Raw genomic sequence first — 72,089 nt, forward strand, 5'->3', positions numbered from 1 at the left:
TTCCAGAGGGAAGGCTTGCCCTTGACTTCGCCAAGTGCCAATAGGCTGTAGGGCTGTGATCCTTTCAGGCTGAGAGTAGTGCCATTTGTAAGACTGAGGTAAACCATAAGGGCCCTCGGCCACTGCATCTGGTAAAACAACCACCAATCACAGACAGCCACTAGGAGTCCCTGGCTTGGCACAATGGCCGCCTTCCCAAACACCTGTATCCAGAAACGAGATGCCAGTCTCCGACATAGCAGATGCTTCCTGGTCAGCGTGGTGACGCTGTTTGTCTCCCTCCTCCTATCAATCCTTGGTTGGCTCTTACTGATCTACCATCCTGCTACATCACCAACTCCTATCCTGACTCCCGCAGAACATCAGTACTATTCCTTACCAGCCCACGAATTACCCCGCCGTGCAGAATTTTTCAATAACACCTTCATCCAAATGTTGCATCACCACCAACTGATCATGAACACTTCCAACCGCTGGGTGTGCAGACTGATGCCACATTCCATGCTACATCCTGTCCCATTCTTTCCTTATCCATTTTCCATCTCTGGGTCTTGTCTTGCATGGTGGATGTTGATGCAGGAGGCCTACACTGTCAATGGTACTGCCCATCCTGTCCTTGGTACATTCCGTGATGACTTCTGGCGGAACAGATATGGCAATGCCAATGCTCCTTTTTGCCCGACCAGCTCTTCCACATTGCTACTACCACCAGATGAACTCGGTGAGATGGTAGTGTTCAACTCCAACACTCGACAAACATTTTCCAGGTTCCGCACCAGAAAGATACTGCCTAATGAAAAAGACACTCTGAATGTCATAAATGTGCAAGGCCGTGTCTGTATCCATGGCCTAGGGACTAAGAAAGTTGGCACCAGTATATGTGACATCACTAAAACACTAAACTCCACATCTCCTCCGAAGCTGGTGGCATCCCCCAACACCTATTTTATCTGTGGAACTGCCGCCTACACCTGGCTCCCCCGTAACTGGTCTGGTACCTGCTATCTAGCCTTCCTCCTCCCACCAACATATTCCACCCATGGGTGTTACCATCTGTCAATGAAGGGCGCCCTGCACCGCTCACGTAGGGGTGTCATATCAGCCGAAGATACAACGGGCCAGGAAGCTGGGGACTTCTTTAAAGGTATGCTTCCATTCTGGGGCCCCATGGCAAACAGTCGAGCTATATGAGGACTGACCAGGGTCCTTGAGGCCACCATCACAGTAACAGCTGGTGCCCTCTCCATCATCACTGCAGAGCTGCAGGCGGACCGCCTCATAATGCTCCAAAATTGCATGGTCCTGGACGTCATCCTGGCTGATAGTGGTGGCGTATGTAAATTGATCGGCTCCAGCTGCTGCGTCTATATCCCGGACAACGCACCTACAGTGTACGATGCCATCCAATGTCTGCATTGTCTCTCTTCCGGAGTGCATCTGGATGAAGGCAACTGGTCCCTCACCGGCTGGATCTGGGGCCTTCTTTCCCAGTGGGGTTGGAGGGTCCTCATCTTCCTTGCCTTAGGAGTAGCTGTCCTGGTCTTCTGCTGTCTGTGTTTTCAGTGCCTGCCAGTGCTCTGTACTATGTGTGCCCAGACCATCAAGCCTCCGCCATCAAGCATTCACAACACTAATATGATGGTAATGGTCCAGCAAGAAACAGATGGGCTTATGAACATTGACATTTCCTGAAGTATTTGCCACTCTATGGCAAAAGAAGGGTCTGAGGAAATGTATTTTTTGAACGACAATCATTTTTACAGGACTCCATTGATTTTTACATTGCCATCTTGTGGCAAACACTTTCCACACGACCCACCTGGTAGTTTTTCCTGATGTACGAGAAAAATTCTACCAGCACGACAAAAATCCATTTTTGCAGGCCTGCATTTCTGCCCAGGAACTGTCACCCGCCCAACCCCCTGTTCTCTTCAGTTCATCAGAAAGCCACATGGCCCTCACCCCGAGTGAATGATTCATTTTTCCTCTCCTGCTCCCAGCCTGATAAAACATCCTTGACACAGTGATCAGGTTATCTAGACAATGGTCTGACTGCTGGACTATAATCAGGGTAAGTAAAGAAATGACTTGAAAGACCAGGCTTTGTTCAGGCAATTGAACAATGACCTGAAAGAAAGCCCAACTACAAGCATAGAGTGGACAATGCTTTGTGTACCAAGCCTTGATCAGGTCACCAACTACAAGCATCGCCTTGATCAAGCTATCAACTACAAACACTGCCCTGATTGGACAATGGACTGACAGCCAAAAGAATGGCATGAGAAATGTATAAAAGGCTTGTAAGCTACAGAGTAAAGTAGCAGCCTCCTTGGTTTTGTCTCTGACTAGCTTGGGACTCTGTTCCATAGCCCGGGCTATTGAATAAATCTGGATTCCTCCTACAGACGAAGGCTCCTGTGTCTCCTTTTACTACGTATGAAGGGTATGGAAGATTTGGGCGGTTCCCCCGCCGCCGAGAACCTGTAAGTGGGTTGTTCTGGTCCTTCAAATCAGTCAATCGTGCATGCTTAGTTTCATCAGAGGTGCCAGAGAAATAGAGAGACTGGCGTTTTCAATAAAAAGGTATTTATTGAACAGTCTTCTTTCTCAAGCATTGAAAATGAACTGCTACAATAGTAAAGCTTACTATGAAGTACAATGCATATAATACGAACAGTATTATAAAGTAGTACTGTAAAAGCATGATATGGTTTCTAAGCCATAAAGTGCATAAAATGTATAAAATATATACAGTGATAAAAGGATGACCAAAATACTCAACTGGTGCTTCTAGAATACGCCTACCCCGGTGTACCTAACCTAAGTCTGGTAAGAATGAGTATAAGAGGAGGAGTTTAAGTCTTGGAGTTCTCTGCCAGGAATCTGATTCCAATAATTCTCTAAGAGGTCTAATCAGCTCCGTACTTTTGTCCTTGAATGAAGGAGGTCTTGTATCTCGTTCTCGGGACTCGATTTCCCAGATACCCGCAAGGGTAGCCTGGAAACACTGGAGCTGGATTTCTCGGCAGGAGAAATGACAGAGTCTCGCAGTGCGTCTGCTGGAGGGTCGGCTTCCTTCAGCACTTGCTGCTGCAGGGCGTCGGGCAAGTAGATAGTTGATCTGCTCCAAACCACCGTGTGTTTGTTTAGGCAAATCAAGGCATATTTATACTTTGAAGGTGCCGAGTTTGACGCATGTTTGGACTTAATAACGTCACTCAAAGGCTCATTTCTTGGAAAACGCTGGGAGTTCTAGGAGAACTTAATATTCAAGCAGGGGGAAGTCCCGGCCTGCTGAAGGCGGGTTTTTCCAAGAAAACGTTGTTAATTCTTGGAGCTTAGTGGAAGTATCCATGCCGTATTTGGGTTGTATGGTTTAGGCCAAATATGGTAATGATTTCTATGCCTATATAAGGGAATGATAAAGTATACCTGTATAAGGGCATGAATCGGGAAATTTATAATAGGGTCCGAGATTCATTTACAACACTGGGACACCACCACATCACTCTAATACACCACCACATCACTCAGCCCAACCACATCATCACTCAGCACCACAACAGCATCACTCAGCACCACAACAGCATCACTCAAGGACAGCACTGTCCTTGCTTGCTACCAACAAGAATTGCCATAGCCCATAGGACTCTCATTAGGAAAGTGTAAGCTATTAGCTTTGTGAATAACAATGCTATTCATTTATATATTTTCAAAGCCAACACATATTTAAAAAAATTGTCATATACAATACCAATAGCTCACACTTTCCTAATGCGAGACCTATTGCATTGCAAATGCTTGTTAGATTTTCAGCTCAGCTAGGCTCTAAACCCATGCCCCCCATGAACAATGTTCACAAAGCTAGATGTATTTCAACCGTTACATATGGTGCAGGTTTTTGCGGAATGTGTGCCCCATCGTCACTTCAACAATCAGAGAATGTTATTAAGGGGCAAAGAAGAGGCTTCTTTTATTCATGGTGTTATTTCAGGCTGTCTGTGGCATGAGTTTGGGATTAGACTTCCTTGACTATCTTACCTCAGGAAACTTTGACCGGGTTAGGCAAGCCGGAGTTCTTTAACACCCCCGAATATATGAGGCTCTCCACTAAAGATGGGGTTTAAAAGCTATTCCTAAACAGAGAGAGGGTGGAACTGACACAACTCAGGGCAGGGAGTGTCAGCCGCTCTCCACTACTGATTCCATGCACCCATATCCACCATGTTTCCCTTTCACTCTTCACCGGTTCGCACCCATATCTACAATGTGTCCCTTTCGCTCTTCACAGGTTCGCACCCATATCCACCATGTGTCCCTTTCACTCTTCACCGGTTCGCACCCATATCCACACTGTGTCCCTTTCGCTCTTCACAGGTTCGCACCCATATCCACAATGTGTCCCTATCGTTCTTTACAGGTTCGCACCTATATCCACCATGTGTCCCTTTCACTCTTCACCGGTTCGCACCCATATCCACACTGTGTCCCTTTCACTCTTCACAGGTTCCACCCATATCCAAACTGTGTCCCTTTCGCTCTTCACAGGTTCGCACCCTTATCCACACTGTGTCCCTTTCGCTCTTCAAAGGTTCGCATCCCTATCCACAATGTGTACCTTTCACTCTTTACAGGTTCGCACCCCTATCCACCATGTGTCCCTTTCGCTCTTCACAGGTTCCTGCTAACGCGTTGGATTCCACAGGGTACATTTTGTAGGCAGCTACCTGGAGAGTACATTTACAAATGCTCTCCTGTCTCCATGTTCATGTGGTGGAGCTGCACTTCAATCCAATTTACTTTTCTTCCTCTTTTGCAAATTATATGAAAAACTGAGAATGCAGTATTTAGTGCCTGCTTGGAAGACGGTAGACATGAAGTGATATAATGTGGCAATTTGTACCTTCAATCTCTTCAAAATGAACTCGTTTGTTTCATTGTCTTTACATTTATGCAGGCTGCTCTTAGTCTAAAGAAGCAAGCAGGGGTCTTGTCACTATTAAAAATGCATGATCCTTGTTGTTGTTGTTGATCCTCTTTCGTTAATATTCTGTGTATTTTGCAATCTGCTGGTTTAATATATAGATTGTTATGCTGTCCTGTATATTGTTCTTTTTATGGCAGCCTACCCTAATATGGGTTGATGGTTCAAAGAGTTTGCTTCTCGCTCTAAATCTTAATTTTGAAGTACTTTGGGACAAATGTAGGAGCCCCAATACCGGTCGGTAACGGCCGAATTCGAATAAATCCATATGTAGCTGACACTCCTAAGAGTGCCACAGGCCCTTAAGAGTCGGTATTTTACCACCCAATTCTATTGGGTGGTAAAATACCGAATTCAGGTGTGCATGCACATCTGTGCATGCACACCTGTGCAATGTGACACACAGACATGCCCTTAGGGCATGTATGTGTGCCACATGTCACACATACCTGTACTTGGGGTGCTAGAGGGTGTCAAAGTGACACCCCCTCCACTCTTGCAGGATTCGGTAATACCGAATCGGTATTGCCCATTGATTCCTATGGGCTTCAAGGCCCATAGGAATCAATGGGCAATACCGATTTGGTATTTACCGAATGGGTAAATACCGAATGTTACAGATTCGGTAATTCAAAATAAAAAATTACCTACATCTCCCTCCTTCTAATTTACCGATTCATAAATACCGAATCGAAAAAATTCGGTATTTATGAGTCGGTAAATTAGAGTTACCTACATCTAGCCCCTAGCACTTTATTCTTCTTTGCAGGTTTTGCAAATGCAGAGGATATGGCTTTTACCACATTCGGTTTTTAAACTTTATATATTGTAGACCTGTATTTTAATTGTGATGAAACAAGTTTGACCTGTTTTAAGTATTATCTTTTATGGATTCTTACTTAAACCGAATAAAGAGTTATTGACTGAATGACTGACAACGAATGAAGAGGGAATTAAACATCTAATAATTTGCTAATTGCGGTTAAGATACAGAGACGGACAAGAAAAAGAGTCTTTCTCCAACCTTTATATCAGCATGTGCTGCAGAAATAATAAACAGTGAAATGTGCAGGGGGCATCCATTTTGAAAAAGATGGCGACGGAGCCTGAACTGAGACATGTATAGTTAACAAGAGCCAAGAAAACTCACTTCTGCATGTCAGAGGAAATTCACTTTAAAGGCAGTACCACTATATCAATGTACACACTTAGAATCGAAACTGCTTTTATTAATGATGAACAAAAATATAAATGCACAAACCCTGTAATAACAGTCCAGAAGCTCATGGACTGTCAATGGATCAGGTACTGCTTCCAAATCCCAAAGGCTGCCATTATTCAACTCTTAGGGTCCCTCAGCCCTGACCACAAGTTCCCACTCCACTGACTTTAAAATAATGAAGCAACTGCACTCACGTCTCTTTACCCACACACCTGGCCTGCAAGGTGAGACACCATTCTGTGTCACAACAACAATGAAACCTTGAGCACCCGCTCGGCCCTCGGAGGCGCACTCTCCCATGTTGCAGTTGTTTTTAGTTGTACGTAGGTCTGTGAGTAGTGATTGTCGTCCCATCACTGGGTTTTCCCGTTCATGGCTCGTTATTCGAGGGCTAAACCCTGTCTTACCAGTGAAAGTAACTCTCCACAGAATATTACAGAAGACGAGCAACATGACAGAATGCATGGCTGTGCCAACAACACCCAAAAGGAATGATGGATGGCTCAGAAATGTTGAGAGCCTCAATGAGTTTCAGGAAAAAACAACAGTCAAAATAAATAAATGTCCAGGCATGTCAACGTATTAATCACAAATTCCAAAAAGAAGCAGTGCCACAACAGCTTATGTAATTGGCTTTATTAAAAGCAGAAATATTTATGAAAAGTAGAATACATTGAATTTAGTTAGTTAATTACAAAACATAGCCTTATGCCTAACAATAGTTTGCAAATGCAGATTAGGGGACTTGTGATTCCTAGCACAAATATCAACACAATTTCTTATCAAATCAGAAGTGATCACAGGCCTTCATCAGGACATCTCTCACAGGATCAGACAGAGTCAAACCCTGGTATGAGCGGGGCCAGGCTGAGAGAGGGTCTCTCCTACCCCCACTTGCTTCATATGGTCCATGATTCCATCGCCCCCATCTATTTGTCACCCTTCCAGTGCTACTGTGTGCTTGTGGTCACTACCTGCAGCTATTAATTGCACCAGAAAGGCATGCCTGCATTTCCAGATTTTTCTGGAGAAGCGTGTAAACTGCCACTGAAAAAAGCAAAACACTTTAAAAAAAACCACACTAAACTCCATTGTATTGAGTTAAATGTAAGGCTCGGTTCACCCTGGCACCATGCACACGCGATGATGCGTTACAAATGGTTTCAAGGCACAAATGATGGATTCTGTGGTTTTATTTAACATACCAGTAATAAGGTTGTTCCTTGGACAGTGTAGCATAGAACTATATATTTTTGGTAATTTTACAAGTTTGGTAATTTAGTAAATGACCTGTTATAATGGCCATTCATGGTTGTGTCCTGCTGGAAACTACTATAAACACTACTTACTAGCCGCGGCTCCAACACCAGTTCCCGCAGCAGCACCCCCGAAAAATCCTATCGCTGCTCCAACCAGCGCACCAATAGGCCCTGCTACACAGAACCCCGTAGCGGCTCCCACACCCGCTCCTGTACCCGCCCCAGCACCTAACCCCCCTAAAGTGCCAGCCAACTGGCGCTTGGCTGCCTCCTCCTCATCTCTTCTCTGCTGATCCATGTCTTTTACGGTCTTCTGTCTGTCACTTTATTGTCCTTTTTTATGTCTTTCCTTGAAACCACGTATCACGTGATCCCTTTTAATTTATTATTGAAAATACACAATAAGTTATTAGATGATTCACACTTTACAAATGTTTCAATTTTTTTGTCCAATAATCAGTTTGTGTATATGAGACAAGTGTGTGGTGTGCAGACGCCTTTCCCAATATATTTTGAATTATTTTTAAGGTTTCTTCCCTGAAATGTCTGCAGCACAAAAATTCGTTTTATGAGGCCCAAGTGTGAAAAACACAGCACACTTTCTTATCACTTCAAGGTTCCCTGAGGTCTAGCGCCCAGAAGTCCAGTTGTATTAATAACTACAGTCTTCTCGTCAGCCAGGGAGGGCTCTACTTCTCTGCGGTGTGCTCAGTTACCAGCGAGTTGAACTTCCTGAAAATTTTGATTTGGTGATTCCAGAGTTGGTGTTTCCGAAAGCACTTTTTGCAGTCCCAGTTTACTCTGTTCAAGTCTCTTGTCCTATTGCCAGCACCTGCGAAGAAAATGCTATGTGTTAGAAAGAGGTATTGTCATGAACAAACAAACAATGTTTACACATTTTGAACTTATAATGTATGTGTGCCTATGAGGTGGAAGACTGCAGACAAAGATTGTGTTTTCAGGTGTCTATACATATGAATTACATTACATTAAATTTGGCAGAAAGCTAGATCGTGGTCCAGAATGAGTCCTTTTTAGGTCTCGGCTTGACGAAAGCAGCGCATGCGTTGCTCTCGTCAGACGTGTGCTTCTTGGAATCGATACGATTTCAGAAGTCGTCTTGCTGCTCCGCCTCCAATTTTCATTGGTGCGCGTCGTTTTGCATCATGCATTAGGCAAAACACAGTGTAATGATTGCATGGGAGGCAATCATTACAGTGAGGGTTGCCAATTTGTCCTCTTTTGGCCCTGCCCACTGGGATTTGATCTTTAACGTGCGGCGGGAGACACAATTCTCTCAATTAGCCGCTAAGCACTTTTTTCACATTACGCGTTTGCCTTCAACAATGGCTGACGCGCTTTTGGTTTCTCCGTTCTCGGCTTGTTTGTTCTACGCTTTGAGATTTTGAAAGCATGGTCAGGAATTTCTGACTCTCAACCCTTGCAATGTTCTTTGCCATACACCACATACTTTTATATAAATGTTTAGGGTATTTGGAGCGCTAATCGTCATCTAGGCTCCTCAAATCGTGTACTGCAGTGTTTCCCAAACTGTGGTCCGCGGACCCCCAGGGGTCCGTGACACATTCCCAGGGGGTCCGCAGGCAACAGTTTTAAAAGCACAGAAAAGTTTCTTGTATAATTAGCAGCTTTCCAGCTGCAATAAAAGTGTCAAGATAAAGCCAGTGATTAATGTACCTGCTGGAGCGTGAAGAGAGTTTTGTTTAGTGGCAGCTTTGACTTAACTAATGTAGCACAGAGGGTTAATGTGCCTACTGCAAAGAACGTGTAACATGAATTTTAAAAAGCAGCATTTTATGTGCATAGGTTTGTGGTTACTGCTTTTGTCACAAAGATTCTTTTGTTACTGTGCACTTCATAAGTGACAATCGTAATGTAGCAGAGGGACCTATAAACTGTCATCAAAGAGCTGCTTGCAAACTGCATGGTACCAGTTAGTAACTTTTGTTTTTTCCCAGTTATTCATTATCCTGATGCTGCTAAAAAGATTTATTTGGGTGGAAATACATTTTTAATGTTAAAGTCAGTGCTAGCCACTGTGTTATGTTCTGAATCCTGAGTTTGTGCTTTTCCAGACCAAGAACTCTTTAAACATTTTATGTACACACTCATGTACGAGTCAATGTCTCTATATGTGTGTGACGTAAAGTGCTCTGACATCCTACAATGGTATGAGAGATGCTATCAAACAAATGAAATACATGTGACAGAGGGGCTATTACTTCAATATAAAATACTAAGGGCCAGATGTACGATCCGTTTTTATATGCGCAAACTGGTTCGTGAACCCGCTTTCACATGCAAAAACGTATTGGGCCATGTACATTGCCTATTTCGCGAGTCGCAATTTGTTTGCGACTCGCTAAATAGGTTTTGCAACTTGCTATTTGGAAGGGGCATTCCCTTCCAAATAGCGAGTCTTAAAACCATGTACAAATGTTTTGCGGTCGCAAAACACTCGCAATTACCACTTACTTCAAGTAGATGGTAATGCATTCGCAAAAAGGAAGGGGTCCCTAGGGGACCCCTTCCCCTTTGCAAATGCATGCAAAATTATTTTTTAAGGGCAGGCAGTGGTTCCAGGGACCTCTGCCTGCCCTTAGAAAATGAAAGGAAAACGTTTCATTTTCTTTTTTTTTTTTTAAATGCATGGAAAACGAGCTGCATTTTTAAAAAGAAACCTGCTTTATTTAAAAGCAGTCCCAGCATGGTGGCCTGCAGAGCCCAGCAGGCACCATACCAAGGAGGGCTGGCATTCCCAATAGGCTCGCAAATTGCGAGAGGCTCATTAATATTAATGAACCTCGCAATTTGCGACCCCATTGGGAATCCGAAACAGTGTTAAACACACTGTTGTACATTTCATTTAGCGACTCGCAATTTGCCACTCGCAATGTGTCGCCAATTGCGAGGCGCTAAATGAAATGGTCGTACATCTGGCCCCAAAATCCTTAGGGGCAGATTTACAAGCCCCTTGCTCCTCTTTTATGCTACCGTTGCGTCACTTTCGTGATGCAGCGGCGACGCAAAAGATGCGCCATGGTGCAGGGTATTTGCAATGTGACGCATCTGAGAGATGCGCCACGTTGTAAAGTCCTGCGCCCGAACGCCTCCTAAAAGTGGCTGAGTGAAATCTACAAGATTTCACTCAGTCACTTTGGGGCCCATGCTGCGTCAAAACCCTGCGCCTGCTTGAAGCAGGCGTAAGGATTGATGCAGCATTAACAAGATTCGGCCCCCCAGAGCATTGCTGGAGCTGTGTCATGCTTGCGACGCAACTCCAGCAATGCGCCACCTTTATGGCACAGATGCGTCATGCACCTGTGCTTTTTTTGCCCCATGAGGCGCAGCATTGTGAATGCGGCGCATGCATGGATGCGTCACTTATTGTAAATCTTCCCCTAAGTACTTTGAGTATTTGTTTTGTGTGCACACCTGTGTATTTTTTTCCAATTACTCTTTTAATATTTGAAATTTAACTCATACAAATTGCTTGGGGGTCCCCGACTTCCAGTGGTGACTCAATGGGGGTCCTCAGGAGTCAAAAGTTTGGGAACCACTGGTGTACTGCATTGTCACTCATTCGAGGCGTGTTTAACTCATTAACTTAAAACATTACACGGTCATGCACAAGAAAGAAAGAAATGTTAGCAAAACGTGCTCCGTATGTTTGTGAATTGTACTGACAAAGGAACAAAAACATGCACTAATTGTTAACGTCATCCATCTGCTCTGAGTTTGATCTGACGCATAACCTCACAACCCGCGCCCCTCCTGAGACATGGCATTGCATTCCAGGTGTGTGCTCTCAGTTTGATAAAATACATATGTTCTAAGTGTTCTGATAAAATATGAATCAGAAATTCCATTTGAAAAAAAACTAAGTCGTTCGTACACATAAACATCCATAAAATATATGATAAACTTGTGAGGTACACTATTCAAACAACTTTTCGCACGAAATCGGAATTAGAATGTTTGTTGATAATGCACTGTTTATAAAAGTACTCTGGACGAATGAGTGGCAAATTGTGAATGGGTGGTGGGGGGGTGACGGGGGTGCTGTCATTAATCTGTGGAGGACGGCGACATCTTCTCACATACGAACCATGTGTTTTTGGTTTACGTTCATCTATGTGTTTAGATGAAATACCGTTCAAACAAAAAAGGCTGTCAATTGGAACACAATTAATTTTGAGATTTTTAGTGAATATTTTGGAAATAATTATAACATAAAGCAAAAAGTGGACTGTAGTCGACGCATTTGTGATATTACTGTGTGGACCGCCATAGAGTGTGAAGAAGAATCCAGAAGTGCTTGTTGTTTTATGGGGGTCGGGCTACTTGCATACCTTTTGTATCACCTTTAAGCCGCCTCAAAGCGCTCAAATCTGCGTAAAAGTCTACAGTGCGTGGAGTGGGTTACTCTGCGAGGTGTATGAATGAACTAGAGAATGTGGAAGAGCTGCCAAGTCTAATGGCTCAGTGGCAAAGCATTGTACTGCTCTCTGATGGCTCCAGCAGAGAGGCCATGGACTAAATGAGCAGTCAAATCCTATCACCAGCCAGGACTGGTTTTACTCGCGCTGGTGGGCAGTGTGAAAGCCTGCTTGTTTTACGTAGAATCCAGCAGTGCTTGTCGTTTTATAGGGGTCTGGCTACTTGCATACCTTTTGTGTTACCTTTAAGCCGCTTCAAAGCGCTCAAATCCATTTAAAAGTCTAGTGTGTGCATGAGTGGGTCACTCTGGTGGTGTACAAACGAACTAGAGGATGTGGAAGAGCTGCCAGGTCTAATGGCTCAGCGGCAAAGGGTTGTACTTTTCTCTGCTGGCTCCAGCGGAGAGGCCATGGACTGAATGGGCAGTCAGATCCTATCACCAGCCAGGACTGGTTTCACACGCGCTGTTGGACAGTGTGAAAGCCTGCTCGTTTTAACTGTATTTCCGGTTATTTAGAGGGTCGCAGACGGAACATTTACAGGCATCTAAATTATCACGTGTAATCTTGAACCAACCCGGTCCCACTTTCACAGACTGAATAATTAAAACACAGAGCCGGGTGACATAGGGAGGATGAGACTGCGCCAAGCTCTTGTGCGGTGCATTTTGTATACAATCTGTGGTGCAAATAAACCTGTTTATTAGCGCTCCTGGTTTGTAACGCAGGAGATCTCAGGCACAAATGATGTGCCCTTTCTTCTCACACTACGGCGATCTAGTGATTACCACAATTTCTGGGGGCCGTGCACCAGTGTCAGCTGTCCAGATGCGCCCACCCCTGGGCCTCAGAGCAGCACTAGGTGCCCCCCAACGCACCCGGTATAAATAAGTTTCACCTCCCTTGGTGACCCTTTAGGCTTTCGTGCCTGTCTGCAGACCAGATTTCAACTCACAGGAAGCGGCCTCAAGGGGAGAAGCTCGCTCCGTTCCGAGCAGCAACCTGCACAGCTATGTCTGAAAGGTAGAAGGTGGTCGTACCAGCCCCACCCTTCCTACGACACCCTTTGTAGTGTGTACTCCAACACCACACTCTTGACCGTTATTTTACCGCCCTTGTGCCTTACCGTGTTTCATTCCGGAACTTGAATTAAGCATTCTGTATTTTGGCAACAAAATCTCAGAGACATTCGTTTGTCAAGGATAAAACAATGCGGTCAAGTGGGAAAGCCGAGATCAGATCTTTGCCCTCGATAGTTCGTGCTGAGTTAGGATATTATGCAATACAGTCAGTCATTGGTAGCACATGCCCTGCAGACCTTAATGTGGAATGCAAGAGGCACCCACCACCTTTACCCAACCGCCTGTCCAAGGCTTTAAGTGGGATGAAAAAACTGGGTGAGGAACTCTCAGAGGGGCGTGGCCAATGTAATTAATGGCGTGGCTTAAAAACACGTAAGCTGAACATCTGTGCTTTGCATAGTTTGCTGCCCAACTTGTATTTAGCTGTTTCTTTCATTACATCCAGATATATGATACAACAAGTATCATCATACCTACTACAAGTCAGGACTATTAGCTTGCCGCAACTATTGGCTGACCGCAACCTGAGATAAAAGTTGCGGTTGACATTTGGTGAATCGGGATATGGTTCACGGGGGAGGAACATAAAGTAGAAATAGATGTCGACAAAATCCACTCACACAGTCATTCACACACACTCAAACACCCACTTAAACCCCCACACATAATCACACACCCATTTCCACATGCAAACAGCCCCTCACACGCCCACTCAGACACCCAGGTTATAGTAAGAAAATAGCATTAATAAACAGAAGTTCACTGAAAAAAACAGAGGTTACAGGGATGGTATAGTTGAGAAATAGAATGTGAAAAACTTGAGAAATTCACTTAAACAAACGGTGCAGTGGCATAGAGTGTAGTTGCGTAGAATGGAAAAGGGCAGAGTAGAGTGACGTAGAGTTCAGTGGTGGAGAGTGCAGTGTTGCAGAGTAGAGTGTCAGAGTTCAGTGGTGTGGAGTGGAGTAAAGTGGCGTAGATATCAGTGGCATAGAGTAAAGTGATGCAGAGTACAGTTACATAGAGTGCAGTTGTTTGAAGTGCATTGGTGTAGAATGCAGTAGTTAAGAGTAGGGTGGCATAGAGTGGTATTGGGTGTAGTGGCGTAGAGTAGATTGTTTTAAAGTAGAGTGAAGTGGCATAGAGTGGAGTGGTGCAGGGTAGAGTGCATTTGTGTAGAGTAGCATAGAGTGTAGAGACTTAGAATACAGTGGTGTAGAGTGCAGTGGTGCAGAGTAGATTAGAGTGGCTTATAGTGATTGGCATAGAGTACAGGGGCATAGAGTTGAGCGTTATAGAGCATTGGTGGTGAGGGTTTTGGCATAGAGTACACTGGCATAAAGAGGATATGTGCAGAGTAGATTGGTGTGGCCTAGACTGAATAGGTGTAGAGTGCAGCGACAAAGAGTAGAGTGGTGAAGAGTGCATTGGCATAGAGTGGACCACAGTGGTATAGGGTGCAGTGGCATTGTGGTATGGCCTGAGCCTGGTTTATGTACACTGTTATGTTAGCATGATTTTATTCAAAGTTTAAACGCCATTTTACCTATTGCTGCTTTTGCACACAACACTGCATATAGCTGTTATTGTATGTTAGGCTGCGTGAAATGCTTTACATGAGAAAGGCTTGCTTTTCAGCTTCCCCAGACTTACATTGAGTCCCTAGTCTGTACAGTGAGTGCCCGAGCCTTCAAGGTTATCATAACAGGGTGGCTGTTGTTTGATTTGATCGTTTCACGTCGCCAGACATAACACACATGCAGCTGCAAGCCAATGTGATCCTGGCGCCTTTAATATCACACCATAGGCATGATTTCAGGCACTTGGAAGAATTCAGTTTCCAGAGAGAGAGAGCTTTTGCAGATCCTGATGTGATTCATCCCTGTTGATCTTAGAGGTATGAGGGTCCCCCAAACCAGCCTAAGAGACCTTCTATAGTTTATAAAACATAGTTCCTAGCTAGGGAGGGTGATTCACTAGGCGCTATAGTACCTAATTTCACCATCATCATAATATGATTTCTCCTTTTGTGTTTTATGGAATTGTAACAATGCTGATCATATTATTCCTAATCATATGCCTGCTTATGTTAGCAAAGATACAGCATCTGAGAGCACGTCCTTAAAATAAATATTTTAAGCCTTCCCGTGTCTCTTTTTTACTCCTGTTGTGGACTGGTATGAGAGTATAACAAAAGAGTGTTCTTGCTTCCCACCATTCCTGAGTATAATCTAAGTCGTATGTTCTGGGTTGTCTAATTATTGGTTCCTTTGCTGTAGGATGAAGAGCTAATGAGACACTGATGCTAGCTGGTTAGGGTTTCTAGGCACTAAGGTGAGTTTTTTGTATACCACAATTCACAGAGGTCCTGGGTCTCTGTGCACAGTTCTGTGTAGGAGCTGAATCCTTGCGACATGGCGCACCTAACGTTGTGGTCTTAATAGTGAGACTCTCGAGTAGTGCTTATATCAGTCCAAGACCGCCTCACTATTGTTTCCGGTTAACAGTGGTGACGGATAAACCTACCTATAGTTACATAGTTCTTTTCAAGCTTGATGTTTTAAAACGGTTTCAATTGAATTACTACCTAGTTGTGTTAAATTTAATTGCATTGTTCTTTATTCTTTTTGTGTCATTATGACTGTTGACATCCAGCAGCACAGTCGTTTGGCTGTACGCAATCATTTGCAGGGGTTTAGAGTGCGGACGCAGCTCACCCGTTTGAGCTTTTCTACTCATGGGTTACGTTTCCGGCAGTAGATGCTGGTACAAATGTGTTTCATACTAACACTCCCACTGCCCTGCCTGCAGAGTACACTCCCCATAGGACACAGGAAGTTCCGATTTCTGCTTGGCAGCACCGCATTTGGTTTGATGGCGCCCTTCCCCACCCTCTCACAGCAATTAGATTGGGTCCTTTGTCCATTCCAGGCGCTTTTTGGCCTGTTTTGGCTGGATTTACCCCACACCCGCGTGTAGGTGAATGTCCCTTACTTGAATTGAGGCCCCTCTATGCCTCTGCAGTAGCGGTTATTTCCTGCAACTTGCCAGGTGGGGGTCCTGGCGTTGCGGCACTACCAGTTGGGCCGAACGGTTTGAAGCTTAGTCCCGTTATGGTTAATGCGGTTATGGGCAAGCGTCCCACAGATAAGGATGAAATGCCTTTTTGGCTTGCCGAGAAATTTGACCAACTGGAAGCAGTGTTTCCTAATACGACTCCTGTCGAGAAACACAGGATTCTTACAATTAGTTTGCCGAAAGACTTAGTATCTGAGGTGATGACTGTAACACATGGGGTATGATTTTTGCGGCAGTCTACACAAGGTGCTTCGGCACTCCCTCTATGACTATCCTACCCTCCGTAATTAAGCGTGTTCAGGATGAGCACGGACCGGAGGCAGCTGTTGAATTGGGAATGAGACTCGTTGGAGTGTTTGATCTAGTTTCCGATTAGTCCTTGCTAATGTTAAGGGAGATGCGGTAAGCTTCCAGGAGTCGAATGCTTTGCGCGATGTCCCCGATGCAGAGAAACCCCTGCAGTTACCGCTAATTATCACTGCGGCTTATAAGACCGTTGGCCGTAATAGTTTGGGTGTTAAGCCTTTGGCCAAGACAGCATAAAAGCAAACACAGGCGGCGATGTCTGACAAAGATGATCGCCCCCCAGGTACTAAACAGACCTGGTCCAAAAATAAAAAACAGGGGAAAAAGCAACATAAACAGTGGTCCCGTTCCTCCTCGCCAGTACCTGTGTCTACTGAACGCACTTATGAATTGCGCGACCGCACTGCGATTAAGTCACCTGATCGTTTTCAAGTTCCTGAACAACGTTCTCCTCGCTCTTTGCAGGATTCATCGGTCTCACCCACCGGTGGAGGAGAAGGCGGACAGGGGAGGAGTGCGAAGCAAGACCCACCCCGCAAGGCTGAAGGTAAAGGCAAGCAGGACGACTCTTCACATCAGAGACCCCAGTTTCTGAAGAAGAAAGTTGCTGCTGTAACACTGGGATGTGCCACAGATAGTGAGAACGCAGCTTCGGAATCTGACATGGGCGCTGATGCTGTTGGACAGCGCAGCGGAGATTACCATAGTGCGAGAGGCCCTGCGTCCACTACTGAAGGTGACAGCGACTGACACATTTGTTGTAGTTGAGACAGCTGGCACTACAGCGGCTCCCCCGAGAGACTTTTTGAAATTGTCCTTTTAATTGAAGGTGACATACAACGTACCATAAAGGGGGTATTTGGGGAAAATCTGACTACTACCTATGACATTTTGTTGGCGGAAGTCGACTGGCCCCCACCATTTGTTTTAGCTGCTCCGCAAGGGGAGGAGGTTATCCTCCCTAGTTTTGCGCACACAGTGCTGAAGGAGCAGGCTCTGCATTTTGCGGAAGATTGGGCTAAGGCTCTTGCGCCCGCTTTGTACAGTGCTCACTGTGGTTGGGACAAATTATCCCCCAGACATGAGATTCCCTTACGGTCTATGCCACAGCCTCAACCCCAATACCCCATGCGAGTGAAGCGAAAGCTCACGTGGCTGCGATCCTTGAACAATTGGAATATCAAGGTGTGATTGAATTGGGTGTATCTCTGATGAATAACGTTCTTTTTACTGTGACCAAGCCGGATGGCTCGTACCGTTTGGTATTGGATTACTGCCACCTTAACTCACATTGTCATACGTGTGTGGTGCAGAATACTCACAGTTCTGCTCTTGTGGATAGTCTTGTGCGGAAAAAGTTTAAAACCACACGACATATTCAATGGCTTTTTTGCCCACAACCTGTCCCCTCTTAGTAGTCAATGGACAGCTTTTACCAGTGGTGGCAAACAATGCCAATTTCAACGTTTGGCTATGGGCTATAAAAACAGCCCAGGTGTATTTGCTACCCGCATAGTCTCTCTTTTGGAGGGACTCGACCCAGAAGCTTGTTTGTATGTGGATGACATTTATCTCACAGACGACGAATTATGGCCGCATCTGTGTCATATGGACCGCATTATTTGCCGTTTTGCGGATTTTGGCTATAAATTCAACTTTGCAGAATCTCACATTGCAGAGTACACAGTGTTGTTCCTGGCTATCAGCTCAACAATGAAGGTCGAGGTTTGGCTCCTCACTTCCTGGAGAAATGCGCACAGCTGCGCGCTCCCACAACACTGAAAAAATTACAATCATTACTGGGTTTTTTGAATTTCGGGCGTACTTATATTCCCGATTATGCCCAGCGTATCAAGCCTCTTTATGCTTTAATACAACCTACTTTCTCCAAATCGTGCTGGCTGCCTGAACATTCAGCCACCTTGCAATCTTTGCAGGCTGATCTTCTAGAATCAAATTTCTTGTTGACTCGTGATAACCACACCAACCTGGTGATAAGAATTGTACCGGGGTGGTGGGTTTCACATACCTCACTTTTAATGAGGGTGACACAGTCCCTATCGCTCACAAGTCACACTTGTACACTTCGGCTGTGTTGTGATTTTCCACTGTGGAAAAAGTTTTGACAGCTGTGCAAATGGCGATTCTAATGGAACGTGCACTGTCGCAGGGAAGCACATTTTGGTTATTACTCCGTATCCTGCCTTGGAGGCAGTGACGAAAACCAGAGTACCAAATTCGATAGCTTTGCACCCTAGGTGGATACAGTGGGCCACGTCCTTGACATCTCCAGATCCGGATATCTCTTTCATTTTTGATTCCTCTCTGCAGACTCAGGAGTTTTTGCAGTATGAATTTGTTCATCCTGCACCTCTGACCATGCGGCCATTGGAGGATTTCCGCTGTATCATTTACACTGTTATGTTTCGGCCTACGCAATTATGGTTGGTACTATGGTGGATGGTGAATTCAAGTCCGATGTCATGCATACACAGATATTAGGGGACTGTACCGCCCAATTGACAGAGCTTCGTGCTCTGATGCTTGCATTGGAGTACGCAGATCCTGGTGTGACTACTCCTATAGTAAGTGGCTCTTATTACTGTGTTCAATCATACAATGACAAGTTATCCTTTTGGGCTCAAAATGGCTATCGTGACTCCAAAGTTCGCACAATAAAACATAAAATGATCTGGGTTCGAGTGGCTGAACTTAAGAAACGGCTGCCACTCGTCTTTGTAATTCATACTCTTGCTCACCAGCGTGTTGGAGTTCACACTGTTGGTAATAGTCTTGCGGACGAGGCTGCCTAGACAGCAGTTCCAGCATATTCAGTAGCAGCAGTTACACGTTCCAAAAGTAAGATTGTTGATGACATCTTTGCAGCTTTTGCAGCAACAGAGAAGGGAGGTAATTAACCGAAAGGGTTCCCTTCTAAGTACTCTTATCATTTAAGTCCTGATAAAGTTCCTTAAGTGAGAATTAACGACATTGGTGACTGGTTAATTCCCAACGCAGACTGCAGGCAGTCTTTGATTACAGCAGCACACGAGGGCTTGGCGTCTGCGCATGCCGGCGTTTCGGCTACTGTGTCTATCCTTCAACAGCGTTACTGGTGGTGTGGTCTATACAAACAGACGCATGATTATGTTCTTCATTGTGACATATGCCAGCAGATTAAACCTTCTTCTGCTACACGCCTGCCCCAGACACAGTTGTACATATCTAATAAACCACTTGCGTGTGTTTATTTAGATCACTGCGGTCCTTTCTCTTCTGATACTGCGTATAAGTACATCTTAGTTGCAGTTGCTTCATGCACACGCTTTGTCTGCTTGTGGGCCCAAAGGAGTGCTGATTCTCGAACTGCCATCAGGGATTTGCGTGTCTTATGGGAATTTTTGCATGTGGTACCTTTCATTCAAACCAGGGTCCAGCGTTTGCCTCTAAGGCATACAAGGATGCCATGCGTTCATTGGGGGTCTAAGTCACATTTTCGTCTCCATATTGGCCTGAGGGCAATAGTGTTGTGGAGCGGATGAACTGTGACTTAAAGCAATCCTTGACAGCTAGAGTTATAGGTACAGGCCGGGACTGGCTCACCCACCTCAATAGCGTTCAGCGTGCACTTAATAATCTCCCTAGAAGGTCTCTGGGTGGGCGGACCCCATACGAAATGCTCTTTGCCATCAAAATGTTTGTTCCGGACCTTGAGAGTCTAGAAATGGCGGCGTCGGCCGCATCCTTTGACGTAGATGAACACTCTACTGTTTTACAGAATCTACAAAGACCAGAGACAGTCTTGCAAAGGAACATTTGCCCTCCACATCTGATGCTGCATTGCAGATTCCGGTAGTTGGCTGGCTACCCCAAGTTGGTGAACTGGTCCGCGAGAAGATCGAGAACAAGAAGGAATTCGGTCCCTCATATCGTCCTCCAGTTACAGTGCTTGGAGTGAAGGGTACAAGAACAGTCATTTTACCTCCACTTCCTGGTCGAAAGGAAAACAGGTACGTCTCTATTGACAATGTCAAACTACACAGAGTGGCCGATTCTTCTTAGTATGACACCTGCGGTCTCCTGTCCAGCAATGCTGAGGAACTCTGTTTTGGCTCCGGCACCTACCACCAGGCCAGATATTGCCATTGAGATGACTACAGTTGCAAATCCTTTATTGAATACACCGGCTTTTGTTCCTCTTGATGATACTGAGTTTGTTTATCCGACTGACTTATAAATGCCTGATTGAGAGCGTGTGTGATGTGTGGATCGTCCTGAGGCGGAAGCCGGAACCTTGCCAGTGACTTTTTCGAGTGTTGACAAATTCTTGCTGTGTTTTTAAAATTAACGTCCTTGCTGCCTAGTATCTTAACTTATTGCTCTTTGCACTTAGTCTCACCATTCATTGGAGACTCTCCCCCGTGGGTCCCGCCATCTTGGGTGAGGAGGCGGCCGAGCAGACTAGTTCTCCGCTCCTCCCGCCCCTTCCGACATAAAAACCCGAGTGCTGACGCATCCCGCTGATTGCGAGCGTGTGTGATGTGTGGATCGTCCTGAGGCGGAAGCCGGGACCCTGCCAGTGACTTTTTCGAGTGTTGACAAATTGTTGCTGTGCTTTTAAAATTAACGTCCTTGCTGCCCAGCATTTTAACTTATTGCTCTTTGCACTTAGTCTCACCATTCATTGGAGACTCTCCCCCCGTGGGTCCCGCCATCTTGGGTGAGGAGGCGGCCGAGCAGACTAGTGCTCCGCTCATCCCGCCCCTTCCGACATAAAATGGCACCCCCACCTACGAAGCGCAGTGGACGAGTGCAGCGGGCACGCCGACGGCGCGCCGAAAGCTCGAAAAGGCGAGCCTGTCTGCGCCCGTCCGCGGCCGGGGACAGGGGCCACAACCCCTGGCCAAAATGGGCCGATGATATGCTGGAGCGCACAACAACTCCGTGCCCTCTGTCCTGCTTATGCCAAAGCCTGCCTCCACAGTCTTAACGTGGAAGACACCAACAACTGCAAAGAGTGTCAGTATAATTGGCACAACAGACCTACGACTAGGGCTGAGAACATTAGACTTACATGTGGTCTACTTAATACCAGATCCATGCGGAAACATAGTCTTGATATATTCGACCTGCTCACAGATATGAAACTTGATCTCCTGTTTCTTACTGAGACTTGGCTTGACTCCAACTCAGAGCCGGACATAGTTGCTGGCTGCTGGCTACACCTTGGTACGCCTGGATAGATCTGAAGGCAGAGGTGGGGGGATAGCTATAATATCTAAACTGCCACTGTGTTGTCAACTTGAACCTCTCGCTATCACTGATAGTGAGACAGGAGCCTTTTCTATTAAGGTTAACGCTGGGAACACGCTGAAGGGCTTCTTGATCTATCGCACACCTGGTCCCTCTACCCACTTCACCACCAGCCTTACCGAAGGCATAACGGAAGCTGCTCTGCGTAGGGACAAGTTTTTGCTCTTGGGTGACTTGAACATCCATCTGGACGATCTTTCAGACAAATGAGCTACTGACTTTTATCAGCAGCTACAGTCTCTCCAACTATATATTAGATCTAAGGCCCCTACCCACCAAAAAGGCCACTTGTTGGACCCCATCTTTGCCAACTGGGAAGGTATAGAAGTTAAGTCCCCTGTCCCTGTCCCCTGGTCAGACCACTTCTTAGTACCTTTTATAATAACTATCCCTGCTAGTATTACCCAAAAGCGTTCCAATACTAAATACTTGAGTCACAAATGGACTGCGTTTTCCAAAGCTAAGTTCGATACTGCTCTGACCAAAGGCGGCAGACCAGGAGCAGACTAGTGCTCCGCTCATCCCGCCCCTTCCGACATAAAATGGCACCCCCACCTACGAAGCGCAGTGGAAGAGTGCAGCGGGCACGCCGACGGCGTGCCGAAAGCTCGAAAAGGCGAGCCTGTCTGCGCCCGTCCGCGGCCGGTCGGGGACAGGGGCCACAACCCCTGGCCAAAATGGGCCGATGATATGCTGGAGCGCACAACAACTCCGTGCCCTCTGTCCTGCTTATGCCAAAGCCTGCCTCCACAGTCTTAACGTGGAAGACACCAACAACTGCAAAGAGTGTCAGTATAATTGGCACAACAGACCTACGACTAGGGCTGAGAACATTAGACTTACATGTGGTCTACTTAATACCAGATCCATGCGGAAACATAGTCTTGATATATTCGACCTGCTCACAGATATGAAACTTGATCTCCTGTTTCTTACTGAGACTTGGCTTGACTCCAACTCAGAGCCGGACATAGTTGCTTCTCTTCCTGCTGGCTACACCTTGGTACGCCTGGATAGATCTGAAGGCAGAGGTGGGGGGATAGCTATAATATCTAAACTGCCACTGTGTTGTCAACTTGAACCTCTCGCTATCACTGATAGTGAGACAGGAGCCTTTTCTATTAAGGTTAACGCTGGGAACACGCTGAAGGGCTTCTTGATCTATCGCACACCTGGTCCCTCTACCCACTTCACCACCAGCCTTACCGAAGGCATAACGGAAGCTGCTCTGCGTAGGGACAAGTTTTTGCTCTTGGGTGACTTGAACATCCATCTGGACGATCTTTCAGACAAAGGAGCTACTGACTTTTATCAGCAGCTACAGTCCCTCCAACTATATATTAGATCTAAGGCCCCTACCCACCAAAAAGGCCACTTGTTGGACCCCATCTTTGCCAACTGGGAAGGTATAGAAGTTAAGTCCCCTGTCCCTGTCCCCTGGTCAGACCACTTCTTAGTACCTTTTATAATAACTATCCCTGCTAGTATTACCCAAAAGCGTTCCATTACTAAATACTTGAGTCGCAAATGGACTGCGTTTTCCAAAGCTAAGTTCGATACTGCTCTGACCAAAGGCGGCAGACCAGGAGGTGAGGATGCTGTTACTGCATCAGATAGATTAGATGGTCGCATCACTAATGCTTTGGATGGCACAGCCCCTCTTTGTCATAAAAAACCCTGTAGTAGACCCCATAAATCCGCCCCCTGGTTCAGCGAAGAACTTCGCCTAGCCAAAGCAGAATGTAAACATCTAGAAAGACAGTGGAGGGTGGCCTACCTTGATCAAGCAAAACTGAGATATATAGGCAAACGTAGAGAATATCATGGCTTGATCAGGCGTGCCAAAACGAACTACTTTTCAGGTAGGATAGGAGAAGCTCAAAACTCAAACAAGGAGCTATTTAAAATTTATAAGGAAATCTCTCTCTGCGGCTCATCTGTTGACCCATCCTCGGTCTCAGAGGAATCCTGCAACTGCATTGCCACCTTCTTCTCTGATAAAGTGGCCACTCTCTACTCCGCTTTTTCAGGGGGAAAGGAAAAGGTAACAGAGTTCAGTGAGAATATATTGGTGGATGTAGGTACTAATCGGCTAGGCAACTTTGTCACCCCATCTCCTAATGAGCTTCAGCAGATATGCCGCTCCATTAAGTCAGGATCCCCCCGTGATCCGGCATCACCGAAACTTCTTGGAGAGAGTATTGAAATCCTTGAACCTTATATTAGGGATGTTCTGGATCTTTCTTTTGGGTCCGGCACCGTACCCAAAAGTTGGAAGCAAGCGATAGTGCTCCCGCTTAAAAAAAAAAACGAACCTCAGTTGGGACAGGCTGGACAATCTCCGTCCCATCTCCCTCCTCCCCTACCTGGCCAAAGTGGCAGAAAAGGTGGCAAATCTTCAACTTATGGCATTTGTGGAGAAAGCCAACCTTCTCTTGGTTCCCCTCCGGTCCCTTCCTCCACGGTCAAGACTCTGGGTATCAAAATTAATAATCAGCTTACCCTCCACTCACAAATTAGTTCTGTCATTTCTTCCTGTTTTCTGATGCTTCGTACTATTCGCACTGTTTCCCGGTTTTTCTCTCCTCTGGCACTTAAACTCATCATGTCTGCCTTGGTGATCTCCCGGCTAGACTATGCCAATGCCCTTTACAACGGCATCCCGGCATATAGCATACGCAAACTCCAGCTTGTGCAGAACCAGGCAGCTCGGCTAGTGTATGGCCTCCCTCGTTTCCATCATTCTTCGCCATTGTTGAAGGCGCTGCACTGGCTGCCTGTTCGACAACGGTCTCTCTTCAAAACTGGTTGCATGGCTTTCCAGGCACGGCAGGGAACGGCCCCTGCCTTTATCTCGTCCCTGCTGAAAGATTATGTACCCACTAGACAGCTCCGATCATCCTCCCAATCCCTTCTACAGGTTCCTCGCTACAATAGAAAGGAATGGGGAGGTTCCAATTTTTCAGTTTTGGCTCCCATTTTTTGGAATTCCCTCCCTGACCACCTACGAGCGACCAAACAATATTCCCTCTTCCGCAAGGGCCTGAAAACCTTTTTGTTTGCTCAGGCATTCCCGCACTAACTGTCCCTTTTTCTGTTATCCATGCCTCCAAAAGCGCCAAGAAACCGATTGGTGTACGTCGCGCTATACAATTTTTTTTTATTCAAATTTTAAATTCAATTCTCCATCCTACTCAGTTTGGCTTTCGCTCACGCTACTCCACGGAGTCCGTGCTGCTCATGGCCACTGAGACCATCAGGCAAGGGGTAGATGAGGGGCATACGATGGCTCTCATCCTACTCGACCTGAGTGCCGCCTTTGACACTGTGGCACACTTCACCTTGCTACAGTGTCTTAATAAAGGCGGAGTAAATGGGGCAGTGCTGAGATGGATCCAATCTTTCCTGACTGATAGGGGCTTTCAGGTCAGACAGGGAGAACACTACTCCCGCGTCTTTAACCTCGACCAAGGGGTCCCCCAGGGCTCTGCCCTGAGCCCCACCTTGTTCAACCTATACGCTTCCCCTGTGGCCACCATTATGGAAAGTCATGGCATCCAACTAGTGTCATATGTCGATGACACACAGCTGGTCATCTCACTGTCACGGGCACCTGAAGTTGCGGCATCCAGCTTCAGTGCTTGCCTGCAGGAGCTTGCTTCCTGGATGTCTAACAACTGCCTGAAGCTGAATGGGTCCAAAACTGAAGTGCTCGTGGTGGGAGGTGGTCCGACTGTGTGGTCCTCGGCATGGTGGCCAGACTGCCTGGGCTCTACTCCAGTGCCTTGTCAACAGGCCAAAAATCTCGGGGTATTATTTGACTCCGATTTGTCATTTTCTCCCCAGGTTAATCGGGTGGTCGGAATGTGCTTCGGTATACTCAAGAGCTTACATAAGGTCCTGGACCTACTTCCTGTTGGTGCCAGGCAGACTCTTGTGCATGCCTTGGTCACATCCAGACTCGATTACGCTAACCTTCTATATCTGGGCATAACAGCTAGAAGCCTCAACCGTCTCCAGGTACTTCAAAATGCCACAGCCCGGCTGGTGCTGAGGCTTCCTAGGAGAACGCCCTCTAAAGCTGCTCTGAAGTCCCTTCACTGGCTTCCGATCAGAGAAAGGATTACCTTCAAAGCACTATGCATGTGTCACCGCATCATTGGAGGCAGGGCGCCCGCCCCCCTAAACAGCCTCATTACCCCCTACAGACCAGAGCGGATGCTTAGATCCTCTGGCACCGGTCTGGCAGTTGTCCCCAAAATCCGTAAGGCTCGCATGGGGGGCAGATCTTTCAGGCTCCTCGCAGCCAAGAACTGGAACCTGCTTCCAATAGAACTTCGCCTCGAATCCTCTGAGGCCAAGTTCCGTAGAGCCCTAAAACCCTACATCTTCCGCCTGGCTCTGCTGTAACCTCTTGATCTGAACACTCCACACTTCGCTCTCAGCGCGGGGACACGCCGGGGCGCGTAACCATGTTTTATAAAACTCCATAATAAAATAATATTAGAGACCGGTGTGGCTAATCAATCACGATTTTCATTTGACACTGCCTCTGCCACATAAAAGTCCCCTTCAAAAGTTGCAATTTTTGCTGGATGGTTTAAGAAACATTTTTTAATTCCTCCATGGACTTACATTTGGCTGGTGCTTTTTTCGATTTTTTTTGTTCATGTCCATTGGATTTGTGGTTTATTTTTTCCGTCTTGTGAATGGACACTATGTTAAAGAGAAAACTGTAATTAGACTAATTAATGGAACTTTGGCACCCCACTCCTCATCACACAGAATGAAGAGGGACCAGACTTTTGTGAATATCACTGCTTGGCCTTTTCTTAGATGGGATAGCATGGGATGCTGGAAAATTTCAAATCCTTGGACCCACAGAGGTTAATAATGTCCCTAGTGTACTTCTTGTTTCAATGGGGGATGTGGTTAAACAAAATATACACTCTGATGATTGGGATGTTCAAGCCGTAGAAGCGCTGTTTTCTGATTTGAAATATGCTGCCTTTGAAGCTGAAGATTTGTACTTAAATTCTGCTAATTTTGGTGATTTGTACTGTTACCAACACTATGGCAATTACTTTCTGCACAAAGCAAACACATTTAGAAACATGTTTAATCACACGCAATGGGAACATTGTCCTGCTCCTGTTGAAGGCAGCTCGAAAACCCTTTTGAACAAGTTCTTACTTTACTGATTTTGATCAGTCAAATCCTGATACATTTTATTTTAAGATGACTGAGAAGTCCTTTTTCAAGGTTATCTGATTATCAAAAAAGATTCCTTTCTGTGTAATTATTCTTTCAATTGGTGACCATGAGGCCTACACATATAAATCCATGACTTTTGATTTACAGCTATGACACTTGAGAAATGTTATTGCTCCACACTAGGATGAATTATTTGTTCTCTCAAAATTTATTTTCATAAAGATTCTCTTATATTTGATAAAACCATATTCAGAAATGCATTCAATATATACTTGGGTGCTCTGGTACAATATTACACAGACTATCTAACAATTCCGTATTACGGTGTCTAACTCAGAGTCACTCATTAACAGTGTAAAATCATATAGTTTCAAGATCACAAATTAAATAAAAAAATAGATACATATCGTATACATTTAAAAAGTCCCATTGTCGGCGCGTTTCGGTGCGTTGGTTACAATTATAGCACCTTCCTCAGGACGGACAGAATTAAAAAACAATTTATTTCTTCTTTCTAGAAAAAAGAATGCATACAATTAATACAGAGTCCCTATTGAGAGTTATTGCTAGTAGTGGGCATTTTTCTGTCATTATAACGAGATTATTACATGAACTATCCTTACTTGTATTAGTAGGATTGGCGTCCTTCTATAAATTATCCGGACGACTGAATCATCACTATTAAACTTTGTGATAAGAGCCACTTCAATTATAGGCCGGGGAAGTATGGAATTCTAAAATTGACAACAACATAGAATTATTTGCCAAACTTTTTTTGAGACTTTTTAGGTTGCCTCTTATAGACTGCACTTACTGTTAAAATTCAAGATGACACGTAATCAATGGTGTCTTCATTCAAGCAGGAGCGTCTTTAAATGTGCGCTACCGATATTCAATCATTTGCCGTGCCTGTAGGATATACAGATAGTACCATGTGATCTAGATAATATTCTCCTAGGTCTAAAGTCTATTTTTAACAGTGCCTGTTTATACATACCAGTAAGGTTTATGCCTAATGATTAGACTCAGGCTGTCCACTTCAACACCTTTGCTGATAGTCTTGGTGCCTATATGGAATGAACATAACGTGCTAGTTCAATTTAACGGAAGTGCATATAACTATGGCTAAAATTCTACCAATCTCTTACTCCTCCTGTTATAGGGGGGTCAGTACATACCGGTGAGGGCGTACACTGTAACTTCACAGCCTGAGTGTAGCAACGCTCTCCTCTTTTCTTCCAGAGCTGTGTGCACGGAGCTGGTAGTGTCGATCACGTGATTGTTACCGTAATCTTTTAGCCTGTATCGGTAAAAGAATCTTACTCACTAGATGTCGGTTTAATCGTATTACATTTATAATGTTGTCCCTGCCACAAATTACTTATGCATATTAATGTTGGGGCATCATTTTAGAATCGTACTCCATATTTCCTTTACAGAAATTTCTAATATTGGAGTTGAGTTTCATAAAGAGGCGATGTTACTCGAGCGGGATACACGGGGCTATGGCATTAGAGTTTTACATGAGGGTTCTTAACCATCTCCCCATCTCAGTTAACTTAAGATAGGGCCATGTTGCAATTTGGGCACTCTGTCTCTTTCCCTTACCAAAGTTGGGGTCCCACTTTCTACCACATCCTCCCAGAACCATTTAAAATACAAAAGCGGGCCCAGTTCCTTACCTTAAAATTTCGGCGAACCTGCATCTGGCAACGGACTGCTTCCCCAAGACTAGTGAAGACAGGCGTTTCCCGCGGACTATATATACTCGTTCTAATTTGATAATTGCATAGCAATTAGCACACAATTAGTGTTTGGTTTGGCTTGGCGCCAGAACAGTGGGCGCCATTTTGGTAGTTTGTTGTTATAACTACCAAACTACAAGATCGCGTAATCGATCCCGGGTTTCCATTGCATGCCGCTTTTACTTTTCGTACTATTATGAAACCGTCGTTGTGTTAGTATCGCCCGTATCGTATAAGTACTGATACTGTTCGCCGGACATAGTTGTATTTGTTACCGGTCCTTGTCGTAATGATGTTACTGAATGAAAATGAAATACGGTACTATCGCTTGCCTCACACTTATAGCACACGCTATATACATTTCTTTCTTTTTTTTAATTATTATTTTGTTTCTGGCTCTTGGTACTAGTTTAAGCAGGCAAAAGCCTGAATTATGTTTATTTTGCAATTAGAGATCCTCTCTCGGGACTTGGGGGAAAACGGCCGCCATTTTGGTAGTTCTTATTACATACTCTCGGTCTGTTCTGCATAATGCCAGCGTTTCTAATTGCATGAGCCTGGCAACATGATCTGTATAATAACAGTTTAATTAAAAGAAGACAGGAGGTGGGGGGGCCAATTTAGGAGACAATTTACTATGAAGGGGGGGGGGAAACAAACTACACCAACAATTTGCCACATTTGTCATACATTACACTCTTGATGTCGGCCTCATGTATGGCTTATACCATTAACCTCCTTTTATTAAGCTCAATTCTAAGATTGATTATGTCACATTGGAATCATTAACCTCCTTTTATTACTCCAATTATAAATTCAATTATACAATGCTAGGTTCATAACTTGCATTACATCTATAAGCAATTATTGCATTTCTTAATTTCATTACCATGTTTCAGTGATATTACTGGTTTTTACATCACTATGCTTCTATCAAACCAATTAATCGTTAGTTCCAGTCATATTCATATTGAAATTTCTGAGAATTATTGGTTCTATCTTTCCAATGTTCTTTAAGTGATTTAAACAGGTTTCTCTGAGGCTATCTAATCATTCTATCCCATTCCTCACGGCCATTGAGTTCTAAATAGTATGATTTAAATTTGGACATATAGAACTGTTCTCTCTGTTTCCGCCTTTTGTTGGAGTCACCGCCTCTCACTGAGATCTTGATTTTTTCTAAGATAAACCACTTAAGGTCATCCATATTATGTTTCTCTGAGATCCAGTGCTCCACTAAAGGGGCATTCTTTCTCTGATTCCTTATTGCTGATCGATGTTCCGTAAGGCGTAAACGTATTTCGCGTCCTGTTTCCCCTATGTAACATTTGTTACATGGACAAAGCACAAGGTACACTACATTTGATGTTCGACAGTTAACATGATCGTTCATCCAATGGGTAATGCCATTAATTTCCAATTTGTCAGTTTTAATGATACTTTTGCAATGAGAGCACGACCCACATGGCAGGTTTCCCCTGATGGGAACGTTGTTAAGAATGTTTCTCTGTCCACTAGTTTTGGGTTCTCTAAACGTATGTACTAAATGGTTTCTGATGGTCTTATTTCTCCGGTAAGCATAAGTGGGTTTTGCTATTGGTGTTACTCCTACCTTATTTAATATTCCCCAGTTTTTGTTAATCAGATTTTTAACTTTATTACTAAATCCGTTATAGTCAGATACCATAATGATGCCATCATTTCGATCATTAGTTCTTGTGGATGTCTCGAACAGACTATCCCGTTTATAATATTTGGCACGCTTATATGCTTGTTTGATTAAACGTTTGGGGTACCCTCGCTGTGCTAGCTTTTCTCTTAGGATTTCTGCATGTTTTTCATAGCTGATTCTGTCACTACAATTACGCCTAATCCGTAAGAATTGACTGAATGGTATCCCGTCTTTCTGGCATTTGGGGTGGTAGTTTGTATGATGTAGCAAGGTGTTACGATCTGTGGGTTTTACATACAACTCTCCATTGAGTGCTCCTTCTTTTTCATAAATCCTGATATCTAAAAAATCTACAGCTGATTGACTTACCAGCAAAAGTCAATCAGCTGTAGATTTTTTAGATATCAGGATTTATGAAAAAGAAGGAGCACTCAATGTAGAGTTGTATGTAAAACCCACAGATCGTAACACATTGCTACATCATACAAGCTACCACCCCAAATGCCAGAAAGACGGGATACCATTCAGTCCATTCTTACGGATTAGGCGTAATTGTAGTGACAGAATCAGCTATGAAAAACATGCAGAAATCCTAAGAGAAAAGCTAGCACAGCGAGGGTACCCCAAACGTTTAATCAAACAAGCATATAAGCGTGCCAAATATTATAACCGGGATAGTCTGTTCGAGACATCTACAAGAACTAATGATCGAAATGATGGCATCATTATGGTATCTGACTATAACGGATTTAGTAATAAAGTTAAAAATCTGATTAACAAAAACTGGGGAATATTAAATAAGGTAGGAGTAACACCAATAGCAAAACCCACTTATGCTTACCGGAGAAATAAGACCATCAGAAACCATTTAGTACATACGTTTAGAGAACCCAAAACTAGTGGACAGAGAAACATTCTTAACAACGTTCCCATCAGGGTAAACCTGCCATGTGGGTCGTGCTCTCATTGCAAGAGTATCATTAAAACTGACAAATTGGAAATTAATGGCATTACCCATTGGATGAACGATCATGTTAACTGTCGAACATCAAATGTAGTGTACCTTGTGCTTTGTCCATGTAACAAATGTTACATAGGGGAAACAGGACGCGAAATACGTTTACGCCTTACGGAACATCGATCAGCAATAAGGAATCAGAGAAAGAATGCCCCTTTAGTGGAGCACTGGATCTCAGAGAAACATAATATGGATGACCTTAAGTGGTTTATCTTAGAAAAAATCAAGATCTCAGTGAGAGGCGGTGACTCCAACAAAAGGCGGAAACAGAGAGAACAGTTCTATATGTCCAAATTTAAATCATACTATTTAGGACTCAATGGCCATGAGGAATGGGATAGAATGATTAGATAGCCTCAGAGAAACCTGTTTAAATCACTTAAAGAACATTGGTAAGATAGAACCAATAATTCTCAGAAATTTCAATATGAATATGACTGGAACTAACGATTAATTGGTTTGATAGAAGCATAGTGATGTAAAAACCAGTAATATCACTGAAACATGGTAATGAAATTAAGAAATGCAATAATTGCTTATAGATGTAATGCAAGTTATGAACCTAGCATTGTATAATTGAATTTATAATTGGAGTAATAAAAGGAGGTTAATGATTCCAATGTGACATAATCAATCTTAGAATTGAGCTTAATAAAAGGAGGTTAATGGTATAAGCCATACATGAGGCCGACATCAAGAGTGTAATGTATGACAAATGTGGCAAATTGTTGGTGTAGTTTGTTCCCCCCCCCCCCTTTGTAGTAAATTGTCTCCTAAATTGGCCCCCCCACCTCCTGTCTTCTTTTAATTAAACTGTTATTATACAGATCATGTTGCCAGGCTCATGCAATTAGAAACGCTGGCATTATACAGAACAGACCGAGAGTATGTAATAAGAACTACCAAAATGGCGGCCGTTTTCCCCCAAGTCCCGAGAGAGGATCTCTAATTGCAAAATAAACATAATTCAGGCTTTTGCCTGCTTAAACTAGTACCAAGAGCCAGAAACAAAATAATAAATAAAAAAAAAGAAAGAAATGTATATAGTGTGTGCTATAAGTGTGAGGCAAGCGATAGTACCGTATTTCATTTTTATTCAGTAACATCATTACGACAAGGACCGGTAACAAATACAACTATGTCTGGCGAACAGTATCAGTACTTATACGATACGGGCGATACTAACACAACGACGGTTTCATAATAGTACGAAAAGTAAAAGCGGCATGCAATGGAAACCCGGGATCGATGACGCGATCTTGTAGTTTGGTAGTTATAACAAAAACTACCAAAATGGCGCCCACTGTTCTGGCACCAAGCCAAACCAAACACTAATTGTGTGCTAATTGCTATGCAATTATCAAATTAGAACGAGTATATATAGTCCGCGGGAAACGCCTGTCTTCACCAGTCTTGGGGAAGCAGTCCGTTGCCAGATGCAGGTTCGCCGAAATTTTAAGGTAAGGAACTGGGCCCGCTTTTGCATTTTAAATGGTTCTGGGAGGATGTGGTAGAAAGTGAGACCCCGACTTTGGTAAGGGAAAGAGACAGAGTGCCCAAATTGCAACATGGCCCTATCCTAAGTTAACTGAGGAGGGGAGATGGTTAAGAACCCTCATGTAAAACTCTAATGCCATAGCCCCGTGTATCCCACTCGAGTAACATCGCCTCTTTATGAAACTCAACTCCAATATTAGAAATTTCTGTAAATGAAATATGGAGTACGATTCTAAAATGATGCCCCAACATTAATATGCATAAGTAATTTTTGGCAGGGACAACATTATAAATGTAATACGATTAAACCGACATCTAGTGAGTAAGATTCTTTTACCGATACAGGCTAAAAGATTACGGTAACAACTACGTGATCGACACTACCAGCTCCGTGCACACAGCTCTGGAAGAAAAGAGGAGAGCGTTGCTACACTCAGGCTGTGAAGTTACAGTGTACGCCCTAACCGGTATGTACTGACCCCCCTATAACAGGAGGAGTGAGAGATTGGTAGAATTTTAGCCATAGTTATATGCACTTCCGTTAAATTGAACTAGCACGTTATGTTCATTCCATATAGGCACCAAGACTATCAGCAAAGGTGTCGAAGTGGACAGCCTGAGTCTAATCATTAGGCATAAACCTTACTGGTATGTATAAACAGGCACTGTTAAAAATAGACTTTAGACCTAGGAGAATATTATCTAGATCACATGGTACTATCTGTATATCCTACAGGCACGGCAAATGATTGAATATCGGTAGCGCACATTTAAAGACGCTCCTGCTTGAATGAAGACACCATTGATTACGTGTCATCTTGAATTTTAACAGTAAGTGCAGTCTATAAGAGGCAACCTAAAAAGTCTCAAAAAAAGTTTGGCAAATAATTCTATGTTGTTGTCAATTTTAGAATTCCATACTTCCCCGGCCTATAATTGAAGTGGCTCTTATCACAAAGTTTAATAGTGATGATTCAGTCGTCCGGATAATTTATAGAAGGACGCCAATCCTACTAATACAAGTAAGGATAGTTCATGTAATAATCTCGTTATAATGACAGAAAAATGCCCACTACTAGCAATAACTCTCAATAGGGACTCTGTATTAATTGTATGCATTCTCTTTTCTAGAAAGAAGAAATAAATTGGTTTTTAATTCTGTCCGTCCTGAGGAAGGTGCTATAATTGTAACCAACGCACCGAAACGCGTCGACAATGGGACTTTTTAAATGTATACGATATGTATCTATTTTTTTATTTAATTTGTGATCTTGAAACTATATGATTTTACACTATTAATGAGTGACTCTGAGTTAGACACCGTAATACGGAATTGTTAGATAGTCTGTGTAATATTGTACCAGAGCACCCAAGTATATATTGAATGCATTTCTGAATATGGTTTTATCAAATATAAGAGAATCTTTATGAAAATAAATTTTGAGAGAACAAATAATTCATCCTAGTGTGGAGCAATAACATTTTTCAAGTGTCATAGCTGTAAATCAAAAGTCATGGATTTATATGTGTAGGCCTCATGGTCACCAATTGAAAGAATAATTACACAGAAAGGAATCTTTTTTGATAATCACTTGAAACCCAGTCCTTTCTGGTCCCTGGGAAACTCTCTTCTTTATGAGATAGCTCTTTCAAGGTTAAACTTACTCACACCAAATTATTGTATTCTAAGTCCTTTATCGACAAATTGGCTGTATGGGACTATGAGCTGTGGAGGTATACTATTGATCTTAAATCTGTGTGGGGTTCTAAAACTTGGCAAGTGCAAGGCACTGAGGCTTTGCATCGCGCATGTCTCATCCCGAACCATATGTTGTTTCTGAATTTGACTATTTCACAAACCACTTGCTTTGGATTGGCTACTTCTAAAAAATGAAATGCTCTTGCTATTCCTGATTTGGGAAAATACTCCAATTGAGATAATTACACCAGTATGTCCCTTAGTGGCATAAAGACTCTGTTGCAAAATGTGTCCTTTAATGTTTCCAGTTTGGATCCCCATGGCTGGTTATTATGGCAAAAAAGTGCAGATTTATGCCAGCATAATTTTCTGGGTTTGTCCCCTGGCTATACACAGGTTCGAGTGGAACCCGCTTTCAGAGCTCACATTCTGTCACTACCTATTCTGTAGGCAAATTGTTTCAGAACTGGCTCAAACACTCCACCCTAACGTCAGTGAAGCTTAATTTATCTAAATTGAATGACGATGTTGACTTGAATAACTTTGTAAAAGGTCCTGCAAGCGGTAGGTCCAAACAATGGATTTATGCAGTTTACAATGAAGTTTGGAAGCTGTCCCAAATTGAAGCTGCTTCTAGGTTATGTGCTATTGATCAAGTCAATTTAGAAAAGGTGCTTGCAGTTGTAGATAACAGCATTAACACACTTTCTTCCCGAATTTACACATTAGATAATATAGTTTCTTCTGTTGTTGATATTGTACAAGATGAGGTTTCTGTTTTGTACCATGGTCAAAATCAATTGCGTTCTATTATGCAGTTTGCATGGACTTTACAAACATTAACATCTGGGAAGGTTCCTTGGGACTACATGAACACGTCCTCATTATTTTTAACATTTAATTTGACTGTTAAACAACAATTTATGTCAATGAAAGATGCCACGTTTTCACTTTTGCACATTAAAAAATTGGACCCTTTACCATTTTCTGTAGCCAAGACAAATTCTGCTGTGTGGCTTATCCACGGGTTAATAATGCTACCTTTCCCACAGTTAAGTTTGAAGCATGTATGAAACACTATGCCATGGGCAGATATGAACCATTAGGTAGCGCATATCTCCATGAGGTTTGGTCTCTGCCCTTTACATATAGATGTCTGCGGAAGGGTAAAGAATTTTATTTAAAAGGTGAAGATTGCACTTCCACTCCCGACCAATCATTGGTCTGTAGACATGTACAATTGCACGGTTCTTGCAACCAGACAGCCCCGAATTTGGCCTGCGTTTTAAAAGGTACGCCCGTTACGGCTATTACACCGACATTCACCCTGTTGGCAAACAGTAGTTATTTATTATTGAATAATGAAGAGTGTTGTGGTATGCTGGCTGGAATTCCATACATTGTGACTGTTCCCCTTGCTACTTTGAGTGTGGCGTATGGTTTATCTTTCCGGTTGTCGTATTTCACATTCTTACAGCCAGTTTTCCATTGCCTGGATTGTAGTTTTGAATGAGCTCTGGATTTTTGTCTCTGCATCACGGTGTCTCCTAACCCGGATTATGATCTATTAATGAGTTCCTTAGTTGCTCATGAACTAGTCTGTTCTGGAGTCGGGATTATGGCCTGTACAGCGGCTCATGGGGTCCTAGGCAATTGGAACATATGGTCTGCAGCCCAAGACTTTCTGGCACGCAGTTATCTCGAAATACATCCGAGTTGTCCTCTGATGGTGCTATATGCTCCAACTGTTGAGGAACATGTGTGTTCTTTTCCATTGCTGAATTGGATGTCTGAAATGTTTACTGAAGAAAACAATGACTTCCTGTTGGAGGCTGTTGCAACGTATTGTGCCTACACACTGGATTGAAGTGACATTTTTTTTCTCTCTTTTCTCGTTGCTTCATAGACACGTACTGCACTGAACTTTTATATTTTTCGACATTTTTTTTGGGTGTCACATGTGTTTTGAACACAATGCTCCACTATGGAGTTCCTTGGTTTTTAAATTGAACTAAATTCGGATTTTACTCCCAATTAACTGGTTTGGCAAATTTTAAACTTGGTTCTGTCTCATTCGAACTTGAACTCTGCATTCTGAATACTTGCCCCTCACGTCCTGTGCGTTCTCCGATCAAGGGAGGGTGTGGTATGGCCTGAGCCTGGTTTATGTACACTGTTATGTTAGCATGAGCTTATTAGAAGTTTAAACTCCATTTTACCTTTTGCTGCTTTTGCACACAACACTGCATATAGCTGTTATTGTATGTTAGGCTGTGTGAAATGTTTTACATGAGAAAGGCTTGCTTTTCAGCTTCCCCAGACTTACATCGCGTCCCTAGTCTGCACAGTGAGTGCCCGAGCCTTCAAGGTTATCATAACAGGGTGGCTGTTGAACGATTTGATCGTTTCACGTCGCTAGACATAACACACATGCAGCTGCAAGCCAATGTGATCCTGGCGCCTTTAATATCACACCATAGGCATGATTTCAGGCACTTGGAAGAATTCAGTTTCCAGAGAGAGAGAGCTTTTGCAGATCCTGATGTGATTCATCCCTGCTGATCTTAGGCTTGTTTGGGGGACCCTCATACCTCTAAGAGACCTTCTATAGTTTATAAAACATAGTTCCTAGCTAGATGGGTGATTCACTAGGCGCTATAATACCTAATTTCACCATCATTATAATATGATTTCTCCTTTTGTGTTTTATGGAATTGTAACAATGCTGATCATATTATTTCTTTTTTTTTATTTAAAACTTTTTTTATTAAAATATATAAAACAGAAAAGAATATACATGTTTGCATTTGTATATACAGTACATAATATGATACGCTTCGCTTTTATGTTCTCCGAGAGGGGAGAAGAAAAAGAAAGGAGAAAGAGAGGGGGGGGGGCTCTTAGTTGCGTGTCTTGGGCTGGGCTAGCGTCAGCTGTGCATCTAGGAGCTCCCACATCTCTTCTTTTGAGTTGTGTTCCTTTGAGAATTTCCCCATTATGTTGTCTGTTCCTCTGAGAAAGGTGACCCAGTTCATCCATGTTTTAAAGTTAGCTTTGGCTGTGTTTTTCCAGTTCGTCAGGATTATTTTTAGGGCAGCTGTGAGCAGTAAGTCTAGTAGGTCTCTTTCTTCTTTGCTCTTTAGGTCTGCTGTCATGTGTTCTGTGGCCAGGCTTACAAAGCTGATTGTTAAGTCTTTGTTGAATGTATCGTTCAGAAAGCTGTTCACCTTCATCCAGAACTTCCTGACTTTGGTGCAATTGAAGATCAGGTGTTCTAGAGTTCCTTCCTCTTTCCAGCAGTTCCAGCAGCTGCCTGATTCTGTAATGCCAATTTTGTGGAGTCTTGCCGGTGTCCAGTAGGCTCTGTGTAGGAGCCAGAATTTGTCTGGGCTAGTTGTGGGGTTATCTTGTTTGTTGATGCCGAGCGCCACAGTTTGCATTGTTCGTTGTCGTTTAGCTGCCTTCCCAGGAGTTGTTCCCATGTGCTCGTTGTTTTCTTGTTCAGTGACGATGTGGATGGGTTGAGGAGCTTGTATATCCTTGCCGTTTGGTGGCCTGCCGTGTTCAGGCTTTGCATGTATTTGATGATGGTCGGTTCTTCCTTGCTTAGGTTCGCTTTCGTTATGGCTGTTTTGATCGTCAGGAATGTGTAGAGTTCCCGGTCCGAGAGCTCGTGTAGTTGTTGCAGGTTTTGGAATGTTAATGGTGATTGTTTAGTTTCTAGCTGGCTCGGGAGGTTTATTCCTTTCTCTATCCATGTATCGTTGTGCATTGTTACCCCTTGGTAAGTTATCTTTGTGTTGAACCAGATCGATTCCCATGTTGTGCCCTTCAGTCTCCATGCCATACGTTTGTCTATTTTCATCAGTGCCTCTTTGGTGTGTTTCAGTATCGGGTTTAGTCTCTGGGGGTGCTTGTTCGCGGTTAGAAGCGCTACGGGGTTTAGCCCCCCCCCAGGATGTTTCTTTCCACCTCTAGCCAAGCAGGTTCGTAGCTTTGGGTGTTGTCTAGCCAGAAGATTCCTTGCCTCGCTAGGCATGCGGTTTGAAAGTTTTTAAAGTTCGCTAGGTGTAGTTCTCCAAGGTCTTTCGTTAATCTCAGCTTTTGTAGGTTGATTCTGGGTGTCTTGTTTCTCCATATGAAGTTGTTTATGAGTTTGTCCAGCTTTTTGTGGAATGTGTCTGTCATCAGAAGCGGTAACATGCTGAGCGTGTAGTTGATGGCGGGCGTTACCATCATCTTTATTGTTTCGATCCTGCCCCACCAGCTTATGCATTTGGGTGACCACAGGTCTAGTCTTTCCTTTATCTTCTTCAGGGTTGACTCCTCGTTGTGTTCTAGTGTTGATGTTAGGTCTCTTCCGAATAGTAGGCCTAGGTATTTAAGTGGTTTCGTCTGCCACGCCAGTCCTGAGTTTCCGAGTACCTCTCTGGTGGTGTGGATGTTCATTGGTTTACATTCTGATTTATCTTTGTTGAGCTTGTACCCCGAGGCTTCAGCGTACTCTTCTATTGTGTCCATTAGGGCTGTTATTGACGTTGACGGGTTTGTAGTTGTGATGAGGATGTCGTCCGCGTATGCTGCAAGTTTGACGGTTTTGTCTTTGATTCTGACGCCTGTTATTTTGTTGTTGTCTCTTATTCTGGCTAGTAGTGGTTCTAGTGCTAGAAGAAAGAGGCCTGGTGAGAGGGGGCAGCCTTGCCTGGTGCCTCTCCCCAGCGTGAGTGTTTCCGATGTGCTTCCATTTACTACCACTTTTGCTTTTGGTTCGTGGTACAGGGCCATTACCATAGTTCTGTATTTGGCCCCCAGCCCGAACCTGCTCATACAGTTGTCTAGGAATGGCCAGGAGACCCTGTCAAACGCCTTTTCTGCGTCCAGTGCTATCATCACCACCTGCTTTCTGCTGTGTGTTGTGTGGTTGATGAGATGGCACAGTAGTCGTTTGTTGTCTTGCGATAGTCTGTTTTTGATGTATCCTACTTGCGAGTTGTGGATAACATTTGGCAGGTGAAAAACAAGATGGGTGTGTGGAGGGTCAAGGGGAATATTTAATGACCTGTCTGCTCGCTCCCCTACAATACGTTACAAAAAACACTAAAGAGCAGACCAGGTCTGGAGGAGTGTGTGCTAACAATGGTGACCGTGTGTCACTGTGGCAAATGCGTGAAAACATGCTGTTAGGGACAAGCAACTATTGTGACAGAAGGCTAAGACAATTCCCATCAGACCACCCATGTGGTGGAGTTTGCGTCATGTGGGGATTGCTAGTCTTGCCTTCCCAAGTCCGACCTTATAGTGCCGGTACAAATGGATATCAAGAGTATAGCCATGATGTGCATCCTAAAAGTGATGTGAAAAAATGTGTGCAGTGCTCAAATAATAAACAAAATAGATAAAATGAACTACTCTGACTTCAGAAAATATTCCATATAGAAGTCCGGGTGCCAAGATTAAAAGCACGCCCAGTAGTAAGACTACCTGATGGCGCTGTGCAGTATGGTCTGTAAAATGGTCGACATGTTTCAGCCTATATGGGCAAATGACCCGGCTTTCTTCAGGACCTAGTTGATAGATATTAGCTACTGCAACCTTCTCTTCAATGTTAATGTGAAGAAAATAACAATTACAAGAATGTACTAAAAAAAAAAAAGTTACATCCATATCAGGAACTTAGATACTTAAGTGTCCACTGGAAGGAAAGAGTTCTATCTTCTTCCCAGCTTTGTGTGGGTGATGACCTCACCTCACCCGGCAACCGCTCGGGAGTATGAGGCCCCGCTCTGTCCGTCGGTGCCCCGAAAGTAGAACGAGCGGAAGTGGAGGCCTCCACTTGTCTTAAGTATCTAAGTTCCTGATATGGATGTAACTTTTTTTTTAGTACATTCTTGTAATTGTTATTTTCTTCACTTTAACATTGAAGAGAAGGTTGCAGTAGCTAATATCTATCAACTAGGTCCTGAAGAAAGCCGGGTCATTTGCCCATATAGGCTGAAACATGTCGACCATTTTACAGACCATACTGCACAGCGCCATCAAGTAGTCTTACTACTGGGCGTGCTTTTAATCTTGGCACCCGGACTTCTATATGGAATATTTTCTGAAGTCAGAGTAGTTCATTTTATCTATTTTGTTTATTATTTGAGCACTGCACACATTTTTTCACATCACTTTTAGGATGCACATCATGGCTATACTCTTGATATCCATTTGTACCGGCACTATAAGGTCGGACTTGGGAAGGCAAGACTAGCAATCCCCACATGACGCAAACTCCACCACATGGGTGGTCTGATGGGAATTGTCTTAGCCTTCTGTCACAATAGTTGCTTGTCCCTAACAGCATGTTTTCACGCATTTGCCACAGTGCCACACGGTCACCATTGTTAGCACACACTCCTCCAGACCTGGTCTGCTCTTTAGTGTGTTTTGTAAGATTTGGCAGGACCTTGTTCAGTCTGTTGGCTAGTATCTTCGCGTATATCTTACAGTCAACATTTATGAGCGAGATCGGTCTGTAGTTCTGCGGGTATTGTGGGTCCTTCCCCTCCTTGGGGATTATTATGATGTTCGCTTCGCCCATGGACTCGGTCATCTTGCCTCTCTGTATGCAGTGAGTGTATGTTTCCGCCATTAGTGGTTTAAGTTGTTGGCTGAAGGTTTTGTAGAATGTTGTCGTGTACCCGTCTGGTCCTGGTGCCTTGTTTGGTCTGAGCTGGTTGATGGCTGCTTCGATTTCTGTGTCTGCTATGTCCACGTCCAGTGATGTTCTTTGATCTGCTGTGAGCTCTGGCAGGGTGGTGTTGCTGAGCATAGCTGCGCCGCCGTCTGCTTTTAGATTCTTGTCCTCGCTGTATAGTTCCTGGTAGAACTGCCTGAATACCTCGAGTATTCCTTTGTTTGTCGTTTGGGACTTATTTGTTTTGTCTGTTATGGCTGCGATTGTGTGTTGCCTCTGTTTTGCCTTTAGGTATGATGCCAATTGTTTCCCAGCCTTGTTGGCGGCGCATAAATTTATGGATTTGAATTTATTCAGCCACGTGCCAGCTCTCTCGCTTAGAATCTTGTTCAGCTCATATTTCTTCTTCGTTAATGTGGTCAGGGTGTTCTTGTCCGTTATGTTAGCGCAGTGCCCTCTCTCCAGCTGTGTTATTTCCTCTTCCAGTTCACTGATCTTTTTGTTCCTGCATCGGTTCATTCTTGCTTTGATGTTGATCAGTTTCCCTCTTAGCGTCGCTTTGAGGGCGTCCCAGATGGTGCCTTTTCCCACCTCATCGTTGTCGTTGTGTTCTAGGTAGTCGTTTATTGCGCCTTCGATTTCCTTCACGTTGTCTTTGTTCTGCAGGATGTCGTCATTTAGTCGCCATCTTCTCGTTGGCCTCTTGTTGTGTCTTCCACTTAGTGGTAGTGTGACGTGCGCATGGTCCGAGATGGTTATTGGCGCGATTTCAGTGTGGTCGATTAGGTGTGTTTGGGTGTTGGACATCAATATGTAGTCTATCCTGCTGTAGGAGTTATGTGGGTGCGAGTAGAAGGTGTATTCACGAGCATTTGGATTTTGTAGCCTCCACGGGTCGGCAAGGTGTAGTTTGGTGCACAGGTCTTTCAGGGTGTTGGTGTTTTGAGATTCGTGGCTTGTTCTATGTGGGTGTCTGTCTGTGGCCTGGTCCATTACCCTGTTCATGTCACCTGCTACCAGCATGAGGTTTTCTTGAGGAATATTGGAGAGCATCGTGTCCACTTTCTGCCAGAATTTCTTGTCCTCGGAGTTTGGTCCATAAATGTTGGCTATGTGTATTTGTTCCTCTCCTCTCAGTAGGCTCATTATTAGTACTCTCCCTTCCTCGTCTGCGTTTGAGTCTTTTAGGATCAGGTTTGCCTTCTTGCTCAGTATGGTGATTACACCTTGTTTCTTCCCGTTTGCCTGCGAGCAAAAGACTTCCCCTATCCACCTCGCTTTCAAATGTTTTGCTTCTTCTGTGAGCTTGGTTTCTTGCAGTGTGTAGATGTCGCCTTTCAGTTTGGCTAGGTGGTCTAGTACTTTCCTTCATTTGACTGGGTGGTTGAGGCCTTTAACGTTCATGGACACCACCTTGAGGTTTGTGGTTAGTTTGGTTTTTGGTGCGTTATTCATGGTGGTTTGGTGTTTTCGCTGTCTTCTATGTTCTTCGCTAGGTGCATAGCTGAGGGTTTTGTCCGTCTTCCTTGGGTCTTCCTAAGAGCCTCCCCCGAGGTCCGGCGTGTGGGATGTGGGATGATAGGTGGAAAGAAGATATAAGAAGAAAAAGATGTCCAAGTTGCACATTTACGTACTGTACCATTCGCCTTCCGGTCTACATGTCCCCCCCCTTCTCCCTCGTCCCCCCCCCTTCCTCCCTCCCCCCCACCCTCCGCCTGTAGAGTTGTGGGTGTGTGACAGCAAAGGTCCTCCCGCTCTCTCCCCCCCCAAGTCTCTGTCTGGTGGGAAGGTGTAACGTTCTTCCCCTTGTGTCTTTGCATAGTGTTGGCACACTTAGTTCAGTTAACTATTAGTTGTTATTCTGAATATGCATGGGTTACAGGGTTTAAAAAGGATATGGCTGGTTATCTTCTTCTCGTTAGATCGCGGTTGTGGTTGGTCTGCTGTAGCTGTTCCCTTTCCCCTTGTTGAGGTAGAAGCGGTTATGTCTATGTGCGGGCACAAATGTGCGTTATCTGAGGTAGTTGTCGTTCGTTCTGCGCCTTTGCGTAGTTTGGGACCCGCACCGTCTAGTGGCCGTGCAGGTTCAGAGAAGACACCCTGCCCCCACTCAGCAGCCAAACCACCAAAGCAGCAAAAAACCCGAGGGCAGAACCAACAAAGCAGCAACAGAAGGAAGGAAGACTTCTGACCCACCAAGTCAGAAGAGGCTTCGACACCATGGCAGGGTAGGAGGACAAGAGGATCACAAACGACCCCAAGAAGAGTAAAAACTAGATCCCGGACTCACCAGCAAAAAACAAAAATGACCAAGGCAACGAAACGATAACGCTAGACTTACTACTGAAGAAAATCACGGAAGGCAACGATCTAACAAAAGCCACAAAAAAGACTGTGGACAACATCCAAATGGAGCTGATAGCAATAAGAGCCGAGCAGAGCAGAGCAAACGGAAGGATAGATGAAGTGGAGAAAAGAGTGAGCCACCTCGAGGACCGCACAGGGACAATGCACAAAGACCTGGGCATAGTGATAAGAAGAACCTCAACACTACAAAGGGCACTGGCGGAGCAGGAGGACAAAAGCCGCAAGGGGAACGTCAGACTACTGGGAGTCCCCGAAGAGGAGGAAGACACCCCAGGCGTGTGCGCCCTCATGCTGGAGACCATAATTCCAAAGCTTACAGGCCTCAGCTGTGACAGACCCTTCGAGATCGAAAAAGCCTATCGCATCCCAGCTAGGAAACCGGCGAACAGCAACATCCCGAGACCAATAATCTGCAAGCCTCTACGAGCCAACCATACGGACGCTATATTCGCAGTAGCAAGGAAAGCCCAGCCAATGTTGATCAATGGCCAAAAGGTGACAATCACCCAAGACTACTCAAAACTCACGGTTGAAGTAAGGAAAGGGTTCCTAGCCCTACGCGACCAACTGCGCAGAAACAACATCACCTTCACATTCGCTGGTCCATCCAGGATGAAGATAACGGACAGACACGGAAGCAGACTCTTTGAGGAACCCAGCGACCTACGGAGACACTTAAACGGCCCGAATCCGGAGGAAATGGAACTACAAAGCCCAGGAGCAAAGCGGAGAGCGTCGTCAGACGAGGCAGAAGGAGGGGGGGAGTGAAACAAGGGCAAGAAACACCACAACACTGGCCAACCCTGCGGAAACCTTGTGAGACTCTGCCCCCTACCTCGAGATGCAACAGGGACTATCTACGGAACTACTAAGGTACGCATAGACAATCAAGAGAACCAGATCATATTATTTCTAATCATATGCCTGATTATGTTAGCAAAGATACTGCATCTGAGAGCATGTAGTTAAAATACATATTTTAACCCTTCCCGGGTCTCTTTTTTACTCCTGTTGTGGACTGGTATGAGAGTATAACAAAATAGTGTTCTTGCTTCCCACCATTCCTGAGTATAATCTAAGGGGCATGTTCTGGGTTGTCTAATCATTGGTTCCTTTGTTGTAGGCCGAAGAGCTAATGAGACACTGATGCTAGCTGGTTAGGGTTTCTAGGCACTAAGGTGAGTTTTTTGTATACCACAATTCACAGAGGTCCTGGGTCTCTGAGCACAGTTCTGTGTAGGAGCTGAATCCTTGCGACAGCATAGAGTAGATTTTTCAAAATAGAGTGAAGTGGCATAGGGTGGAGTGGTGCAGGGTAGAGTGCATTTGCGTAGAGTGGCATAGAGTGTAGTGGCTTAGAGTAAAGTGGTGGAGAGTGCAGTGGCATTGGGAGTGCAGTGGTACAGAGTAGATTAGAGTGGCATATAGGGGACTGGCATAGAGTGCAGGGTCATAGAGTTGAGTATTATAGAGCATTGGCAGAGAGTGTTTTGGCATTGAGTGCAGTGGCATAAAGTAGACTTGTGCAGAGTAGATTGGTGTAGCCTAGACTGGAGAGGTGTAGAGTGCAGTGGCCAAGAGTAGAGTGGTGAAGAGTGCATTGGCTTAGAGTAGAGTTTCCACAAACGAAAATGTGTGGGAATTGCATCACCTAGTGTAAGGATTTGTTTAATCATATTAAAGTATTTGTTCCCAACACACTTCAGAAATAACAAAAAATGGGCCTCATTTGTGGTCCTAATTCTGATATATTCTTAAACACACAGTTCCTTTAAATGTTGTCATGTGCTAGAAAAAACCTCTTCCCTACTCCCAGTATCTAGCCAGATTGTCACATGACTCATCTCATTTTAAAGTCAGAGAAAGAAAAGTAAACAAGGCTCTGGAAAGGCAGTGTCTGACATTTGACCCTGGTCTTTGAATGCACAGTAAGTGGGACTAAATAAGAACAAGATTTAAAGGCCTGTTTACAGAAAGTGAGTCATGGAACAATACAGAAAACACAGCCTGGGCAATGGGAGGGGCGAGCTGAACCTGGGGAGCCTAAATAAAGCCAGCAAATAGAATGCCAGAAAATGTGAGATACAAACCACAAAGCCAATGGAAATCAAGGTGCGGAATGTATTCCAAGGTCACCTTTCTGTATGTCCCTAAGATGTCTTTAGCAAACCAGACAGCTGTGCAGTATGGTAGGAGACAGCTGTGCTATATGGTAGGAGACAGCTGTGCTATATGGTAGGAGACAGCTGTGCTATATGGTAGGAGACAGCTGTGCTATATGGTAGGAGACAGCTGTGCTATATGGTAGGCTGCAACCGAAGAAGCAGGCAACATAAAGCCAGGTTCGAAAATCAGTCAGCATCTGCAGATGCAGCAGGTCTGACCTGGCCTGGCTTGTCAAAAATTCCACCCAGTTAAATGTGGTTTTAAAAATCTTTTACGAACATTGGAGTAAAAAGGACAAACACAAAGTGCATAGTGTCTTGAAAGCAGCAACCATCCCATTGACAAAGCATGAATTTTCTCTGTTGTCCAGCCATTTGACACAGCAACACATTATGAATTAAATTGATCCTAAAACGGGTTAACAGAAGGCAGTGGGGGTTGACAATGCCAAGTTAACTAGGGTTCCAGAAAGGGGGTGCTTTGAACCAAGACATAAGATCTTACAGAGGACATGGAGAGCTCTCTAGTGTCCCTTTAACCAGACCTGGATAAAAGAATTATTAACCGAGATAATATCACCCTTGGCTATGGTTTCGGGGCGGAAGAACAAACCAGGGCGAACTCATTCAAAATAACAACCCCTGACAAATCCAAGCCACGAACCTTTGTTAGCACCCAGAGTCACAATATGAAGTCAACAAGCCGCGCAAAAAGCCCAGCTCTTAAGAGGAGAGAGGAACAGAGAATACTCCATAAAGGGGGGAGAAGAAGGGGGGGGAGTAGTGACAGAACCAATCCAGTAATCGATAATGTAGAACTTTATCTCCGATGGTGAAGCACAGAAGGAGGTTGAATGAATTGACGAATTCATATCAATGAAAGTAAAGTAAAATACTAAAAGGGGCATGGAAGGAAGGTGGGGATAAAGGGAATACGGAGGAAGGAACTCTTCCTAGATGTAACACAAGGCGCTATAAATATTAGAAAGGAAGAAGGCTGGGACTATATGTCTTTGTTTTAAAATGTGAAGAATAGACAGTGGGGTCTTAAGTGCCAAGAAGTCCGAACGTGTGCACTACAGCTCGTTCCATACACCGACCCATGGGGCGCACCTCTGTTCATGAGTTGTATGTGAGATGACGTAAAGTGTTTAACATCAGACAAGAAAAGAGAACAGAAAGTCAGGTAAGAGTCGCCCATCCCCTGCCACCTTACAGGGCCCTCTGCCGTGAGTTTAGCCAACAAGGAGCTGTATTTTGGGACTTGTAGTTTGCTCGAGCATCGTCTCCCGGCCTAGGAAGAGATGCAGCACAGAGAGGCCCGGGTGTGATGGAGGGGTGTGAAACACACCTCAGCTTAAAGCACGTCAGCCCGCGGGTTGTGAGGTGCCCCCCTTTACTCACGTGCTCCCCGCTGGACGGAGGGTCTTCTTTTCCTTGCAGTTCAGCTCGAGAGGGGCTTGTGCAGTCAGCCCCCCGTGGTAGCTCCTTCTGCTCTGGTCCTGTCTGTCTCTCCACTCCCTGCCAGCTTTTATAGGCAGGTGCCTGGTCTGTAAACCCCCCACCGCCTTAATTAGAACACCCGCACTTCTAGTAAATCACGTCATTTCCAGTAAATCCTGGCATGGAACAGTCTCGATTCATAATAATAGGGCGTTCTCCTACAAGGGAGGTACGAACCCGCCCGCACTCCTTGATAAAATGAATTGAAAGTAGTTCAATTTGATGCAATCATTTCAAATCAATTTATTCGTGTTTGTTTGACTTTTGCTTCTTTTGAAACTTCATCTATGACATGTTATATTCACATGCTTCAACAACTGCGTTCCTGTCTGAGGCAATTAAACATTCATGCTCATAGGTACCCCTATGCATTTCGGGCCCATGCCCTTCGTCAGGAAAGAGAAGAAAAAGTCAGTTAAGCGTCGCTCCCTCCCCTGCCACCCTACACAGCCCTCTGTCGTGAGATTTAGCCAACAAGGTGCTGTATTTGGGGACTTGTGGTTTTGCTCGTAGCATCGTCTCCCGGGGGTGTGCAAACACAACACTTCAGCTTAAAGCACGTCAGCCTCGGGTTGTGAGGTGACTCCCTTTACTCACTTGCGCCCCACTGGACGGAGGGTCTTCTTTAGCAAAGGCCGCCCCTGAAGGGGGCCTCGAGGGCCGGCGCCATAATGGCCGCCAGAGCCCAACAAGGAACAGAACTGGTTCTCGCCACCGAGAAGCGCCACGGGGCGAAACACCCTGAAGCCCCCGCCCCCCTTCCAAGAACAATAGGAAAAGAGGACGGCGGGATATAAGGCGATGCTTCCCCTGGGGCAGCCCACTTGCACATCATGGGAGCTGGGGGAGCGGCGCCAACGATTTTTAGTTCCCACCCACCCGAGGGAGCAGCAGCGTTGCAGTGCTGACGAAAACAAAAAGGAACTACGGGTACAATGGTTGGGTATGGAGACACACCGACGGACGGTGTGCGGGAGTAGGGCCACTCACTTTGAGATGCCTTTTTAAGCCTTTCCCTCTGACAATTCCCCCTCCACCTCCCCTCTACTCATCACAAAACTCCTCCTAGTGCAACGAGGCCCAAAAAACACTTCTAGATCCTTCCTTCTATCCCTCCACTATCCTTATCAATCCAACTAACAGACTTAACATGTCCCCCGCTCTAATTAATTTCATATTTCTCTATACTAATTCCTCACTAATTCTGTTTGGGTTCCGGAGTAGCGTGCTACCCGCCAAAAGCACTGTGACACCTCATCAGGGGTAGCTAGCACTATATAAATGCAATCCATTTCCTCTTCTATCCCTACACTACATATCTCTCTATATCAATTCACCATTAATACTTTTCTGGTTCCAGAGTAGTGTGCCACTTGCCGAAAAAGCACTTTGACGCATCGTCAGCTATTTAAATGCAATTACAATGTACCCAAATACACATGCAACTGCATTTCTAGGTCTCACCTGATGCAGTGCGCACGCGTTGTCACTTGCGACGGTCTATCTAATTTCCTCTTGCTCATGCGTTAATCATGCCAGCCATGTGCATGAGCTCACACATCTCCCTCCCCCACTAGTGATCACAACGAGCTCCTCATTATCTAATCCACCACAAAGACACTGGGATGGGTGCATGGGATGGTTTGTTTGGGTACACGAGTACACTCCCATTGGCCAACTATAACCACTAATACTGGACTAACCACTAACCCTGGATTCTGGTGCTGCCCGCCATAAACCACTTCAACACCTTGTCAGGGGTGATAAGTGCAATTTAAATGCAATTACAGTATGTAAGTTCAGGAAGTCCGTTGTACAAAAACCTTTTGTGTTTGATTTAATAGACTATAATTTCGTCCCTTCTGTAAAGTTCTAATCCTCATATAGGTTGCACATAACAAGTGACTGTGAGAGGCTGGCTTAGTATATGGTTCTCACTTATTTAAGAGAAGCACCTTGCACTAATCCAGACAACCTTTATGGTGGTCTTAGACAACCTTATAAAGCTCTCTAAGTGGTACAGTGGAGAACAGCCTTCAGGCTTAGTCCAGAAGGAGTGTAAAGCAGCTTGTTTCACCAGTCCTTAATCTTATAGTGTAGGTTAAGTGAAAAAGAATCACAGAGCTTAGCTATAAAAATATCTCTTTATTACAAACACTGGCACATTGCAATATCTCCTCCCGGAGATATGTATACAATACACACAAATACTTAGGAAATAGAACGGTAAGTAGCACGAATGCACACAGGTCTCCAGGGGGAGACCAAACCATAAACTAAATAGTGGTAGGCAAACCACAACTCAAGTCGAGACTAAACCCAGAGAACGTAGAAGAGCCGGGCTCCCAAGGACCCACCCAAGGTGAGTATCTGGCGACTCTATGGAGGTCGTGTGCAGTGTGGGAACACAACTCTGTGCTCAATGTTAGTCAATAGGTAAGTCATGGTTGCAATTTTAAAGAAGGACCCTTCCCAGCGGACCCTGAAGAAACCCCATGGAAGATGGAAGGTTGGAGTGTCACCCCACCCGTGGATACCCAGGAACCAGGATACCTACACCAGGGAAGCCAGGTGTATATGTGTCAAGTGATGTCAGAAACCGCCATAGACCACAATGGAAGACTTCAGAAAAGATGCACCTGGAGAAGAAGACAAAGGAGGCTGGTGGGACCCAAAGATGGATTCAAGATGTGAAGAACCTGCAAGCAGAGGGGACTTAGTCTATGCCACTCATGAGTTACCAGGAGGTACAGAAGATGGATGCCCACTGATGTCGATAGATGCAGGATGGTTGACAGTGGCCTTGTGTTGAAGCTGTGCGGATCAGGCGATGCTGTGGAAGACTAGGAGCCGTTCACGAGGTGTCCCATGTTGGATGTCGAAAGCCAGGGGGTCAGTGTCCGGCAGGGGCACCAACACGCCTTGGAATGGCAACAGGTGTAGAATAAAAAAAGGTGCAGTGTCAGGACCAGCAAGGTCCACGTGACTCACCACAACTAGGTAAGTCAGAGCAGGACCGAGCAAGCAGGGGAGCCCACTGGAATCAAAGGAAACCCTTGAAAGGACCGAAGATCTCGGAAGACAAGAGTCGCCGAACTTTAGCAACGGCCAGCCAGCTCGGTTCCAGCAGTGCCGATGAGGTATACTGGCAGCAGACTTGGTCTGAAGACAGTGCAGGCCTCAAGGGAGTTGTTGAACCGCCAGCTGTGTTACTAAGTCTGTCGGAGTCCGTAGGAGGCCAGGAACAGCAAACCGGTCAGCTATGTTGCGGTGCCTGCAGAAGCAGGGGAGTGACTCCTTTACTCCAAGGGAGATTCCTTCGGATGTCTTGGATGTCCACAGGCCCTGTGAGGAACCTGTATGGAGCACAGACACTGATGGTGCAGCAAACTTACAGGACAATGAGACCTGGAGCAGTCGGAGTCTTCCAGGTTGCAGTCTCGGTTCCCAAAGCGAAGTTCGATGCGGTCACTCTGACACGGTCAGAGTTTCCAGAAGGTTGAAGTTGACGCGGAGTTGGATCTGAATCAAATCCCACAAATAATCTAGGGACCCACCCTCAGTTAAGCCCTTAAGTACCCTAAGGAAAGGTTTGGGATGAGTTAGGGGTCCCTCCCAGAGGAGGGGCTGAACAGTGGGGAGGATACTCCCATGTCCTTTGCCAAGTTTCACGCCATAGCAGGAGCCAATGGCTCCCGGAACTGGTTTGAGCTGGAGTATCCAAGAAGCTTGGCTCAGCAGCAGGAGGGCAGAATCGTGTTTCTGGTTGTCAACAGCCCTAGCTTGGTGACCGGTTCAGGGAAACTGGTACTAGGAGCACAGAAGGCCTCCTGAAGGATATTTACAGTGCATGGAATCAGACCTCCCACACCGTCTATGGTATGGGGTGGGGTATGATTTGAACATGTTTGATACCAATCATGACAGGGTTCGTTACAGCCGGTTTAGAGTTGGTCATCACTTAATGACGCCTGGCCACTCTATATGTATCAATGGCTGATGCACTTGCCACCCAGGTGAATGGACTCCGAAGGTTGTAGGGATGCTCTGCTCATGCAGGGGCACCGTCACACTTAGGACCCTTCACCCTGCCTTCAGGATTGAAAGGCCTGTCTTAGGGGTGACTTATAGGTTTTAAGTGTAGTTACCTTAGATATGGGGAAACTAATATCTTTCGTAAGTGGTGCTAGTACCATCTTACACAGGCTGCAATGGCAGGCCTTGGGGCAAAATTTGAGTGGTCCCCCATGGGTGGCAAAACACATGCTGCAGCCCTTGGGAGACCCCTGGTGTACCTATGCCCTGGGTATCTTAGTACCATATACCAGGAACTTTACGAGGGTACACCAGTAGCCCATCTGGAGTGTACCTAAGTACTCACCATGTCCAATTTAGGAAAGAAGCACAGAGATTGGGGTTCTGATTAGCAGGATCCCAGTCAGACTAGTAATAAACCACAGTAACACCAGGCAAAAAGTGGGGGTGACCATGCAGAAGGATCTTACCTTCCTACAGTGACTAGTTCTCCAGTGGCATTTGTTTGTTGTAGTCAGGTGCAGGAATGTTTCTAAGATCATGTTTAATATCTGTCACTTTTAATAAACACCCGTCAATGCAGGCAAGCTAGACCGTAAACTTCCGGTAATACTGTGGCTGCCAAGATCGATCTGGGGAAAGAGGAAGTATGTAATACAGGATGTAAGTCATTCTTAAGCCTTTCAGCCAGCACTCATCAGCCATTGATCTGTTGTTGTCATTCACATTTTTCTTCCACCCACCACCGGAGTCCAGGTTCAATTACAGACTGCTCTTTCTGATACTGACATTCATAGGAAAGGGGCGAATCCTGTCACCACTGCACCTCATACCAGTGGTAACATTCTGATTAGTGTGCATGTTTTCTAGTTTTTTAATCTTCAGATACATCCAGTTACATATAAATGTATGTTCAATAATATTTAAGTATTATACATACAAACAAAACAAACTATTTTGACTTGTACGTGTGTTATGCGTCTATTTGCTCACTTAATATAATATTTCAAGGCCTCCGCTGATATGTCTATAAAATTTACGTTGTCCTGGATTTTTGTACTGTTGACCCTTTGTCATGTATTTTTACACACTGTCCAGAACTTGCCTCCCTGGCAGGTGGTCACCCTATTCTGAGTCCAACATTTAGACTGAACAGATTGTGTGTCTGTTTATATCCCTTTCTGATTTCCTGTTTATATCCCTTTCTGATTTCCTGTTTATATACCTTTCTGATTTCCAGTGTGTTCTCTTCCCAGGTGTTGATGCCGGTAACAGCAACTCTTCCAGAGGAGACTTGCAGATAATCCTTGTTGGTAAAACTGGATCTGGGAAAAGCGCCACCGGAAACAGCATCCTCGGTGCCAGATTCTTTGAATCTAAAGCAAGTGCAAACTCACAGACAACAGTGTGTCGAAAGGAGACCGCTCACCGTCTGAACAGAAGGATTGCGGTTGTTGACACACCAGGGTTTATTGATACAAAGGTCTCCGCGAAAGATACGCATGAAGCACTAGCTCAGAGTGTGATCTGGGCATCCCCGGGGCCACATGCGATCATTGTGGTGCTGCAGATTGGACGTTTCACCCCGGAAGAAGAAGAAGCCGTGGACAGGATCCAAGCCCTGTTTGGAGAGGAAGCTGCAAAGTACACCCTTGTCTTGTTCACACGTAAAGATTACCTGGAAGAGCAAACCATTGAAGCGTATGTTGAAGAAGCAGATGTAAGATTGAAATCAATGATTGAGAAATGTAGTAATCGATACTGTGCTTTCAACAACAGAGCAACATGGGAAGAACAATACCAGCAGGTGTCTGAGCTCTTGGACATGATAGACAGGATGGTGCAAGAGAACGGGGTTGTACTACACACAGGAAATGTTTGAGAGAGCAGTGTGCATGATCAAGGAAAAGGAGGAGGAAATCAAGAGGAAATACGAACAAGAGAAGGAAAAGAAAAAGCGCGAGCTGCAGGAAAAGCATGAAAAAGAGTTGGAGAAAATAAAAATAAAGAACGCTGAAGACTTAGAGGAGAAGGAGAAGATAAAAAGAAACATGATGAGAACATGAAACAGCTGATGATGAATACAAGAAGAAAGAAGAAGGGGCCCGGAAAGAAGCAGAGGACCGTCTTGCAAATAAAAAACAGCTTCAGTTGTGGGAGCGATAGTCGGAGGTGTCTTTGGAGGAGCGGTTGGTGGACTCCTTGGCGGGCCTGCGGGTTTGGCAGCAGGAGCAGCGATGGGGGCATTTGTATTAGGCAGGGTGGGTTTTGTTATGGGCTGTTAATGCATTTTTTTATGTTACAAAACCTCAACTGCTTTGTGTCCTCACTCCTATGTCTGTGTGTGTAACCAGTAACAGTAACCAGTAAACTGAGGAATAGTGATGTGCATTTATAGTGCTACTAGGTCCCAAGCTGCGACTGAAAGCACTGTCCATATTCACAACATGCTTTGGTTAGGCAACTGATACGCCCTCTTCATTCATTACTTTGCTCACAATGTCATTCACATTTTGGTTCCGCCTTTTTTACTGCATCATTTCACACCAGTGAGAGGTGGCACCTAGATGCAGAGAACGAAAATTAGTTCCTATCCAGCCATCACCAGCATGCAACACATTTTGTTTTTTTCCGGTTCTACTTAACACAGACTCGACCCAAATGTATTGGAGTGCACATTCATGTTTCTTAGGCACAGGGAGATTGAGTGATTTGCCCAGAATCCCAGGATGTTCGGCCGGTGCCAAGAGTTGAGCCGGGTACCCTAGTTCCAAAGTCGGTAACTCTAGCCTTTATGCCACATCCTATCCCTTCAAATATTGAACCCCAAGGAACTTTTATATTGTATACCAGCAGTGAGGCTAGACAGCAATGTGGCCATGTTGGAAGGGTTACTGCAGCAACATCGCTAATGGCACTCTGCCTTGGAGCAACATTTTTAGTGCACTCCCCTGCCAAGAGCATTTCTGTTGTTCTCACGGCCTGTCTTCAGCTATATCATTCTTGCAAAACAAGTGTGTTAGTATTTTGTGTAGTGTGTCACTTGTTCACAGGTGGGAGTGTTAAAGCACTTATCGCCTGGTGCCTGCTTACTGCATCTGGACATCCTGGATGAAGAAACCCTGTGGGGGGGGGCACGTCAGGCAAAGCCAGTCTCCCCTCGGGATGGCTTCGTGACAATGGAGCAGGCCAGAAAGTTCAGCACAGGGGATAGGCTAGGAGACAGGGAAGTGGATGGGGTTTACTGACAAGACATTTAGGGACAGGATTTTAGGGGAAAGGGTAATATATCTCTTGCTATGCAGAACAGCCAGCCAGTGAGGCAAGCGCTGCACACTCTATGTGCGTCAGGGAGGGAAAACCATATCAAGCCAGGCATCCTGGAACAGGCTTGGGTGGGCATGGTGCACCTGTCTTGACCAGCTTATGTAGGTGTGGCAGCAGCAATAGCGGCTTGTGGATGTGTTTAACTTGCTGCATAGGGACAGTCAGGCAAAAAAACTTTCTAAGGTAGAGGAATGGGTGTTAGCCAGGTGCTCCAGGGTCAGTGGCGGGTACACTAGGGTGCCGGAGCATCGCCCTCTCTGCTGCCAGCGCAGCAAACATGAGAAATAAAGCCCGAGCCAAGTGTTAGGGTGGGGCCAGCATTGCCCACTAACAGCAGGGGAAGAGAAATGGTGCACACATTAAGTTTAAAGTGTGCATGTCATTTTGGAGGCTGTCTTGCAACGGCCAGCCTGAGATGGAGAGCAGACACAGGCCTTGTGTGCCTGTAAGGGGCATTGAGCCAGCCAGCTCCAGCCAATCCTTGCCCTGGTCTCATGCTGGTTAAAACATGAGAGCAGTGCAAGAATTGGTTAAGGGAGCTGGCTCAGAGACCCCTTGCAGCCGAGCCTCAGGCCAGAAAGGACTGGATTCGGTAAGTATGGTTTTTTCCCTTTTAATATAGTGTAATGTTTAATTTATTTTTACACACTGCCAGGCAGTGTGAGAAACTCGCGCTGTCTTCAGCCTCAACTCCAGAGCTCTTAATCGTAGCCTGTTATAAACACTGATTGATCACCCCACTACTTTTAAAAGGGATCAGCTGCCACTGTCCAGGGCACATATTAATATGGAAAATTGGACATCAGCCTTTTTGTTCTATGCCAGTATTTATTGCGAGGAACATCAGGACAGAGATATAGCGATATTCAAGTATATTGATATCATCAGGAAAACTCAGATGCATTTTGGTTCTTTTACACAACCACCGGGAGCTACACGTACCGCAAGTGGCCTTCCTGTAACATACTTGCCCTTTCAGTATCGCCCGCACAATAGGGGGCAGGGAATTTTGCAAGAGGACAAAGACACAATGTGGGGGCATGCTGGAACTTTAACAAAGGGTTTTGCCCAAGGCTGCTTTGCAAATTTAAACACAAATGCTTTAAGTGTGGAGGTAGACACTCCATTGTACAATGTTACACAACGGCCAGTATGGGGGATCAGTGGAGAACACCCTCAGGGAGGGGATATCAGGCCTCACCAAAGGTCTCCTACACCGATTAAGGTTTGTAAACTCACCCAGTTGCTAAAGAGGTACCCTGGTCAGGAGGCAACTTTGAAACTCGAGTGGGTTTTAATGAAGGTTTATGATTAGGTTATGAAGCCCCTAGGGAGAAAAGGTGGGCGGAAAATGTACTATCTGCAAAAACTGTAAAACATAATGTAGCAAACAAACTGGAAAAATAGGTTAAGGAAGGGAGAATTGTAGGTTCCTAGTAAGAAGGAAGGGGACTTTAGACTGATTCATCACTTATCCTTGCCAGAAGGGTCGTCTGTAAATGACTTCATTGCGACTGAGGACACAAGTGTGTCTTACACTTCTGTAGACAATGCTGTGAAATTGGTACTGCAGAGTGCTGAAGGTGGTGAGTTACCCAAATGTGACATAAAATCAGCATTTAGGCTATTGCTAATACATCTGTCTGATTTCCACGTTTTGGGCATGCAATTTGGAGGGGAGGGCTCTTTATGTGAATAGAGTTCTACATATAGGTTGTGTTATGTCCTGCTCACTTTTTGAGACACTCAGCACATTTTTGCAGTGAGGTTTTTCTAAAATCAGTGGATGACTTTTTGTTTATTGGACGCAGGAACACAGGTAAGTGTCAGAGAGCTTTACAACAATTTGAAGAATTGTCAGGGGTACCTTTAGCCATGGAGAAAACTGAAGGCCCAGATACGGTTTTGACCTTTTTGGGCATTGAGTTAGTTAGTTGCCTCTCAACAAAGTGTTTGAAATACGACAGTTTCTAAATGAGGTGATTGGCATGACACGTCTTGAATTAAGGAAAGTACAGAAGCTTTCGGGTTTGTGGTGAGAGGCTGTAGGACTTTATGTAGATTAGACATGACAGTGTCAGGAGCAAGTTTAACTCACCATGTCGCCATGCGCTCTACAAAAAAAAACAAAGTGAAAATTTCAATGCCAGTGAGAGGTGATTTATGCACTTGGAGAACATTTTTGGAAGAATTCAATGGGGTTTGTGTGTTTTTTTTTCAAGACAAAACAATTTGGCAGCTACAACTTTTTTCAGCTGCATCTGGAGTGAATGGTTTGGGCCTTTTTTTTGGGAAGGTAGGTGGAGTGCTGAGCAGCGGCCAGAGCATTGGTTGAGACAGGGAATAAGCATTGACTTTTTGCAGTTTTGTTTAATGGGGTGTGGCACTAGTGGTAAAGAACCATCCACAACATTGTGATGTTTAACTTGGGCAATATGACAGTGGTGGATTTGGCGAACAAACAAAAAAGCTTGTGACCTTTGGGTGCTACGATTGTTAAGTCAGTTTATGTTAATGTGTGTACAAGTAAACATTAGCTTTCGGACAAAGCCAGAGTGCCAGTTTTGAACAATAATATAGTGGACGCTTATCTTGTGCATAGTGGCAAAGAATTTGAATGCAGGAGCCAAAAGCGGAAGACTCAGTTACCACATGACATGTAGGCATGTGGGGGGAATTAGAGTGATTGAACTGGTAGAGAATTTGATAGCTGAATCTACAAGGAGAAGTTACCAACATGCAGGCAAGAGTAGGAGCTTTGTGTGGAATGCGCAGAAGCAGACATTTGATGAACACGAAAGCAGGGAATGTAGAGTAATACTTTTATACTACACGAAAAAGACAAATGTTTATGCCCACGAATATAGCTGGGAAACTGGTTTGTTTGTTTCCCCCTGGCAAATTATACTGGGGTTGTGACCATGCCGAGAGTAAGCTGTAAGGAGAATTTGGGTAGAGAATGTGAATCTAGTTTACTAGTGAGAGAGAATTACGTACAAGTGTTTGCAGTGTATTCTGGAAAGTTTGCAAGATTGCTGTTATGATCTATTTGAAGTTATGTTTCTTACATTATGCATGCTGTGGATGTTTTTCAGTGCCTTTAGGGTTTCCGAATTATTAGGTTAAAAATAGAGGGCAGGAGTATTGCATAGTGAAGTTCGTTTGGAGAAACTACCATTGACAATATAGCCAAGAATTGAAAGTTTGACATGGGTGGCAGGGGTAGATGGGTATGGTTAGGTGAAGGAGGTAGGGAAGAAACTAGCCGCGTGAAAGAATGGGTGAGATTTCAACAGCGGCTGGGGCACAGACATGATGAAATATTTTGTAGAAGGGTTACAGCTATTCATTTGCTGTCAGTGTTGAGAATGGTTTAAGGCAAATTGTGTTTGGAACCTGGTTAATATGGGACACATTATTTTGAAATTGGTTTCGCCACAGAAGCAGCAAATCTTGGTTGAGGATGGGGATGGACCTGAAAGATAGGCAGATGGAAATCTAAATGCTGCGAACAGTATGTGAGGTTATAAAGGATTTGTGGGAGTATTTTTGCTAGGTCATTTTGTGGCCACCTAATAATGTTTTGTTTTTGCCATAGGATGTGTGAATGGACCCTGTAGGAGTAATAAGGTGACGTGCATAATGCATAGTGGGACAGGTGTTTGTACACTGGGCAGCTAGATACACAGATCATGCCGCTATCACTGATGTGGCAGGAAGTCACCGCGACTGTGGTGGAGCTGTACCCATACACGCTCTCACGCCCACCCCTGAATCCTGCCTATTGGGATTATGGGTGAAGGGTGACAAACACCTGCACTGCTTCATTGGTCTGGCCTTCATCCTATATAAGCGTAGCATAGCCATCGTTTGGAAGTCCCCTGCACCCCCCTAGGTCCGCAGATGGCTGCACGTGCTGCTGACATTGACCAGAACCGAGCAACATGCTCTCCGATTACTCTGCATGAGGGGCAACTCCTGCACGAGGAGTGAATGCTGGGAGACCTACCTGATTGCAGTTAAGGCCAAAACCGATGAATGACCACCTTGAGCACATCCTGAACCACATACACTCCCGACACACAACACCACGACTATCTCATTGTCAGTCCTCTCTTCGGGCTGCTACCGTGGCATCACAGCGTGATCCATGCAGTGGCCTACCCTCCAGCACACAATTGTATGGTTGCACAATCCATCCACGATGACTCACTCCCCCTCTATTCAATCCCCCGTGGCATGCTTGGCGAATACCAGACATGTTAACTCGTAGTTCTGTGCAGAATCATGCAGGCTCTCTCACATGACGTTCTGATCACCGTCATGTGGATGTGGATGGGGTGACTAAGTGCTGAGTTGGTATCTCGCACATATGTTTCTCAATGACTTTAGAGATCTCTAATTGTTGCACTGTATTTTGTCCTTTTTTTCTCCCCATTCCTTTTTCTTCTTTTCCCCCCAGCCTTTTTCTTCCTGTCATTAGACTTCTCATAAAGTTATAGGCCGCACGGTATAGCCTGCATTTACTACTGTACCTCGAACAATGGCATTTGACATGCCGATCTTCATTGTATACGTAGATACCATATTGTACATGTGCATCATATGATGTGAGTTCCAATAAAAACATTTACAAAAAAAAGATGATACGTTTTTTGTTCAGGGATTACGGGGTACATCTTTCTCAGTTTGACAATGCCTACTAGATAAAGGGATTGAGAGACACTGTAAGGAAGCTGATGTATGAAAAGGTGTGGTGCAAAGGAGTTTATGGATGAAGCTGGAAACTGCATTGATCTGGGGGGATGGAGAGTCAGGGGAGGGGAAGATGAAGTGTAAGGCTTTGAAGCAGGACAAGGAGGCTCCACTTGGGGAAGCTTGGTAGAGTGAGAGAGAGACTGGGGAATGAAAGCAGGATGGTAAATGAAAGAAAAAGAATGAGGTGCATCGTCTTATTATTATTATTGTGGTTTTGTAAAGCGCATAGCTACCCCATGGGGTTTTCCAGTGCTGTGGGGTATGAAGTCTTGGTTGGGGATTGGTTGGTACACCTTTATGATTTGTTTAAGGGAGGTTGGTTTGTCAGGAGTTTGATGTATTAGGGAGGTTGATACTATGTTACATTTGTATTTGAGTTAATATATCCAGCTACAAACCTGTTCAAATAAAGCGGGCTCTTACTCTTCATGATGTTTTATGGTGTGTGAATATTTCACAATCACCTTTTCTTGAGATCGACCTCTCTGCTTCGGCATTTGTGTAAACCAGTCAGTTGATTGTCCTCTTCCATGGCTGGACTCCCAGGCAGTCCCAGCCTTAACATTTAACCCGAAGGGTGCGGAGGATGGCTTTGTGCCCTCCTCCGCATCAGTCCTCGTGTGCTGAGGATGCCTCCAGGACCCGAGGCAGAGGAATTTCCTTTTTTTCATTTCGGCCTATGTAATGATGATCGTCACGCATGGCGCGCTGACGTCATTACATTGAAAATGAAAGTGAAATGAACTGATCAGCTCATTTAATTTTCACTGCATTGGTGCTCAGGGGCTCTGCACCCAAAGCACAGATTTAGATGGGGAGGTGTCATTGGAAATGGGACAATCTCCCCTTTTCCAATTGTAATATTCTCCAGTGGATCCCTGCTTGAAGATCACCATAGGAGGGTCGATCCCCAAGCTGGGATCCACCTACTATTTTTGAGGAGGGAGAGATGCTCCCTCGCAATGGCCTAATGCTCTCCGCCTCCCTAGACCCAAAGACATTCTGCCCCCCCAGAAGGCACATAGTGAGTTGCTACGGTTTGTGGCTATACAATTGAGACACGAAATTTTGACTATAATGGTGTCAATGTGGAGCTGAAATCTTTTTCCAACTGTAACACTCACAATGTCATTTATACGATACTGTGCCCTTGCCCAAAAATGTATGTGGGGCAGACTACGCAGAAAGCAAAGACCCGCATCTGTCAACATAGAAGTCAGATCAGATGCAGGACTCCCAACGCTCCATTGGTTGAACATTTTGTGGAAATGAACCACACTGAGGACGATATCAGATGGACAATCTTGAAGGTCGTCAAATTACCACAAAGAGGTGGAAACCTGGCACAACTTCTGAATCGGGAGGAACTTAAAAGTATAATTCAATTTGACACTATTCGAACAGGTCTCAACAGGAGTGAGGACTGGACTACCTTACTGTAGCCTAGAAACCATGAATGTAACTGGCGCTGAACTTGAATAACCGCCTAATAAGCGGTCAGACTCTGAATATGTAAATGTTAATTCCTAAATGGTTTTAAAATAATCTTTGTCACGGACACTTTTCACTCACTTGCGCCGTTTCTCGAAAAAAAATAACCATTTTAACACAATGCATGAGAACCCTAACCATTCCAAGATGTCCGCCGTGGTTATACCCTTCCACTCTCAGCCTGTCACTCAGATTCAGGATCACCTGACCACTAACCCTAGACCTTTAACATGGCCGACGAGCAACTTCACAAGCTCACCACTCGGCGAGTGCACCCCGTCGGATTGCCACGGACCTTGCCTTGAAACCCACTGACAGGTTTCCAATCATCAACTAACTTGGTAAGGAACCCCCCGCTATTAATTCTCACCCGTGTATTTTGAGTAAGGTTCACTTCCGCTCGTTCAGAGCCCCTTTTTGATTGTATTATTTTACCTCTCAGTTTGCTAGCGGAATTCGCATCCAGAAACCGCTCCAATGGAAGGTTAATCCCATACCTATCTAATGCAGCCTGAAATTTACTCGGTAAGGCTTCATTTTCACACTATCAACTGAGAATATAATTGATCTCCCACCCCGTGGCTAAATCCCTTCTCGTACTTACAGCGGAATTGTGACTACGAACAATCCGCGTTTCTTAGCCTGCATTGCCTCTTGACTGCCAACCTCCATAGCGAGGTAAGCTTTTTCCCGCGTCCACGTGAATCACCAGAATATCACAGCACAACCGCTCTCTAGTGACGTTAAGATACACGCTCCACTATCACTTCCATGCAAGCTGTTTTAATAAGTTTGTCACCTAGCTTGATCTTTCTGCTGCACGTTTCACAAACACTGCCCTCACAATTCGGAATCTGATAGCGAATCATGAGACACTAAGTCCGCACCTTTACACATGGCGGGCGCGATGGCACAATACCGGCATGATATTCGACAGTTCACTATGTTTTCGAATAATGTGACTCTATCGAAATTTCGACCCTCATGTTTACCTATCCACACTATAACCGGCATGTTCACTGCGTTTCCGAATTTTGTAAATGTAATTGAAAAGCGACCGAAATGCTGACTTTTAACAATTTAATTCTCTAAAAAGAAACTTCTGTTCTTTGTTTCCCTCCTGTTTTCTTCCAAACAGGCGTATGATTTAATTCAGGCAAATTAAATTGAATTCTTAGTCCTGAGGATGATCCTTTTACATTAGAGCAAATGGATCGAAACGTCGTCGACTTGTACTAGTAGACATACATGCAAACCACTGTGTATATATTGTGTATGTTCTATTCTGGAGAACACTTTTTCGCACTGATATTACTAGTGTCCAGGTTGCTCTGTGTTTTCTTTTTGCCTGTGGAATCTTTTTCTCTCTTTTTATCTATCTCTATCCTTTCAGTACGGCACAGGATAGTGCCCTTTCTTTTATGGCTAATTGTTGCATTCTTGTTTATTGTGTTATTCATTGACAATAAATCCCTGGTCCGGCTGGACAGGAGAATTATATAGTTTCCATTGCATTCTATATAATATTTGGTTTTGTAAAATTGTTTAATTTGCTTAGGACCTTTGTCTTCCAAAACAGTATATACCCATAGTCCTCTGCTACCTAATGGGTCCCCCTTGTTTTAAAAAAAAAATCCCTAGGCCCAAAGGCATTCTGCCCCCCCAGAAGGCAAATTGTGAGTTGCTACCTCCAGTCTGCTCTCCAGGGAGGGGAGAGAAAGCCCAGAAGAATCCAGGTTTTCTTTTTTTTAGCAGAATGGATGGGGTCGGACCTCCCAGGTATTGGGCTTAGCCCCCACCCCCTCTCCCAATCAAATGACCCTAGAATTATTCACTTGTTGGGGCAGATAGGAGGTGCTTTCCTCCAATCTTCCTCCTGCGAGGTCAGAAAGACCACTAGACCACCAGGGATTATATTTGGAGGGGTAGTGGGCCCCAGCAATGGGGTTGTGGTCACCACCTAGGCTGGGCTCAAAATTCCTTCTGCCCCTCAGTGGCACAAGGGAGGTTGCTACTGTTTTTCGTTAGCAGAATGGGTAGGGGAGACCCCTCCCAGGCTTATGGCCTAGCCCCACCTAGCCAAATGACCCCCAGCAGAGTTCCGGCCCTTCGTCAAAGGCAGATAGGAGGCATTATCCTCCAATCTGTCTCCGGCAGTGCGCAGAAAGCCCATTAGACCACCAACAATTAGTTTGGAGGGGAAGCGGGCCCCCTGGCAATGGAACAAGTGCTCTCAACAGGCAAAAATTATACCAGGGTCTATGAGAGTTGCTCCATGAGACTCCCATTGACCTCTGTTTGATGCTTGCCTGTTACATGTACTACTAGGCCCAGCCACACAAGTGAGGTAGCATTTTAATTGTGACAAGTGGGAGAACGCTGGTTGGTAGGAAGTTTGTGAATTCCTGCTGATTCCAGCTGTTTACGTCACAGAAATTAAAAGAAAATGTGCAATTTTAGCAAAGTTTGAGGTTTGCATGGCAAATAATCAAACTCCTGACAAACTAACCTGCCTAAAACAAATCATAAAGTTGTACCAACCAATCCCCAACCAAGTCTCCATACACCACAGCGCTGGGAAACCCCATGGGGTAGCTGTGCGCTTTACAAAACCACAATAATAATAATAATTGTGGGTAAGCAGACTTTGTGGGATCCACCCTGGCCTCCCCTGCTTGTCTAGTTTTCAGAAATGTCTGGGTTTGGCAGGTTTCCCTGAGTGGCCGTTGATCCCTGGGCAAACAAACGCCGCTACTCCCATAGCCAAATCAGATTATTTTTGTGACTGGAAAGGTTGATTGTATTTTGGGTTTTTTCCTGTTGCGGTCTTCAGGCCTACCCACACAAAAGACATACCATTTTTATGAGAAGGTTGAGGGGAATGCTGGGTGGTGGAAAGTTTGTGGCTCCCCGCAGATGCCAGAACGTTCCATCACAGAAATGTGAGAAAAATTTGTTTTTAGTCAAAGTTTGAGGTTTGCAAGTGATTCTGGGAAAAACAACATGGAGAGAGCCTCTCAAGTCACCCCATCCTGGAGTCAGGGGGGCTTTCGGGAGGGCCATTCCACCACAAATCATTGCTTTGTATTATGGTCCATTATTCTGAAGGCCCTGACAGTAAATGAAAGGCTGTGCTGCTGTTTTGTCGACTTCATGACAGTCTTCGATTCTGTGGATTGGGTCAGCCTATGGGGAAAACTTGTTGCCTGGGAGCTCCTGTTAAACCTCCTTAGTGTACTTCAATCCTTGCATTCTGGTAATTGGGCTCAGGTGGATTTAGACAAGTCGGGTCGATTATCTCAAAGAAGTTCCATCGAGCATGGCCTCTGGCAGGAACGCGTTTTAGCACCACTTTATTTTTATCTGACCTTTATCTCCCAATCCAAGTTTTCTCCCCAGAATTCGGGAAAGAGCATATTGACTGTGCTTTATGTAGACGATCTGGGTCTACTGGATTGCACCACAATTGGTCTGCAGAGGAAAGAAAATGCTTTAGCAACTTATAGTGCGCAGAACCAGCTTCACATTAACTTGGAAAAGGCCAAGATTTTGGTTTTTGGGAAAAAAGTAAAGGAATTCAGCTGGTACTTAGACACATGTGAGGTGGAGCAAGTCGACCAATCTAAATATTTGGGTTTGCCCTTCAGGAGGAACCTGAATTGGGCCATGCATTGGGATGGCATAAAGCAGAAGGCCCTATCGAGGTCAGTTGTTTATCAACATTTAATAGTAGATTTGGGGGGCTTTACCATATTCCACTACTAAGGGCTTAAGATGGGAAGATACCTCCAGTGGGTTTGTATGGAGGAGAAGTTTTTTCCCTTGACCCGATTATGAATGGGACAGATTAGAAAGGGCAGTGCTTAAAAGGCTTTTATCACTCCCCCAAGGCAACATAATTCAGGCCATAAGGAGTGCAATCTGGTCTCCTGGAACCTGTTGGCCTTTACTTGGGCTGTATGATATTTCACTCTTGGAGGATGATGTGTCTAAAGTCACCAAATTGTGTTGTGAAGAAATTCAAGGTAGTGAAATAAGTTGAGCAAAATACGTAAGAACTAGAATAATTGCTCTTAGGAACCTCCATTCACATTGTGGTCCCCATTTCCAGGCAAGCACGCATTGAAAGAATCTGCTGCTTTGGTGTCTGAATCCAATGACCTATTAAACCTGAGCAAGAAACCATATATCATTTTCTCAATCTCTACTCTGGGCCAGGACACTGTTTTTCCTTACTTGTCACAGTTACCAGATCCAGGTTTGCGAAATTAAATATTAACGATCAGGGTGGGATGTAATCCAATCTATTCATCCCGCTCATACTGGGCCAGGGTTCAGGATAACAATGGCCTCTGCTCCTGCCCCCTGAATGCGAAATGCTCCTTATTGCATATACTTATGGACTGCGTCTTTTATTTTGCTAATCAAATTAAGTTTTTAAAACCTTTGTTTTTTAAGAATGATGGAAAGCTATGTAGCTGTTATCAGAAATGCGTTACTTAGATGTGGCAGTTGGAATTGTTTGGTTTTTAAGGTTTGTTAAGCAGAGTCTTAATGATGAATTGTAGTTATTGATTTTAATTGTTAAATGTTTTAAAAATGTTTTGTTTTCTACCTCCCTACCTACCTGGAGTCCCCTAGGTGCCTAGTTATAAAAAATGTATAGGTTTGCTGGGTTTCCCTACGTGCCAGCTGAACTAGGACCCAAAATCCACAGCTACGCACTTTGCAAAATAACGTGTCTGTTTTGTGTGGAAAAACATGATTTATCAATGTTGGGTTTTAGGCCATTTCCTGTTGCGGGTACTAGGCCTCCCCACACAAATGAGGTACCATTTTTGTCAGAAGGCACGTGGGAGCATAGAATAGTAGGATATCTATTATTTTCAATTGGATTTCGTTCCATTTGTGCCTTCCAAATGTAACCAGTGTGTAAGAAATTAGACATTTTGAAAAGTCCCCTCTTAATCATATGCTTGTATGGGTACCCACAAATCCAGAGATGTACACATAACCACTGCTTCTACCCTCCCTATCTTATGCCCATTTCAATAATACATAGGTTACCTTGATGCCTATTTTTTATTCTACATATTTCACCATATGAATTGGTCTATACTCACACTGAAAAACCATTGTATGGTGCAGCTCAGTTTTGGCTCTGTATACCTTGGGGTGTTAGAGATGCTACAAACCCTAAATAGCGCCACAACCAAAAGGGTGTAGGGAATGTAATGGTACATTGCTTTTGTAAACCAGCCATCGTGACAAGTTACAGATGAAAACATCATCACAAATGATTGTTTTTTTCTACTCGTTTTCAATATTTGTTTATTTTAAGTTTGTTTTGAGGGATCTACACATATGGTCCCTTGCTGAATTTGGAATTTTGTCTACTTTTCCGAAGTATATAGCTTTCCGGGATCGCCCATGGATTTCTCACTGGTTTCCACCACAAACTGGAAGTAGGTTGAAAGCACAAAAAATAGGAAAAATTGCCTACCTCTTTGAAAAATGCAAAAATTGGTTTAAAATAAGCTTTCTGATTGAGCTGCACATGCGTCATGATGCCATTTTTATGAACAATAATAACAAACTATCCCAAAAAGCCAAATAAAGGCTTAGCGGGGGGGGGGGGGGGTGGGGGGTCAGAGGCCTAGCAGTGAAAGAGCTAAAGATGATTGCCCAGTGAGATGAACCAGTTTCTACCACCTGCCAGAGGATGCTTGCTGAGAAGTGAACTGTCAACAGTGACAACAATTTGTTTGGGTCTGGGACGCTTTTACAGACAAGTAAGAGTTAAGGAATATTTTCAAGGCATTTTGACATAAATGTGTAGTTACAAATCTACACCCACGTACACAGACGAGGACATGTGAAATACAGGCTTTGCAAGTGAGGTACCCAGCAGTGGGAGGTCTATACTTGTTGGAAGCAGAGACAGGAAGTTGTTTCTTGACATCTTTTGAGACATAAATTGCATAAAGCCTGACACAGATGCACTCCTCTGGCCCCGGAATGTTCCTGCACACTTTCTGTTTGATGAAACGTCTTCCTTCCTTTCATCCCCAGGCTGGTGACTTACCTCTGCTTCCTTCACTTTCGAGTCACCCATTAGGGGTACCCTGGATCTTTCATGCACTCTGTTCTTTCCAATGAGACCGTGCTGGTGTGGGGTGCCATTCTGCTGCTGGTGGCATATTAAAAGGATGTATACATAGAGTCTTTGTTTTTTTTGATTTCAAAGGATTTTATTAGAAAAACACATTTTTTATACAGTACAGATATACAGTATAGATATAGTGAAGGCAATACTGGTGTCATCGTTCGCCGGTGGGGTTACAATAGCCATATTGCTGACCTAATGGCGGTCTGTATAGAAATCGCTAGTTAATCACTAACTTGGCGTGGGCTGTCACTGGTGGTCTTATGCATTGCCCTCGCAGAAAGGAAACAAAAGTGGGAAATGAGAGAAAGGAGAAAGAGGACAGATGGGTCACGCGGTTGATAGCCGCCCAAACTTCCCGAGTTTGCGATATGAGGGGGCTGGGTGTGGGGGTACTGAGCCCCGATGGCCTACCTAAGGCGGTTTGTGTGAGCTCAGGTAGTTGTCTAGGGAGTGCCACATCTCGCCTTTCGAGGTGGACATGGGTGAGTGTTTAGAGGTTATGTTGTCTACCCCTTTTAGGAATGTGATCCAGTTGATCCAACTTTTGAAGGAAGCCTTCCCTGTGTTTTTCCACTTCGTTAGTATGGTTTTAACTGCCGCCGTGAGCAGAAGGTCAATCTGGTCGCTGTCATTTTAGGATTGAATTTCCAGGGCCATGAAGGCGGCGGCTATCCCTAGGAAGTCTGGTTGTGGTGGGTGTCCCGTTATGCTGTTTATGAAGTCTCTGATTTTACCCCAGAATGTCTTGACTTTGGGGCAGTGGAAGATAAGGTGTGCCAAATCTCCATTTTCTTTGTGGCAGTCCCAGCATAAGTCGCTATCGCGTAGTCCGACAGCTGCTAGGCGGGACGGGGTCCAGTACGCTTTGTGAAGGAGCCAGTATTTAGTTTGTGCTACGGTGACTTTATTTTTGGTCGCTGACGACCAGAGGCGAGTCTTTTCTTTCTCGCTGAAATGTCTAGTTTGTAGGGTTTCCCAGTATTCTAGTGTTTTGGCGTTTAGTCTCGTTGTTACTGGGCCCAGGAGTTTGTATAGGTACAATGTTTGATTGCCGACTTTGTTTAGATTCGTCATGTATTGCAGAATCGATGGGACCTCCTTATTGAGATCTGCTCTCGTAATCGCTGCCTTTATTCTTAGAAAGCTAGAAATTCAATGTCTGGTAAGTTGTGCAAGTGTTTTAGGGTATCGAATGTGTGCGGGGTGCTAAGGCTTTCTAGTTGGTTCGGGGTGGAGATGCCTTGTTCATACCAGGCTTTAATGTTAAGTATCTTGTCTTTGTATTTTATTTTAGAGTTGAACCAAATAGATTCCCATCTTGTGTTTTTAATGCTACTCTCCATTCTCGTGTCAACTTTGAGGAGCACGTTCTTAGTGTTTTTGAGTATAGTGTTTTTGTCCTCGGGGTGTTAGTTGGCTGTAAGCAGAGCTAGGGGTTCGAGGCCATACCGGCGTATACCCTTGCGCTGGGGCGAGCCAGTGTATCCCTTGTCTGGCTAGGCATGCTGTTTGGAATATCTTGAAGTTGGTGAGGTTAAGACCCCCTAACGATTTGAGTAGTCTTAGTTTCTGATCATAGATCTTGCAGTCAACGTTAATTAGGGAAATAGGGCGGAAGTTTTGAGGGTGTGTTGCGAATCTTTGCACTCTTTTGGGATAACTATTATGTTGGCCTCTGCCATTGAGTCAGTCATCCTCCCCTTATGGATACAGTGGGTGTAGACCTCTTCCATTGTGGCCTTGATTAGGGGGAGGAAGTGCTTATTGAACCCTGCTGTGTACTCGTCCGGTCCCGGTGGTTTGTTATCTTGTTATATGTATCGGCGGGTCTTGGGCTCAAAAATTCCACGGACCTGATAATTCTCGCCTCGGTGCCTATTCCAATCATGGAGCCCCACTCTGCAACTCTGGGCAATAGCTTGCATAATCTCCACAACGTCCCCCACAATGCTAAGGATGCCTGGCCTCCACCTTGGGGGTGCCCAGGAGTGGACACCTCACAGGGAAAGCCAGGATGGGTTCCACAAGGGTATTCGTACAAGCGCCTTGAGACCCTTGCGGGTGAGTAGTGCGCTATACAAGTATCAATTTACATTTATCTTTGAGGTCCGCTACTGCTTTTTCTATCTCTGCTCCCGTTATGTCTTGTTCTAGGGAAGCCCTTTGTGGATCTGTCAGCACGGGTAGGGTAAGCTTGTCTAGGAGACTGGCTCCCCCGTCCGCCTTAAGGTTTTTGTCCTCACTGTAGAGGCCCTCGTAGAATTCTTCAAAGACCTTGAGGATTTCTTTGTTTGACGTTTGTGAGTTCTTGTTGGTATCTGTTATTGCTGCAATTGTGTGTTGCTTGCCTCTGTTTGCACTTACGGTATGAGGCTAGTGCCTTCCCCGCTTTGTTCGCAGTACATAAGTTTATTGCTTTGTATTTGTTTATCTAAGCTCCCGCCCTCTCACTTAGTATCCTGTTGAGTTTACATTTCTTCCTTGTTAGGTCTGTGAGTGTGTTTTTGTCTGTTAGGTTGGTGCTATTGGCTCATTTCCAGCTCTTTAATCTGCCCTTCAAGGTCTAATTTTTTTTTATTTCTTTCTCTGTTCATTCTGGCTTTGACGGAGAGTATTTTGCCCCTGACAGTGGCTTTCATGGCATCCCAGAGGGTGCCTCTATCCGTGTCTGGGTTATCGTTGAATTCTAGGTATTCTTTTATGGTCTCTTCTATTTCGGCTACATTGGCAGGGTTTTTGAGGATGTCGCTGTTGAATCTCCACCTGCGGCTTATGTGTTCTTTATGTCGGCCACTAAGCGTTATGCTGATATGTGAGTGGTCTGATATTGATCTTGGGGCGATTTCTGTGTGATCGATGAGGTGTGTGTGTGAGGCTGACATTAGGATGTAGTCAATCCTGCTATATGAGTTATGTGGGTGCGAGTAGAAGGTGTAGTCCCTGGCGTGTTGCAGTCTCCAGGGGTCTCTAAGTTGGAGCTTAGCGCATAGATTCTTCAGGGTGTTCTCCACCTGAGCGCAGTGGCTGATTCTTTGTGGGTGTCTGTCTGTGGCTTGGTCTAGTACTTGATTGAGGTCCCCCGCTACGATCAGGAGGTCATCTTGTGGTAAGTTACTCAGCCTGTTCTCGACATTTCCCCAGAAAGTACTGCCATCTATGTTGGGCCCATAAATATTGGCATTGTGTATCATCTCCTCCCCTCTCTTGAGGCTGGTTATTAGTATTCTCCCTTCCTCATCGGCGTAGTTCTCGTGTATGGCTAGTTTGGCTTTTTTGTTTATCAGCGTAATGACTCCTCTCTTTTTGTGTACTGCTGGCGAGCATATCGCTTCTCTTATCCAGTTCGCTCTCAGCCGCTGAGCGTCCTCAGCTGACAGTTTGGTTTCTTGGAGCACGCATACGTCGCTCTTTAGTTTGGCTAGGTACTCTATCACTTTCCTTCTCTTGACGGGGTGGTTAAGCCCTTTAAAATTGAACGAGACTACCTTGATGTTTGCAAGCAGATTGGTTTGCATTGCTAATGTCATTCCTTAAGATGAGTATCGCTCTTATGTGTGGTGCCTTTGTATGACTTTGGCTTCCCTGTGTCCGTCCCTAGCTCAAGCTTTAAATTGGCCTCCCTCTGGTGTCTGCTTGGCCGTGCTGGTTGGCTTAGTGGTCGTGTGTATCTGTCCCTGAGTAAGAAGGAGAAGATAGGGGAAAAGAAAGAAAGTGAAAAAATGTAAGAATGGAAAACAAGAGGAGCTGCACTCGGAGACCCCCCCATCCCCTCCAGCCCCCCACCCTGCCCACCCCCGCCCCCAACAGTTTGCTAACCGGGTGTGCGGCAGCAACGTTCCCCCCCCCCCAAGGTTTTGTGGTGAGCTTAGTCCAAAACCCTCCTTAAAAGTACAATTTCTGTGCTTCCAGTTATGGCTATTAGAGATTCCTCTATCACACCCCTGATACCCTGCTTTGTAGTCAGGGCTGGTAGCTTGGTTCGAAATAAAGGATATATGTATGAGCGCTCTTTCTGTGTCGTCATTCCCCTTAGCCGCTGTTCCTCGCAGTGAGTCTGTCTTGCTGAGGTAGTTGTAGTATCGTGAGGTAGATCAGTTAGCTTAGTTCACTTCGGTTTCCACTGTCTGCAGCCTCCGCAGCGTTGGTTATCCTCAGCATCCTCCCGACTCCGCGTTGTCCAATGAAGCTCTAATTTTTGCCCCACCTGGGTTTTGGGCTTCCATCTCTTCAGCGGGAGGGCCTTGGATGTACCTTCTCAGTTCTTTAGGGTCATCAAATACCAATGTTCGCCATTTGTCCGTGATTCTTAGTCTCGCGGGTCCCGCGAAGCTGAATGTGACGTTATCTTTCCGCATTCTCTCTCTGAGCGCTAGGAAGGAATCCCTTCCTGGTCTCCACTGTTTGCCTTGAGAAGTCCTGCGTGATTATAATTTTGTTGCAATTCCATCTTAGGTTCGGGTTTTTCCGTTCCACTGCAAAGATTACCTCCGTTTGGTTGGCTCTTAGGGGCTTGCAGATTATTGGTCGTGGACCGCGGCCTTGTGGTTTAACTGCTGGCACCCTATACGCTTTGTCTACCTCAAACTGCCTGTCAAACTTGATTCCCGTCAGTGATGGTATTAGTTCTTCTATGAGGGTTATACAGGATCCAGGTTTGTCTTCTTCCCCCTCTGGCACTCCAAGTAGTCGTATATTCCCTCTTCTAGTGCGATCGTCAAGTTCAGCTAGTTGCTTCTGGAGGGTATTGGAGGTCTTTGTGATGGCATGCAGAGACTTGCTTGCTTGTGCGCTGTCGTCTTCTATATCACTAATACGTTTTTCTGCAGAGTCTATCCTGTTGTTCGCTTTGTGTTGATCTGCCCTTATGGCTGCCAGTTCTAGTTGCATATTGTCAATTGTTTGTTTAATTTATTTGGCCAAGTCATTGCCCTCATTGCCTTTTTTTAGGATCATGTCCAGAGTTATCTCATTCGTTTACTTTAGTGGTGAGTCAGATGGGTCTTTTCTGTATTTCTTGTTCTCCCTTGAGGTTGTGCCCTCTTGCCC

This window comes from Lissotriton helveticus, chromosome 4_1 (assembly GCF_964261635.1).
Source record: "Lissotriton helveticus chromosome 4_1, aLisHel1.1, whole genome shotgun sequence".
Classification (NCBI taxonomy): domain Eukaryota; kingdom Metazoa; phylum Chordata; class Amphibia; order Caudata; family Salamandridae; genus Lissotriton; species Lissotriton helveticus.